The 72089-nt window shown below is 37.2% G+C and overlaps 1 pseudogene; it reads right to left on the bottom strand.

Annotated features, from left to right (window-relative positions):
• Window positions 1-43968: 43968 nt before the first annotated feature.
• On the bottom strand, window positions 43969-45359 carry LOC144304777 (elongation factor 1-alpha 1-like; annotated as a pseudogene).
• Window positions 45360-72089: the final 26730 nt, after the last annotated feature.

The following is a 72089-nucleotide window of genomic DNA, read 5'->3' as shown; positions in this document are numbered from 1 at the left end:
TCTTAGCATTCTGTTAACCTGGGTGAGACAGAAAGGTTAAGGGAGATGGAATTGAAGAAATGCTGTTACCCCAATGTGGGATCAGTCTCCAGCAAACTCACTGACCCCAGAGAGTAGGCTATTGCCTTAGAGAATGCTCTGGGGATATTTCACAAGTATCATTCCTCACCTCCTCTTGCCAGAGCCACAGAGAATTTCCCTTGTCATTATACCATGATACGTGGTGAACTTCCTAAAAGCAAAACCTATATAAGCGTGTGTGGGGGGGTAGGGAATCCTCAGACTGCAGCCACCAGGAGTTTCTCACACTCATGTCCTCATGTTAGTTCTCATTTAGATCTGAGGGTTCCTCAGGCTTCTAATTTTCCCCAAAGCCCTCGCTAGAAAGTGGGGGTGTTCGCCTCCGGCCACTCTTCTACATTCCCCAAGACTGAGTCTGCACTAGGCAACGTGGCAAGAGAAAATAGCCTACAGAACCATGACCACCCTACGCCCCTCCAACACACATTCTAGTTTTGTAACTGAAGCATGACTTGGGTAGGGCCAGGAGAATCAAAAGAGCTTCATTGCACAGGGGGCCACCTTCCTAGTTCTCTGGTTATTTTCCGCCTGAGAGGCATATTATCTGTCCACATCCATTTGGTGGTTTGGACTGACTGGGAGTCTAAGTCAGAAAATATGGGAGGAAAAAATAGCTAACTCATTGCCTTAGGAATCATTACTTGAGTTTTGATTCTATCTTGTCCATCTGTTCCTAGTTAATTTCCAGAATCCTCTAGTAAGTGTATTTATATTTTCCTTAGTTGCTATTAGGGGAAGAGGGAGTATGAGCATCCTTCTTTCATCTGAACCATGCTAAGTCTTTTTTTGAAATGATCTCCACCTTTGTCACTCAGGAGTACCTCGTTGTTTCACTTGATTAGAGCTTACAGCATCATCTCTGAATCGCTTTACTAATGAATTTCTGATTTGATTTTATCCGTATTTTGCCAGTTGGAACTAACTGTGGAAAACAACAAGAGATATGCCTCCACATGCACACGTACTCACATACATCTGAGGATAAGCCAGAGACATTATTTTTCCCATATTTACGTCATAGTCAATTGGTCTCTGAAGGATATTTGGAGCTTGAATATCATCAATAGTCCCTTCCAACTTCCTAGATAAGAATCATAGTCTTCATATTATGTGAGTCTCTTCTAATTCCCCTACACTGACTAGAAAGTCCTCACCGTTGTTAAAAGGAAGAAGTTTGGGATTTTCATCCTCATTAGAATGGACACCGATAATATAAACATCTCTTGTTATTGAGAATATTGATAACCTCCTCTAAAAGAACTATGAGATAGACAAAATGCATTGAAAGAGATGGATGCACATTATGGTAGCAAAGACATACTTTACTCTTGGGATTGGAATGGGCATGAAAAAAAGAAAATTCAATCCTGTAGCCGAAATTAAAGAACAATGACAGCAATAATAATAATAACTACAGCTGTTATGCGAGTGCTTACTCTGCTAGATACTAAAATAGGTTCTGTACATATGCCACCACTTTTTTCCTTTCCAAATTGAGCTTTTGAATAATTAAATTATGCGTCTATAATACAGAGAGTTAGTATTAGAGCAATAAATCCAGTCCTGTGGATTATATTGTTTGGATGCTTTCTATTTTTCTATATCGCTGATATTTTAGGAATATCATACAAATGTAAACACACACACTAATTATCTGGCAATTTGTTGGAAGTTGTTTGCATGAGAGATATCATAACTATGTATCTGCTCGTTTCATTATTTCTGTTGTTTGCCATTGCTATTGTCTCCAGAAGTAGTATAAACTAGATTGAGAAGAATTTTTTGGCATAGTTTCACAGAGGATTCTGAGACAATTTCTCTTTAAAAGGTCCCCCATTGTGGGTAGGCACTATAGTTCTCTCCAATAATGCTGTCCAGAGCTCTATTGGAGAGTAGGCCCTAGAAGCTGAATTTTTGAAAGAAAATTTAAAGTAAAGTTCCCAAGTGAATTGCTGGTCCAATAATTTGTAAACTTCCGGCTTAGAGAAATTGATGAAATCAACTGAGAGATGAAACAATATGGATTTGTATCTTCAACGAGCGTTATTAACGTGGGGTCTTTGGATAGAATTGATGTTATTCTGAATTTAGATGGCAAATAAAACATAAGTACCTCTTTAGTTTCATTAGTCTTTAACTGAAATTTTTCATTACTTTCAAATAGGAATTTGGAATGAAAATATTATCAAGCCACAGTATAATCAAGCAGTTACTTGTGACTTTGTCAACCAGTAGAAACCACACACAATTTATATCTGTACTCTTTTATTAAATTACATTTGTGTAGATATCTATAAATATCACTGATATCATCACTATTCTGAAATTATGATTGCTATTATAACACAGCTGGACATGTTATTTAATATTTAGTTTTAAAAGCCCATGAATGATTATATTATACATTTGTACTTTTTAGCAATTTGTTTCTTTTATAATTATAAGTATTTTATTTTATGTATTTATAAAGTATTCTGAGACGAGGTCCATGGACTTCACCACACTGCTTATGGGGTCCAGGGCCCAAACTGTTTAAGATCTCCTATTACAGAGGTAATTCTACTGAGTGAATAAAGCAGTCGTTTAACAAAGTGGGGCAGAAATGGCAGCATGATCATATTGTCATTACTAATATTTCCTGATAATAGATATTTCACTTTTATATCCCATCGCTCTGCACTCCCACCAAATCCCTGTAGTACTCTCCATAGCTGGTCGTTACATACGTATTGAAAGGGGGTGCTACGGTAGATATTTCATGTTGATTAAGAGACTTTGGGAAAATCAGGTACTATCAAAGAAAAGGATAAGATATAAAAATAACTGAAGAGAAAGATGAGACAATAAGATGTAAAAGAGAAGGATAAAATGAGGAAAAAAGAAAAAATGAAGCCAAAGAAAAGGTCTTTCTCTTCTTCCCTAGTTCAACAGCTTCAGACTTCTTCTTCATATACTTTGCAAAACCACCGAGAGAACAGTCACCTGGCACCTCCTTTGCCCCTGAGCTCATAATATATGATACAATGATTTCTATCATATTTCATATGTTTAATAAGTTATATTATTTATAAATAGCTTAACATTAGTTTAGTATTATATTTATGTAATGGCTTGGTTCTAATTCTTTTTGCTTTAATGTTTGAAATCCTAAATATTTTAATTTTTATCTTCTTGAATCCCTAAAGAATATAACATGTCAATTTAGCATGATGCTATTCTAATCTCCATGCATAAGACAAATAATTTTCAACCTTCTGTGAGAGATTCCCTAGTTTGAAAAAAAAAAAAATCACTAACTCTGATGTCTAAAGTCTTCAAGAAAATTTTTTCCCTGTGAAATTATAATGGAATGAAAGAGTATTGCTGCCAAAAGTAGCTTCATTTCAATTTATGAGAAATAATAAATCAATCATTAAAATGGAAACAGCATGAATAAAATCAAGAGACAAGAACTGTGACAGCATTTTAAGTAAACTTTGTATCAATCCTCAAAAGCCCAATACTTATTGTTTATGCAATTGGTGTTTTTATACAACCATATATTGAGCCTTCCTAATTATGCCATAGTTGAATTACAATTAATATGTAAATAGAAGCATAAAACTAGGTTTATCCCATGTAGCAATCTGTACCAGCAAACATCCTTCACAATCCTCTTGTTGTAAAGTCCCCGGAGTTTGCTTAGGCATTTTACTTTTCTTTCCCTTTAGCCTTAGCAATCTGGTTGGTAAAGTTAATTCAGAGCAGGATATTGCTGTTCCTGTAACCTGTTTTCAGATCTCTAACATCTGGAAAAATGTAGCTTATTTGTTGGTCTTCCTATCCAACCTGACTCAGTAACATCAAGTGGGTTTATCATGACTTCAGGTAGGTGGAATTTTGGTCATATTCATTTTGTAGATATGCTATTAAAAAAAACGATTTATTTATTTTAGAGAGATAGCATGCGGTCACTGCAAGCAAAGGGAGGGGCAGAGGGAGGAGAGAGATTGAATCTCAAGCAGACTCCCTGCTGAGCTCAAAGCCTGATGCAGGGCTTGATTTCATGACCCTTGATTCCATGATCAAGACCTGGGCTGAAATCAAGAGTCAGGAGCCTAACCAACTGAGCTACCCATTTAAACCTAAAAATTCGTCTTTGTTTTTGTTTGTTTGTTTGTTTGTTTTGTTTTAGCACCACACCAATGTCTGAGCTATTTGGAATCACTTGGAAATTAACTATATTTTGAGTTAAGTAAAGCAGACTTTTAATAAAATGAGCAATATTAGAAATCAATAAGGAAACAATGACCAATTAAATGATGCCATTCTACCCTCGGCTGCACAGCAAATCCATATTCCTTTTGGAAATAGATCTTGATCCCCCGACCACAGAGTTTGGGACATTTCCCTACACTGAACCAATCACAGTACTCTTTGTCCTTTTCATGCTCTTTGGACCAGAGGTAGAAATTTGAGTAGGTCAGGTTGATATCTTTTTCAATATTAGTTATGAATATTAGTTATGAAGTTTCATAGTATTCTTTCTACCATTCAATACGGGAAATGTGCGTGCTTGTTTGGGATCTATGGGGTGAACTGAATGTGTGGATGGCTTAAAGAAAGTTTGTCTCCATCCTCAGCAGGTATGTCCTCTTACTGGCAACAAATCCATTATAAGCATCTTTGGATATCAAATATGTTGGCATACAAGTTTTCTATCCAAATGGTTCTTCTTGGTTTCTAAGAAAGTAAAAAAAGAAAATTTTAACAACCAGAGCCTAAGTCTAAAATATAGTTTCATATGATAGTTTAACAAGAAAAATTACAACATTTGCAAGAGTTAGAATGGCATTTGGAAATTAAGATTTCATGCATATAGCTTAAATCTACTATTTAATGGGGAATACTTGGCTTCTCTACTTAATATTTATAAATAGCTATAAATATTGAAACATCTTTGTTTAGACCCATAGTTTTTAAAACTAGCCATTAAGCTTTTTTTTTTTATATTTTCTTAAGTACCTAATTCATATTATAAACTGAGGGATGCATTAAGCATACCAACCACATTAATCCAATGAAATTCTGCTTTGATTTTTAAATTTGCATTTATCATTCTGCTTTTTAGCAATTACTTGTCAACTTTCCACTTTTTGCCAATGATATGTTAGAAAATTGAGGTGAATTGATTATAAAAGGGAAAAATCATGAATTTTTAGGTTTATTCATATGGGGAGGATATGTGAGGATAAGTATGAATTAGTTGCTCCTATAATTAAGAAAAATACACAGCTTTACATAGCAATTACTTTTTGGAGTCAAAGTTATTTACTTGGGGTGACCATATTAAGCAGACCAACTGATCACTGTCAAACACACAGATTTATGATTTCAGCTACATATATCTAAAAAGAAAATTTCAGAAAGCTAAAAATGTAAAGAAATAGTCTTAGCCATTTTTTTCTCTTCAAAAGCTGTAATGCAATCAATACTTCTATTAAGAATTAGAGGGTAGATGAAAAATTTTTAGTTTTTAAGCAAAGGAAACAATTACATTTTTACATATTTTCAACAAAATTCAAAGAACTAGAACACTAAGGACATTTGATTTAAATATTTAAACACAAACAAAATAAAAATTATTGTTAAACAGTCTAATGTTTTTAGACAAATTTTGCCGTATTATTCATGAACATGGACTTCGGTAAACAGTCTCTCTATAATTGTTTGTTTGGCCCAGCAATAAAAGCTATGTCTTTTATACAGTTGTACTTCAATTCCCAGGCAATTAATGTGTCTTGCTATGGAAAAATAATATGAAATATATTACCCTAGGAAAATTCATCCTACAATACATAACTAATTTGTAAAATGTTAGAAATACAAACTAGTCATAGATCTCATTAAATTATTCTTATATTTTTGCCTTAAGGGGCTTCGCATTTTACCTATGGGATCAGCAAACTCACTTGCAATGTCTCTTTGATAAAATATAATTGAATTTGAATTTATAATTCAAATATAATTTTTATTGAATTTATAATTGAATAAAATAAAACTGAAGAAAGGGTGATGAGTCTACAATACCTCTGAGTTGGCCAGCAGAATTAAAAAGGGGGGAAAAGGGCTTAAATGAAGGGTGAAAGGAAGAGAAAAGTAGATTTTTAAGAACAATGATTTAATGATCTTTTATGTTGTTTCCTTAGCATGTGAAGAAATTTGGTGGTTTTTATATGTCTATGATGGAGGTGATTTCAGATTTGCAGCTTTGGTTTTGACAATAGATTGGGCCACGTTAATTGAAGCACATAAATCTCAAGTTTCTGAGGGCCTTTTGGTTCAAATTAGAATAGACCTCAGTATAAGAAGATGTTTACAGATGTTCATCTGTGAAATGAACATTTTCTCATCATTGTAGGACTTAGGCAAAAAAGCCAACCATGGTTGACACGTGCCCTTCAGTCTTTTCCTTCCCTAAAGTTCAGAGACACAAATAGATCAGCTCTATTACAAGGCAACACTCAAGGGACTTCATCTGTATCGTGACTCTTTCCTTGATATGAAGCAAATAAGATATCTTTGCTAGCCTTAAAGAGGGTGTATTAGTCTTTCATCATGGTATTAATCGGAATTACAGGACATATGGAATGTGTTCGATTTATATATGTTAAAGAGGACATGGAGATACACATATATACATAATTTGCTTCTTTTCTCATTCATTTATAAAATTCCCATCATTTACTATGAGTTTTAATACTTGAAGATTTTAAGTCAGGCAAGAATCAGCAAGTTGTCATTTTCTATGGCAATCTGCCGTACCCAACTGTCTCCTAAGGAGGGTATGTTTTCTTCTTTTCAAAGATATTTATGTAAGTCAGACAGGAACATCAAACCAACTCACTTCTCTTTATTTAGTATTCAAGGCTAAGTAAAATGCATCTCAAACTCATTTTTAATGTCTTCGTTTTTATGCAGTCATCTCTCTACCATTTAGTTATATGTCTTTTTAGAGCAACATTCCAAGGGCAATATTTTTAAAAATCCACATAGCAAAAAATCATGCATAAATGGTTAACTTAAAGATTTATGGCATATGTGATTTCTGAAAATATTTTAGGTACAATTGAAAAGCCTCTTGCCCCAAAGAGTCGCTATTGTTTCCAGCATAGAGTGCTACTTTAATAATGACTAACTAAGTTAATTATACTCATTATGTCATTCAACCAGGAAATTATACATTTCTTTCCTTCTTTTAGCCACTTTGACCAGAGTGGTTGTATAGCCTGACAATTTTGCAAATCCTGTCAGTAACATTCAAAAGTTATTGTTTCTTAATGGAATCAACTCAGTAAGTAAAATATAATTGTCAGTGGCATTTTGCATCCATTTTGCATCCAGTTTGTACCTCAAACTCTTTAGTGTGTTTAAACAATTGATTTTTTTTTGACAGGATGCAATCTGGTATTGATCACCTATATTGGTGTTGATGATCTGAAGTTCTAAAGGAACTATTTATTTTGCTACTAAACTATATCATAGTTCTTCTAATTACTTTAGTATTTTTCCTGACATATAATTACAAATGTAAAGTGTCCCACCATTCCCTTCTCTTCCCTCTAAGCTCACCCATAAGGACTTTATCCAGTAATGTAATTTCTTCTATCATTCTGGAGATGATTCCTCATCCTTATATCTAGTCCTCTGCTAGACAGGTTCAGCTCCAGTTCTCTTATAGTTATTTTTAACTGCATAACCCTTCAGAAGATCAAATTCAGAAATTTCAAAAAAGACCTCATTTTCTGACAAATCCTGCTCTTCCTTCTGGCATCCTAAAACTAAAATCACTAAAGTTTGAAACCTTGGTGTGGTCATTGATTCTTTTCTCTTCTGCCATCTCTCCCTCTATCATTCCATCTGCAGTATTGCAAACATACAGTCACTTGCTAAATTCCCTTAACTTCTCATTCACATTTACCCTTATTTTTCTTTTGCCTGGCCAAACGTCATAAGCTCTGCTCTAAACCTTCCCACCTCTTCTCTGCATCTAGAGAGGTGCTAGAAGCATTTTCCTGATGCAAAGCTCTAATTATGCCATGACCTATGTAGAAGAGTTCATGGTGGTGAGGGTGATGCTGGTGGTGGTCAGGCTCATAGTGGAACAAGGCAGAAACTCAGATTTTTACAATTTGATAGATATCAGTATTTGTAAGCACTTCTGTTATAGTCACTCTACAAAAACAGGAGGGACTCCCACCTAAAATTAGATTTAGAGGTCAACACTGAAAACATCCCCCACCCCAACACACACACCAAGTGTTTATGAAAAGAGGTATTACCTAGGTAATTGAGATGTCTGGAGAGAGCAAGGCAGGCCTCCTTAGAAGCTCCAAAATGGCTTGAAAGAACAAGAAAAGGAAAGTTTTTATTGTGGTTAGGGGGTGGAGCCAAATGAGACTTCTGCATGGAAGCAGGGACTTGTCTACTTGAATCCTTTGCCAGTGACAAAGAAAGGAACACTCGGGCATTTTTATCAGTTTGTCCAGATGTAGAGTACAAGGGAAAGAAGGAAGGATGGGGCTTAACAGCTATCAGCCGCTAAATATCAAAAGCTAGTCAGACTTCTTATGACAACATTACTTATATTCTCTAAATTCTACTCTGTCCTCACCTCAAACCATGCCATCAGTCAGCAGCATTTCTGGATCCCATCAACTATCATAAAGCCTCTACCCCCAACAAAAGGACAACATCAATAAAGTATTTCATGGATATTAACCAATTATTTGCTATTTCATTATTGACACACTCAAAAAATTCCAATTTGGTGTTATAATGTCTTACTTTAAGAAAGCACTAAAAAGAAAATCCCTAGTGATATGTTTTTCTCTCTGGACAGCTCAAAATCATACCTTTTTATTTCAGAAAGATTTTTTTTTTAAAGTAGGAACCCAGAAATATCTAATTTTAAGACATTAAATCATTTAAAAATATTTTAGCAAAAAAATCTTTATAATCCAAAAAAAATCTTTATAATTAACCAGGTTTCCTTTGTGTTGGGAACAAAACAGAGGCAAATTTTGGATTTTATTATTGTACACCTCTTATGAATCAAATGTACCCCCAAGAATATTTTTTTTTTACCATTGGTTTCCTTTGGCCAATTTATTTAATTGATTTACACTATTTGATGCATCTCTCTCTGTATCTGGTTTTTTTTTTTTTTTTTTTCTTTTAAGGATGAAGGTATTTACAAGCAAGATCCTATTCCTTCAGCCACATTGTTTTGGTGGCTTTAATAGAACATTCATAATCAGCAATAGAGAGAAAGACTGACACCACACTAACAAATGAATAAGTTATTTAGGTATTGAGCCTAAAGTCTGTGTGTAAAACCAAATGTTAGTGTTGGATACTCTATCATTTCATTTACTGTTTTACATACCATTCAATCAGAGGTCGACAAACTAAAGGCTGTAGGCCAAGACCTGCCACCTCACTGTTTTTGTAAATGGCTTTATTGTATTATCCAACTAACTTTCCTTTGATAAAGGTAAAATTGAGTAGTTGTGGCCGAAACCATATGGCCCATTAGGGCTAAAATATTTATTATTTGGGCTTTTACAGATAAGGCTTGCTGAACATTTACAGATAAAATAAATGCTGCATACATTTCAATTCCAAATACAATCAAAATATAACTTAAACAATAGCTTGTCCTAAAGTATGAGTTATTCTTTAACAATTAAAGAGTACTTAAACAAAAACCTTGATTAAAGAGTCATGTTCTTCCAACCAAATCCAGATACTTGAAGTATATCATAGTAAAAAACCCAAAGTAAACTTTGAGATTCAGAAATCACAGCATCTAAATTTGAAGAACTCATTGCAAATATGAAATAGTTTGCTCTGTCACAAGAGATTTGAAATTGTGTCTATGAAAAGCTGCCACCTTACAGAGTATTTTTCCCTTTGAAGACACTACTACACTATTAAAAAGAAAGTAAAAATAAAACAAAGGGACATATCTACTTATGATTCCTCAAAAAAACTAATATGAATTATTAAGGAAATGGATTATGCTTAAATTAGTTCTGAAATAAGTCTCTAGATGATATGTAAAATATGATAGTAACAAAATATTTCAACTAGTATCAAATCTCAAGAGTTTGTATTACATAGGTAAACAGAATTTAGATTAAGATAAGCTGTATAAAATGCTTACCGTATGTATTTAGATGTGTAAAATGCCAAATGTATTTAGATGTATAAAATGCCGTCTTTACTAAAGCAAAATAATAAGAAGTATAGTACTAAGCAACCATAATAGTATATGAAAGTTCATTAATATAATGTTCTTCTCAGAGAACTTAGTTTCCTAACCTTATATCCTCTACAAATTCTTAAGTTCCTCCATTGTAAATTATTCTATCATATGAATTTTCAAAAACTGAAAAAAAAAGTGGCTCCTGAAATTTTAACTATATGTCCATTGGCAGACGAGGAATGATGCTTTTCAAGAGTACCTGGTTGAAATATGTGCATCATTGACCAATGCCGTTCCAAACACAAAATCATCAAGGAAAGTTAACTGGATGAAAAATCACCAAATCCACCCAAATGAAAGCTATAGAACCACTTTTTGACAAGGTAAGGGCTCCATTAGTAGCTAAATCTATTTGATTTTACTTCAGATGTCTTAGAGACACATCTCTTATTTCCTTTATCTCTACTGTTACCCATTGTGATTAAATCAGTCTCTCAACTGATTCACTACAATAGACTTCTAATGAGATACCCTGCCACAGGGTTACGTCCTTTTTCCTTCTACGTTAAAGGCGCCACAGCTTGGGGTATTCTTAGGGTCAGGGAATGCAAGTGGACCATTTGTCATATACATTTTATATTCAAAGATTTCTGATACCTTAGTTCTTGCTCATAAACTGAAATCCATTCTTCTTCACAGGACATTTAAAGGACTCTTTGCCTGAGCCTCTCTTTTCAATTTCTCATAGACATTCACCTTTACATTTCTTCTTCTGAGCATATAATACAGATATACTTGCTATGGTAAGACATAAGAACACTTTTATGCCTTATGACTTGGCTAATGTCAGTTATTCTCAAACTTGCCCCTTAAATATATCTCTAAATGCATAAAACAATGACAAAATCAGCCAGAGAAGTCTAGAATACAGCCTTTCTTAGCCAATTATCTTACCGAAGTTAGTTCACACTGATATCTCTTACTTGATTTTTAAAAAGTCTTCTTTCCGTCCTATGATATGCCAATACTGTCTTACTTCAGAAAAAATATTTTAAATTACTTATGAGATTAATATACCAGGAAGATTATACACATGAGACAACACAGTAAATTATGCCTATTTATGGGTCTGTTATTCACCTTCATTATGAGCCCCTTGTTCAGGAATCCTAGCTTATATGTCATTATATTATGCAAATCAATGAAAAAATGTTTCTAAAGAACAAATGTATGTGTATAATGAATTATGATGACACAGAAAACTATGTTCAATGATATTAAAATCCATATGGGTGACACATATTTCCTTTCAGTATCTTTAAGAAAAACACATTAATATGCTTTTTAAGCATTGATATGTTTCTCCTCTCAGTGAAATGCCAACACCTTTAAACATGGTTAGAAAAGTTGGTGTCTCATTTTAATTGCTGATTCAGCAAATCTGTAGAGAATCTGTTTGAGGGAGGATTAAGAGAAGTAGAACAGAAAAAACTGTGACTAAATCTTATATTATTTGTAACTGCTATATAATTTGAGTGGCAGCATTTTGAATGTATTTTTTAAATAATTTATAGACTATTTTTTAGCACAGTGTTAGATTTACAGAGTAATTGAACAGGTAATACAGAGAACTCTACGTACTCAACCCAACATCCATTACAAGTCTACAGACTCCCTCATATTAACATCCAAGATTAGGTTAGTATACTTGCTAGGGTTAATGAACTAAGATTGATGAATTCTTATTACTTTAGTTCATGGTTTACATTAAGGTTCGCTTTTTGTATTGTACGTTTCTAGGAGTTTTAACAATAATGGCACATATCCACCATTAGGTTTTAAAAAATATAGTGCAGTTTTAAGATCACAGGCCATTAAAATTTTGTACAGAACAGTGTTTCACTATGCTAAAAGTCCTCTGTGTTTCGCCTACTCACTCTTTCCTCTCTCCTGAATTTCTGGCAACCACTGATTTTTTTTTTTTTTTTTTTTTTACTATCTCTATAGTTTTGACTTTTTCAGAACACCATGTACTTTTGATAATAACATGCATTGCCTTTTTAGATAGGCTTTTTTTCACTAAGTGATATGCAAGTAAGTGTCCTCCCCTCCTTGTCTTTCATTGCTTGATAGTTCATTTCGTCTGAATACTGAATAATATTCCATGGGAAGCAAATGACACCTAACTCAGTTCTAAGTGATGAGAAACACGTTCATGGGCTAAGAACATCTGATGGGAGCTTGAGGATACCAGGAGTCAGTCAAGCCAAGGAAGAGGAGAATGAGTGACAGGCACGAAGAAGACAAGGAACCCAAGCAAAATTGCTGCAAAAGACGTGGCCAAGAATGCAGCCCTGACCTGCATCCTCAGGGGCATTCACCAACAATCACTATTCCCTAAATATGTAAGCAACATATCTACTCTATGTGCAGAAAGAAACTAAAACCCTTCCAGGCATCTGTTTAAATAAGAACGATCTTTTTTGTTCAGCACACTCTCAGTAATAATTAAAAGCATGTATCCTACCACCAATAATTCAATTCACAATAGGCCTCCCTCCCCTAAAGCAATCGGGTCCACATTAATTAACAAAAGATTATCAACAATCAAAGACTCAAGGCCTTTCTCTCTGATCAGCCAAATGCAGAATACTTTACAGATAACAAAACAAAACAAAACACAGCCAGCAAATCAGGGAAATAAATAGTACATTAGAAAAAACAAAGCATCATCTTTTACTTCATAACTTCAGGTTTGCTCTCAAAGTGTATATTACAACATTGTGGAGTTTTACTATGCAAATCCACAGCAACTCTACAAGGTCCTTCCCGTGTAAATGTCTTCAGATGCATAATCAAGCACAGAGAATCAAAAATATGCCTGGTTTGTTACACAGAGCAGGAAAGAAGTGTTTGCTCAGATAGATTCTGGGCACCATCTGGGAGACAAGTGCTTGGTTTTGCAACAGATTGCATAATTTTCCTGTAGAATCTGGAGAAAAGCCCTAACTGCTTTAATAGAGAGTTGATTTTACATGCCTTTAATCTTCATTTCAGTTTGTCTTAAAGGCAATCCATATGGTTGAATGGCAGAAGTAGTCATTAGCTTAACGCAGTGCTCAGGCTTCCATCTTTCTGTGGGAGACATGCAATATTTCACCTTATAGAGTTAGTTTTCATTGCACACGGCAATTAATCTTGTTACTAGCCAAGCATCTACTGCATATGTATGCTATTTGATTGATTAGATTAGAAATTTAATGTTACAGTTCATACATTAGTAATATTTCAATATAACACATACCAAGGACTCTGCTATCAATAACACGAGTGGATAAAGAGCAGCGCAAATTAGCACCCGGAGCAGGAAGGATGACCTTGGTCGGTAGGAAATACTTCATCCACAACAGAGGAATCCTAGAGCAAAGTTCATCTTATTAGAAGCTCTTGTGGAACTTGTGGCTGGAGGGCACATGGATTCCTAACACGCAACAAGTACAAGGAAAGACAGAGGGTAAGATGCAACCCCCAATAGAAGAGGCAGTCCCTGCCCTGTGATGTACCTGTGTCTACGTATCTTTTTTGGCAGTTGCTAGAGAGGAAAGCACTTTGGCATTCTGTAGTAAATGATATAATTAAAAATCCAAACAGATCAGCAGAGTTGAATAGTTAAATGGAAAGTATTGCACCTAATTGTATTCTGGCGATAGTTTCTACATTAGAAATACAACAGCTTTTTTTTTTTTTTTTTCATTGAGCTAAATTCTTTGTCACGAGCTTTGCATACCTGCTAAAAAAATAAAAAATAAATTACCTATAATGTATCTGCCTTCCCAGAGAGGGGGAGTTGAGAAAAAAAAAAATTCCATGTATTCCTTACCCATTAAGCTAGTCACTATTCTTGAAATCTCAAACATTCTACCGTATATGATCTCCCTAATCATATCCAGGCTTTCATTGCACATTGGAAGTAACTTGATGGAAGTATGCAAGTCCACCTAAGCTCATAAAATGCTATATAGAAGCTACAAGATTTCAAAAATAGAAATCCACAATCCAGACTTCTTTTCATACTGTTCTCTTCTCTATTCCATCTTGGTTTTCTTGCACAAGAAGAACCATTCCAAGCAAGGTAACTATCATTATCCCCATAAACCATGTATTTAAGGAAGCGCCAAGGATAAGAAAAATGTGCAAATAAGGTAGCTTATTTGAAAAGCATAAATTAGTAACTATGAAATAGAGAGTAGAAAATATAGAGGATTATGATTGTGAAATAAAAACACGATAAAATCGAAGTCATTGTAGTAATAGAATTGTTTTAATGTAGCATCTTTATTTTTTTTTAAAGTTTTATTTATTTATTCCTGAGAGACACAGATAGAGAGGGGCAGAGACGCAAGCAGAGGGAGAAGCAGGCTCCATGTGGGGAGCCCAATGTGGGACTCGATCCCAGACCCCAGGATCATGTCCTGAGCGGAAGGCAGATGTTAAACCACTGAGGCATGCAGATGTCCCTAATGTAGCATCTTTTATATGAAGTACAGCTGACTTTTGAACAATAAGGGTTTGAACTGTGCTGGGTCCACTTATACATGGATGCTTTTTCAATAAATATTTTTGAAATTTTCTTTATTGGAAAGTTTGTATTTTTTTATTAGAAAATTGTCTATTTGGGAAAACTTGTAAACAGAGTACATAGCCTAGGTATCTCTCTCAAATTAAGAAAAAGATAGGTATTACTGTAAGAATGCAGAATATAATACATATACATATAAAATATGTGTGCATCAACTGTTTATATAAGGCTTCCAGTCAACAGTACGCTATTAATGGTTACATTTGGGGGGAGTCAAAAATTATACCCAGATTTTTTTACTGCATTGGCAGATGGTGCCTCTAACTTCTGCACTGTTCAAGAGTCAACTGCATTTTGCGAATTATAATAATGATCCCAGCTCTTGCACACTTCATGTGTTTATACCCCTTGCCTTATAACTTTGTAACATCCTCCCTCTCTGATCCTAACTTGAGTCATAGGATTTGCTTTGGGCTATTTGAAACTTAGCAAGCATTACACAAAGGGAGGATTGGAAGGACTGCTGGAGTTGCTCACTCTTTCCCTCTCATGGTAGAGAAGGAAATGCCCAGCCTCGCCCAATGATCCCAAGAGGAGGATGAGATATGTGTGGATCAGAGGTAATCACTTTGATCATTCCAGTAAGGCCTTCCTAACCAGCTAGCAGCTAGCTAACCTCCAGATGTCTGAGCAAAGCAAGGAAAGCACAGGACAGCTGCCTAGAGAACCATCCCAATACCTAAGCAACAAATGTTTATTGCACCATGGAAGTTTTGGGTTATTTGCTATACAACATTATTGTACCAATAGATGTGTAATAGAGGATCAAATGATAAATGCCAACATTTAATTAACATTAGATGTTATTATGGTATTTTTATTTACTGTACTTCTGTTCTGTCTCCTTGTTTATCTCTACAATCTTCTACTTCCTGAAGATGTATGTTATGGCGTTTGGTATAGAGACATTAATACCTGACACATCACCATCATGAATTGTTGCCTCTAACAAATACAACCTGAGCTTATAACTGGAGCCAGGATGATGGTTATTTTGATTGGCTTAAGCTAATCAGGACCCACACCTAAAAATAAGGTGGTATAAGATCGCTTGACTAGAAAATAGAGAGATTATTGCTAAGAAAAAGGGAATGAATGCAAAAGAGATCATTAATAAATGGTAGAAGCATCTAACAAAGATGTGAATGAATGAATGAATGAATAATAGACAAATGCATGAATGAATATTTTAAAGATAATATTGGTTTTGTCTTTTAAAAATAATTTAAGCACAAGCTGTTGGATATTGGTCAAAATCACCGAAGGATCATAAGCGAAATACGTCTTTACTTTGAGGTATAAAACAGACATGAGATGCAGTAATATGGTATGCAGGAAACTTAAATATTTTATGTAAACTTTCTGCTTTTTTAAGAGTAGACATTATAGCTTAGAGTCTAGAAAATGGTGTCTTCTCTGCCTGAATGGTGATGTGCATTAATTTGGGTATTTAATGTAGAAGTCAGTCTGCTGAGGAAAGCTTTGCAGTCTATTTAAACTTGTTTTAATTTGAATCCCAAGTCATTCTTTGTGTCTATAATGTGGAACTGCTTAAAAATCTGTAGCAATAAAGCAAAGATTTGGGGACAGATTGGTTTCCAAAGTACCTCTTAAATGCATGCCGTAGACTATCCAATGGTTACAAATACAGTTCCTACGAGCAAATGAGGAAGAATGATGGATGCAAATCAATTAGCATGTATCATTCAAAATATCAGTCTAAAAGCAGACAAACGTTCAATAAGTGTCAAGCCAAAATAGTAAAATCTAATTGTTCACAGTCAAACTTTATTAATCAATTCTGTGCCTAATTATTAAATAATTTGCCGGCACTCTTAATAATCAAACAAGGGGATCTATCAAAATAAAATATCAGACTGACAAAATTAAGTGGATTTCTGCTCGGTGATAAATCACTATCTAGTACTAACCACATAGAATTGAGATTAGTTAAATCTGGGATTGATTTGAAAGCTGCGTTCAGATTCCCTAATAAGTATATGTGGCCGGATGCTGCCCACAGTGTGAGAGCAAGGAAAGAGAAGGGTGTTCTTTACATTTGAAATACTATCTTCCCATCACAGAGAACACCCTGATCCAAGCTGTTCAGAATGTGGGAGCCAAAGAAACCCCTGAAGATTACACATTTAAAAAGTGGCTCTGTGGCCTAATTACCCAAAGTCTAAAATATATGAGGTTAAAGTGGAAGCCATTGTCAGCAGCCCCCAGTTAGGGCCCCAGATTTAGAGTCTGAATCACAGACATGGCAACAAAGCTAAGTTTGGCAAGGAGATGCTACGGCTACATAGGATGGTCTGGGGCGGCAGCAGCAATAAATCAGACCCATGGCATCAACGAAACGCAAAAAGACACTCCCACGTGTCTTTAGACAGAGGACATGTAGAACTTGTAATGGCTTGAGGCTCCAAGAAATCTTGAAAATAAAAATAATAAAACAATAAGTGTGTTAACTTACGTTCATTGCATGTCATATACACTACATGGCAGACTCTTTAAGTTATTTTCCATGTCTTACCTTGTTCATTTTTTTCAATTCGTTTATGAATTAAAAAGCATTATTGTCCTATTTAATAGGTGAAAAAAAAAATCAGTGATGCAGAAAGATTAAGTAACCTGTCTAAGGTCAACTTAAAGCTAGTAAATCAAGCATCTGGGATTAAGTTCCAGGCAATTTAGCATTCGAGTCCATAGTCTTAAAGCAGAAGTTTATCCCTATGTCCCACATTTCAATAAGTTGAACATAACATTGCAATATTAAATTCCCTTGGGTCAGTTGAGAAGCCGAGACTGGCTTACATTTAAAAGTCCTTCACCCGCCATTATGCTCTTCACAATAACCCAGTTGGGCAAGGGAAGATATCCCTTGGGTGCATTTTCCAAGACATGTAGCTAGTTTGCTTGTTTCTTTGTTATTATTGTTTTTCTTTTTTTAAAATATTTTATTTATTTGAGAGAGAGGGAGGGAGTGTGTGTGTGTAAGCAGGGGGAGGGAGAGGGACTCTCAGGCTGAGCACAGAGCCTAACTCAGACTCAATTCCAAACCCTGAGATCACGGCCTGAGACAAAATCCAGAGTCAAGCTTAACCTACTGAGCCATCCAGGTGCCCCTGTTGTTGTTTTTTTTTTAATGGTTTACTTATTTATGTATCACCTTGTTCCGGACATATTCGAGGTTTAACACATAGGCAGGACTTGGTATCATGAGACCAAGCTGTGCCCAGAAAAGGGTAAGTGTACTTCTACTCAAAGACTGGAAACTAGTTGTAGGCTACATGCCAGCTTCTCGTCATGAACTTTCGGCTCTACTTGTGTACAATGAAAGGGCAAATTAGAGTGATGCGTACGAATCTTTAGGTTCTAACATTCCAGGTGTTTATGGATGTATTTCCCAATCTGCAAGAAGAAACTTAGTGCTCAACATTCAGTTAACTACTAAGTAGGCAAAACAAGTGACAATGCTCTTTTAATAGGATGTATTCATACGATTTTGGTACCTCAAACAGCTGAACAGAGGACGCCTGTGTCAATACCACCAACGATATAATGCTGCATCAACTCTGGCTATTTTTCCTAAGACATCTTCCACCATACTCTTTCCTTGATCATTTTCCTTAAATACGTATTTTCTAAACCAATATCTGATGTAAACTATTGGCCTTTTGCCTAGAAATGTAACAAACAAAAATGAAATGCCATTTTTAGGACATATTGGAAAAACATTCTAAAGATGAAATCAATAACAAAAATGTAGATCAGCAAAAGGGGGAATACATCTAAATTCAAGTATGTGGAGAAATCAGACCGGGTGGGTGTGGGTGTGGGTGTGGGTGTGGGTGTGGGTGTGTATGTGTATGTGTGCGTGCACACATGTGTTTGTTTTCTAAAGGTTATTTAGAGTGAAATTTGCTAAAAAAAATGGAATTTGGGACTAGGCTATTCCATAGTTTATCAGAAAATGCCAAAAGTGGTATCCACCTAGAAAACAGACAATCTTATGTAAGGAAGTCCATTGAAAATTTTAGTTATTTCATAATGTAAACCCAGGCATAGGTTCAAATTTCAGCAACCTGAAACAAAAGGATGCAGGATTAAGTTGCAATTTCATTTTAAAGGTCTGCAAAGAGCATTATGATCTATTGCGGAAAGACACTAATCACTGAGGACCATAATGATTGCTGTTTGACAATTTTAATATGTAAGGGTACCTGATTAAAATTTAAAAACCATCTTGAGCATTTCTGAGGCTAAATTAACATTTATTGAGTAGTTCTTGGTGCTAGGCTCTGAGCTGGTTGCTTTGCACAAGATATCCCACTTAATCCTCATGACAACTTTGGGAGCCAGGTTTCATTAGCTAGGAAAAGGTTTAGATTTTACTGAAAAGAACATAAAAGTTGGAATCAGATGGACGTGGATTCAGGATTTCCATTACCAATTTTTTTGCGGAGTGACATTCTTAGGTGGAAGAGTCGTGCAAAATTGGACAGCTGCTCTGTCGCTTTAAGCTTTGATACATTTTTTGTTGTCTTTTTCAAAATATATATTCCGGTATTCTGCGCATTTCACAGAGACATTAAGACAATGTTGGAAAAGCTGTAGGTGAAATGCAAGGGGCAAAGGGGGGTGTTTATACGTTAGTGTAAAATTTTTAAGAGAGTGTTTTGGTTTTTATACTAAAATTTAGAGCATTACAAAACCCCTATTATAAGTGTGATGGCAAAGCATCTTCTGTGAAGGGCAAGTATCACTCAGGATAGGCTAGAAAGTGATGAGGTAACAACTAACCCAAAATTTTAGAGACGTAACACGACAAAGCTTTATTTCCTTTGCACAAAGAGTCAGTTGTGGGTTGGAGGACTCTCCGGGGTCACTCTTCTCCAGCGGATGGCTCAGCACTGCACCTCCAGGTGAACTCATGCTTCCGTGTTAACAAGAGCCGTGAGAAGAGATAAGGGGGGCAATTAAGTGCTTCCACAAGGAAGTCACACTTATCACTACATTCACATTTCATCACGCAAAGAAGTTCAGATGACCATGCCTAATTTCTGAGTGGCAGGGAAATGGAAGCTTCCTATCTGTGAGAAGCCTAGGAGCAGTGGGGGGACTTGATACCTGCAGAGGCTAACCAGTTATAACCCTTCTTATGCATTTGTAATTATTCCAAGAAAAAACTGTTTATTAAAGGTATACTTTCTCTAGAAGCTTCTACCCTTTCATTAACACGTTAGAACAAGTTATCTGGAACTAAACTATCACATTTTAAAAATACATATTTTACAGAGGTTGCACTGTATTCATCTAGTTTCATCTAGTGAGTTTCATGGAGGAAGTTAAAAAAAAGAAGAGTCGTCTGGCATTGCCTAAATTCTGAAGTCATGAGTTTTCTATGCCTATGAAAGTCTTCCCGAAAGTTGTAAGGTGAACTAACAGATTGCTGATAACTGACAGGGAAACCTCCCTGAGACTACACCTGCCTGTGTGTAGAATTTACTGCCAGAGATAAATGTGACATTTAAATTGCATTGCTCTTTCCCCCATGCATTTCTGTCAGGATACTTTCAGCATGAAAATGGAATGATTTAAAAATACTTTAAAATATACAATATTTGGTGTAACATTATAATATAGAAGATCCTTCAATGAAATATTAGGTAGAACAGGCTGCTTGATTATTATCATGAATGTCAAAAGTATGCAGTGTGGTATTTAATATAATTCAGTGAGTGATGAGTTGGTAACAATTTATTCACTCAGAGAAAGGAAATAAGAGACCAGGCAATTCAAGGAGAGGCTCATCATTTCCAATAATATTATATTCAAGAATAAAATAGAAGGATAGATTTGAATCTGAAGTGAGATATTTTACTTATAATGCAATCTCTTTTGGAAAACAAATACAGAAGTCAAGAAGATATTAATTGAAAAAATAATTTAAGTCTTCAGGAATATAGAATGAAAACAATTCCCCCTTATGTTTCTTAAAGATATGAATTTGTTAAACATTTGAGCATGGATGAAATTGTTAACTAATAATCAGTACCTACATTTCAACCTAGCTTCTCATTTATCTTCAAAATAATCATGGCAATACAACCTCACAAATGTATGACAAGGGCTAAACGGCACAACTAATTAATATGTCTGGCCCAATCCCTATCGTATATCGTATGCCGGTATGCATCTTGGTTTTAAATCCTGGATAAGCCTCAAAATACAAATCCTAGGAATTCTGATTTAGAATTTGATTGTCTAAGTATATATTCTTAAACTTTTGAAAGGTGATTTAATATAGAGTTTCTGATCTATATTGGACACTAAAAAATGTTGAGGGCATGGACCTATGTGACAAATTCCCGGAAATCTGCACGTGTGTGGTGTGTGCATGACTGTACATACATGTATAATTGCAAAATCTTCACCAAAGCTCATTTATGGATATTTTAGCAATCCCTGGCCCCCAGATCAAGGACCATCATATTATTTTGTGAAATAATTTTGCATTTTCCCCCTAATTTCTATTGAAATAAGCATACAATTGACTTTAAGTAGTCTCCTCCATAATAGTCATAAAAAACAAACACATAATGTTGATATAGAATAAATCGGTATTCTATTTAGTGGAGTGGATATATGAATACTTCAACAAGCAACATTTTTATTCTAGTACCTTGAAAGGCATTAAATATAGTACAGGTACTATCAATTAAGGTGTCTGAAAATTAATTACAACAAGAAGCAGAATCATTCAACTAATCACAGCCAGATCTAAATAAATTAGTTCTTAATCATAGCTTTGAAATAAGAGAAAAAGCAAGCAACGTCAAGAAAGTCAAATTGCCTTCCCTTGGGCAAAGACAAAATAAAACATACAATAAGTCAAGAATTTAACTTCAATTTTGTTGATAAGATCATTATAAAGCTTTAGTAATAATATTACATATTTTCCCCATATCTGAGTTTTCAATTTAATTGCTCATTGTTAGATAAAGGGACATATCTGCCAAAACTAGTGTGAAAGGTGCAGCCAGGTGGTGACAGTCAAGATAATGGAGCAATATTTGCTTTCCCACTTTTCAAACATTTTATCCCCAGACTGGATTGGGATGGAGGGGCAGTTTCTTTTTCCAGATCTTCATATGTGGGGGCTCAGCACCTCTGCATTCTTTCTTTGCAGAGAGATGGTAAAAATCCGTTCCAATATATTTTCACGTTTAAGAGATCCAGGATAAAAATGGAAAGCAAAAATTTGGGAACCAGGACATATCAGAAGTTTCTTTCCCTAGTCTCCACAATAGTAAACCTGTTGCTGCCTTTTTAAGGAACAATAAAACAAATCTGAGCGTAACCAGCCTCATTTTGAATCCTGGCCTTTCCGTTCACTAGCTATTTGTCTGATCAAATTACTTAATCTTTCTTCATTTCAGTTTACCAGATAAATGAATCAAAAAAGTCTATATCTCACAGGGTTGACGAGAGGATTAAATGATAATAATAATCTTCAAAGCACCTCAATAACATTAGTTATTACATAAAATAAACAGTTTTGTACTTGCTGGCATTCCAAGACTTATTTACTGAAACATTTATTCCTACGGTTTTAATCTTGACTCTGCGCTTGACTCTGCACTTATGCTATTGATAATGGTGGGATGGTTGGCTAAACATTTGGATTTGAACAAGGAATACATTCTTTTTGGTTTCTAATACTGATATACCACTGTTTCTTTAACCTACTATGCATATTCCAGGAATAGCCTTGAGAATGTTATAAAGCATACAAGATTGGAGGATGTCTGGGCACATGCATCAGGATCATTGCTCTAAGACCCTGCCCATAATTCCAGAACATACGTCTCTACCTGTACATTACAAGCATTGTGAATAGTTTCTATATCAAACCATTTTCCATATAGCAGCTAAAAGGATCGATATGAAATCCACATTTGATCATAGCTTCCCTGGTTTAAGATCTTTAAGTATTTCCCTTTGCCTGGTCAGTAAACTCCAAACACCTTGCTCCTATTCTCTCCTTCCACACTTTTCTATTTTTGGTAATCTGTTCTATATTTTACACCATCAACATACTCCCAAGGGACCCCATTTCCTATATCTTGGTCACTCTTGCCCTTTAGCAAACTCTTTGCCTGCTAGCTTGCATTTATTCCTCAATTTATATGGTGCTTCTCCCTCCCTGAACTGCACACTTTGGTTTGATACGCTGATAGAACATTCTACACATGATCCCTCTGAGGTACATCTGAATTTCTTCTATCTAGTACTGAGATTACTCATGTTTCATTTTCTCCACTTAACCATAAGATCAGGAACTGTTTTGCCACTCATTGTATCTTTAACATCTAATATAGTGCCTGGCACCTAATAAATGCTTAAAAATATTATACAAATGAAGCATATATCATTGCAATTTTAGGGTAATTGTTATTTCTCTCCATATTTTTTTTAAGAACAAGAATAGTTTCAAGAATTGGTGCAAATGATCTGTATTGAATGCAGAATGTTATGGTAGGGTCCTTGAGATCAGGAACTTTGTTGGATTTTGTCTTGACTTTTAAATCACTCCGTCCCCAACACAGAACCTGGCACATAATAAGCATGAGACCAACATATATGGAATAATAAATGAATTAATATATCTTAGACTCCTAGATCCAGACAATAATGAAAATACCAACTCACTCCGTACTAAAGCATGTAAGATAACTTGCTTATTAACCTCTAATTTCTCAAATGTGAATGATCTAAATTATCATCTCATGATCAATTGGAACTCTTAAAGATGCAAAAATATTTAGATTCCCCCTTAATTAGTATGTTTCTAGTTTTTTTTAATAGAAAAATAAAAACAAATAGTCTTTATGAACTGCAGGGTAACAGAGGGACACATTTTATGTGATGTGTGTGTGTGTAGTTTTGTTCCACTCTGATATCTAGGCTAATTTGAAAATACCACAATAGGTTGCTTGACATTTGCTAAGAAATTATACTCAAAGTGAATTTTAAAATGATTCATGCTTTGTAATCTCAAGAAATGAATGGTAATGATGTTCCCTTAAATCTGTATATGCATTAATCTCCATCATTGCTACTTAATTGTATACATTTTTGGCTCATGAACAACAAACATCTTAGGAAGACAAATAGCTTCTTTTTCTGGAAAATACTATGTATGGATCTTTTGTTTTTAAAAAAAATCTTCCTCGTTTTTATTGAATGCATGTGATTAAAGAAAATTGTTACTTTAGAACAAGGTAGGATTTGTTTCTGAGCTGGATAATGAAGACTAAAAGGAGGTGAAGGGAAGGGTATCAGGTTTGTCTCAGGGATCACTGAAGGATAATTAATTGATTAATTGATTAATTAACAATAACCTAATACTGCAACAATGCAAGAAGAATGGTCCTTAGCTCAAAATATTGGTAGATCTAAGGATAAGTCTAGCTTGGGGCACATCTGAACCAAGACGTAAAACAAGCCGTTAAGACTCTTGATTGAACAGGATTCTCTGTTGCTAACTATTATTGGGGAACCACTCTCTATCATATTAAGCTACTCTAAGTCTAAATTCAAACTTCTTCAGATCCCCAAAGTACCATCGTATCTTCCATAGTAATCTGAATGCCAACTCTCAGTGAATATGATTTATGTTTTGCCGTCATTGCCAAGGCAAGAGCGATGGTTCAATGTGACGGTCAGGTCCAAGTTGCTTTAGTGACTGGGAGGGAAGGGGTAATGTCAGCTTCAACACTGATAATTCGTGATAGGCAACACTGGTGATTTTATATTAAAAAAGAAAAAACAAGGAATTTGTATTAGGTCAGCTAAAATAACAGATAACCTAGTAAAAGGTGCATGAATAGGATGCTACACTCATCATACTTCAAACAAGCCAGGCTTATCTTCATCTGTTTTACGTATTGGGAATCTACACAGATTTTTATTGGAGAAACCGATTTATTTCTTTAAAAAAGCTTGGAAATTTTGGACATTAAGTTAGGATTCACTTTCAGTTTGAGGATTTCATTTGTTTCTGAGAGGTGAGGACAGGGTCAACAGAATTCAAGACAGAAAGCTCATGGAAAGGTTAACAGATGATGCTTCCCAAAATGAAATTATACTCATTGTGGGGGATAATTATTATTAATAAGTAGATAAAAATGTCAAGATAGTAAGAAAGAGCAGAGATTAAATAGCTGGCACCAACACTGACTAACCTTTTCAATTTATGATTAATTGCCCAAGAGCAAAAAATGCCCATGCAGTTGTGATTCTTTGCTTCATGTTGCTTTTGGGGAATCCTGAGTAAGGTAGTAAACAGGTTTCTCAGAGGTAAAAAGTTTAGGTCTCCTAACTTCAAGAAAACACATGCTCTTGGGAGGTGTCAGCTGGTCTGGAGTTACTGTTGGAGGGTAAAGAGATCATCAAGACTATGACCTCTCCATTAACCCTAATCCTCACATTTACAAGCATTATCCCTATGGTTCTTCCCCATGTATGGCTTGCCTGTCCCTCAGGAGTGAACATTTCATGCCATATGCCATAGATGATGACAATATGGGTAACAGAGATTATTTTCAAGACCTATTAGAAAATAATACTAACACTGTGTTAAGTATTTATCAACCAAAATATGCCAAATAAATATTCATTTCACTTTTTTTTTTTTTCGAATTAGAAACTTTAGGGTAGATAGGTTAAGGACTCTGCCTAAATTCAAATGACTAATGCAATTAAAAACCTGAGTTCATTTGATCCCAAAGTTGATTCTTTCATTCTTTACAACATGAGATTTTCTACTCAATCTTTTGTCCTTTTTTTTTTTTTTTAATGCCCAGAATGATTCCTATATACAACAACAACAACAACAAAACAGAGTGATGGAGTTTCTGTTGTTTAGTATTACTGTTTTCCTTCTTCTTAACTAATTTTCTCATTCCATCAAACGGGACTCTTAGATACAGTGTTAGAATAATATCAGATATTTATCTCCAACTCTTCAGAGTCATTGACTGCTAAAAATTGTCAAGACAAATATTCCTGCATTCTTTGAAGAGAAACTTACCTTCCCTTCAGAAGGGACTGTGGAATGATCCGTATGGAGTCAGATGACCCTCTGCTAATTCTATGTACCATGAATACTATGGGGAACACACTGTTATGAGGAACAATGAGGGTGGGACGCCTGGGTGGCTCAATGGTTGAGTGTCTGCCTTTGTCTCAGGTCGTGATCCCAGGATCCCGGGATCGAGTCCCACATCGAGAGGAGCCTGCTTCTCCCTCTGCCTGGGTCTCTGCCTCTCTCTTTGTGTCTCTCCTAAATAAATAAATAAAAATATTTTTTAAAAAGAATTAATGATGGCAAGTCATTTGTTTTGGGGACAATTCTTCTGGGAGACGGCGAGGTGAAGTTAGTAAATGAGAAAGAGCATTTTCCCTTCTGCTAATGTCAATACCATCTAGCTCTTACACTGCAAATCTTCAGCAAAGCATTCCATTTGACTTTGTCATTTTAAGGACATTTGAAATTGATACAAATCTGTGGTTTCAAAGCAGGTTAATTAGAACTGAAATAGAAAGCTGTTCCCTGTACTTAAAAAAAAATAAATTTAGAGAAAGTACTTTTCAAAGGTAATTTTTCTGGATATGGAAAGAAAATTTCTAAATTTGAGCTGCACTATGCACCAATGAATCATATCTGAACCTCCTCAGTTTTAAGCTAGGAAAACTTGACAGTGGCATCAGAACTGAAGCCTTGTCCCTGTTGAGACTCATGGACAGAGTTTATGATGACAAGAACACTTGCTATCAAATCCTAAGTTGATGCTGAGTGACAGGGAACCTGCCATATCTCAGCCACTTTCAGACAACTATCACAAGCCCCATTTGCTTACTAGGAACGTGGCACGTGCTAGCCCACGAAAAGTCAGGTGCCTTCAAATGAGCAGTGGCCAATATTGCTTTTGAGAAATATGAACATTTGTCTGCCTTCACCGAACCAATTATTCAGCCAACTATACATTGGGGAAATTAATTCTTGAAGCAAAAGATTTCATTACATTCATAACTACAAATATTGTTCTTGGATATAAACTCCCTGGCTCACTTGACTCAGTGACCTTTTATTTCGATATATCTAATAGATTTATAATACGTTCTGGGAAGAAACCTCTTCCCTCCCCACCCCCCTTAAATTGCTCTTTCAACTTCCAGAATATCAAATGAATGTTAAGTCCTTCCAGGGATATCTGAGAAGTCAAAGAACTCTATGTATTTTGTAAGTTTGGTTTCTGATTTTTTTCCTAGATACAGAATATCATGGAATCTTTATGTTGGAAGGAATGATCAAAGTGATCCAGTCTAATCTGATAAGGAGTCTTTCTTCTCTACTGGAGTGTGAGGGCTGAGAAAACAAAAATAATGTCCAATTAACTCTTATTTTCTCAGCACCTGATAAAGAATCTCATCCACAATAAGTCTTAATTATGCAATAAGGGGGGTAGATGATGAACTAATAATCTAGCTTAGAGTTTCCCACAAAATGGTGCATTTACCACCAAAGGTACAAGACTATTTTAGGTGGCATTTGGACAAGTGTCAATAAATTATTTTCTATATTACTATGTATTATTTTATCCTTGGATTAAGAAGAAATATAAAATCATAAAATTAAAATGAATAGTAACTATAAAGAAAATGTAACATCAACTTTCTATATCTTTACTTTTATTCTATAATTATCAATATTATTGTTGTTGACATCATCTTAGACATTTCTGTTCTTTCTTAGCAACCAAACATGATCTAAAAGGCAGTTCTGAAGGGTAATCTTTGACAAATGTAAGTGTATTGTTCATCAAAGGCTCTTACAAGAGGGTTGGGGCCAGAAAGAGGGATTGTTGAATTCGATATAGAGCCAGAGTAGAATTCTGGGAAGTTTGATTTTCATAATCCTTTTCACATTAGAGTAGAAAATTCATTTTATGTATTTATTTATTTCCTTTTATCTTCTGAGAAATATTCAAAAAGACCCTTATATCTTTATCTTTCATTATATACAAAGATCTGCCTATGTTACTTTGAAATAAGTAATGAGGAATTATTAGAAATGCAGTTTTTTTCTCATTAAAATTGTCCTGACAGTCTGTGAAACCCTCTCCTGTCATTATTTCTGACATTCATTCTCATTTTCATTTTGGAGTATCATTACAATAGTGCTTATACTGCTGTCAGATTTTTTTTTAACAGAGAAATACTATAGATGCTTTAAACCATTGGCTGAGCAGGAATTATGTACTTTGTGCCCGTGTGTAGTCAGTACTAGGAGAAGAATTTGTTGTCATTGTGTTTCCTCAGAGCAAACAACACAGTGTGTTTTTTTAGTTCTTCCATTATTCTTTTAAATGAATGGGAATAATGGATATGGTCCTAAGTTCATCCACTTTGCCACTGTCACACACCTGTACACTATCAGCCCCCCTGTTCCTTCTTGTCTTGTTTGGAGGAGATGAGGTGTTCGAAGAGAGAGACAGAGGTACTTTTAGTGATACTGATGCTGAGCACCTGACTTTTGCTATGTGTAGATATTTGAAACAATTACCTAAATTGTCTCCCATATTCCATTTACTGATTTTTCTTACAGGAAAAAAAAAAAAAAACAAAGTTTGAAAAAGCTTCATGTGCTTCTAGGATACGACAGATGTTTAAACAAAGTCTGGACTTGCCACACCTTTATCCTTCCTGGTCACTCTAATGTAACACTCTCCAAGTCCATATCCATCCTTAGTAACAGAGGAAGATTGCTAACGTTGATTAAACTGCATGTGGAATGTCTCTGAAGACGTCTGCAAAAGAACTTTTCCCCATAAATTATTTACCTCCCCTTTTTAACTGCTTAGTAGGGGATTTTTAAGTGGGTAATTCAAATGACTATGTCCAGTCACTTAATTGTAAATTTTTTTTTAATTTATTTATGATAGGCACAGAGAGAGAGAGAGAGAGAGAGAGAGGCAGAGACACAGGCAGAGGGAGAAGCAGGCTCCATGCGCCGGGAGCCCGACATGGGATTCGATCCCGAGTCTCCAGGATCGCGCCCTGGGCCAAAGGCAGGCGCCAAACCGCTGCGCCACCCAGGGATCCCACTTAATTGTAAATTCTGATCTCGGTTTACTCACAGGCTACTTATGTGTGCAGAATCAGTTTGCAATCATTGATTTTTTTTTTTATCATTTGTCATCTTATTTGACATAGAATCATCATCCAACCAGTATTTCTTCACTTTATTTTCAAGATACTGCAACTTTCCCCCCCAATATTCCTTCTGCCTTTCTCACTTCTGCTTTCCAGGAAAATCCTCTTTTTCTTCCCAATCTCATGCTTGAAATACATAAGCATATGCTGATCTTTCTCTCTTTTCTTTTCTCTAGATAGATAGATAGATAGATGATAGATAGGGAGCTTGGTGTTCTTCAGGCTCCCTGAATCTGTGGTTTGATGCCTGACTTGATTTGGGAAAATTCTCAGTCATCATTGTTTCAGATAATTCTTCTGTTCCTTTATCTCAATGTTCACCTCCTGGTATTTCCATGTAATGTATGTTATACCTTTGTAGTTGTCCCATAGCTGTTGGTTACTTTTCCTTCCAATTTTTTTGCTGGCTTTCTGTTTGGGAGTTTTTTAAAGAGATATCTTCACACTCAGAGTCTTTCTCAGCTATGTCCAGTTTCCTAATAAACCCATCAAGGCATTCTTCATTTCTGTTTTGGATCTCTAGCATTTCTTTCTGGTTCTTTCTTAGAACTCCCATCTCTTGGGGTGCGTGTCTGGCTCAGTCCAAAGAGCATGTGACTCTTGATCTCAAGGTTATGAGTTCAAACCCCATGTCGGTTTGTAGAGATTACTAAAAAAAAAAAAAAATAGAATTTCTGTTTCTGCCTGCATTGCCCATCTGTTACTGCATGCTGTCTACTGTATCCACTAGAGCCCTTAGCATCTTCATTATAGTTGTTTTAAATTCCCTGATAAAGCCAACATCCCTGCCTCATCTGAATCTGGCTCTGATGCTTCCTCTGTCTCCAGACCATGGTTAGTTGGTTGGTTTGTTTTTACTTTCAGGTCTTTTAATTATTTCTCGATAGCTGGACATGATGCACTGGGTAAAAGGACCTTTTGTAAGTAAGACTTGAATAATGTGGTGGCAAGTTTTAGTGGGAGGGGAAGCACTAGATGATCCTAGGACTAGTCCTCAGTCTCTTAGTGAGCCTGGGCCTCAGAACTGAATTCTCCAAAGCTTCTCAGTTTTGTTCCTTCCTGTAGGCGAGACAAGATGTCTAGAAGGGCTGAGGATGGGATATTTCTCTTTCCTCAGGTGAGTTAAGGTCTGATAAAACTCCAGCAGTTTAGGCCCTGGTTAAATAGTTTCTCCTGAAGGTAGACCTTGTTAATAAGAACAGACTGATCCCTTTTCCTGACAGAGCCAGGAGGGGATTTTTTTCTGATACACACTGTAAGAACCTTATACAACTCCACGAGGTAAAGCTCACTAAAGGGTGGGGCGAGGCTGAGGACTGGGTCCCTTGGAGTTTTCATCTCTCAGACTGCGCCTCCAGAAATTTGTCAATCATAGTTCCAGTTTAGAAACTCTGGCACTGGTTTCAGTGAAGGCTTCTGCTTTGTTAGATTGTGATTCTCTATTCACCCATCTTTCTCTCCAATTTTGGGGACAGCAGTTTGCCTTGTAACCTCATTTCTCTTAAGGATTTGAGAAGAATTGTTGATTTTTTTTTTCTGTTTGCTCAGCTTTTTACTTGTTAAAATGAAATGGTGTCTTCCAAGCTCCTTACGTACCAGACTGGAAAACAGAAGTCAGATTGTGTTTTTAAAAATCCATATATATGCTGTTTTGTAAGACACATCTGAAGCATAGGATTATTCAAGTGTTCAAAATAAGCAATGGAGAAACACATATTAGACTAATGCCCAGGTAAGAAGCCTATTTCCCTACATTATGTAATATAAAGTATATTTTAAGACAGAACTTATTATGGGGGTGGAGAGACTGCATATAAAGTTCAATTTAGTAATAAATTATAGTTTTAAATACATTTGTATTTAATATAGTTTCAAAAATTAATAAAATAGACATATTGCTGGTAAAACTGATCATGAAGAAAACAGAGAAGATAAAACAAATACTATAATAATAATCAGACTTTTAAAAAATAACTACAATGAAAGAGATTAAAAAGATAGTACTAACAACTACATGTCAAAATGTGAAAATTTAGATAAAATGACTACTCCTATAGAAAAAATAGAAATTACCAAGGAAAAAATAAAATGTTTCAAATAGAGTTATAACTATTAAATAATCTAAAATACTGGTTTGAAATCTTCCCATAAATAAGACATGAGGCCAAACTGTTTTCTACAAGTGAGTTTTACCCAACTCTCTAGGAAATTATCATTCCAATTTCAGACAAACTGTTCTGGAGAAGAAAAAGACCATACACTTCCCAAGTCCATATGAAACCAGCTAATCCCAATACCAAAATTGGACAAAGCCATTACAAGAAATGAGAACCAAATGCTTGTTCTACTCATGAATATGATGGAATTTATAACCAAAATATCAAAATTAATCTATACATATATTAAAAACAAAACAAAACATGATATACTATGACCAAGTCGGATTTATTCCAGGTATGAAAGGATAGGTTAATATCAAAGACTGGATAGAAGCAATTTATCATGTCATCAAATTAGAATAAATTGTTAGGCAAGACCAAAAGAATTCCGTGAATAATCAGCAGTTATTCATGATAATATTTTTCAATATTGTGTTTTTTTTAAAAAGACACAAACCTCAGTACTTCTCTATGTATGATGATTTTCTTAGAAAAAGAAACACAGGGGAATCCCTGGGTGGCTCAGCAGTTTAGTACCTGCCTTCAGCCCAGGGCGTGATCCTGGAGACCCGGGATCGAGTCCCATGTTGGGCTCCCTGCATGGAGCCTGCTTCTCCCTCTGCCTGTGTTTCTGCCTCTCTCTGTGTGTCTTTCATGAATAAATAAAGAAATAGAAACACAAAACAAAACACATGGTTCATGGCCTAAATATGGAAACCTTAGGAGCCTTTCCTTTAAAATCAGGAACACGGTACACCTGGGTGGCTCAGTGGTTTAGTGCCTGCCTTCGGCCCAGGGTGTGATCCTGGGGTCCTGGGATAGAGTCCTGTATCGGGCTCCCCACGTGGAGCCTGCTTCTTCCTCTGTGTCTCTGCCTCTCTCACGAATAGATAAATAGAATCTTAAAAAAAATAAAACCAGGAACACAACACGAAAGCGGACTTTCATCGCTTTTCAGCATCTCCATCAGAGGCTCTTTGTGTTCAATCCCACTTCTACTCTTTGCTACTCTAGGAATCAGACCTACACCGCCATATGAAGACTCACTATGAACAATCCTCCTTCCTCACCCCATCTATCTTTCATAGGCTCTGCAACCCCAGCCAAGCCCTTGATCTCCACCATCAAAGCATGAGATTCCCAAATGTCTCTCTTGATTGCTGATATATTGCAACCTTCTGTCTACAGATCTATTTCCCAGAGGCTAAGTGTGTGAAGTCACATGACTGATGGTGACAAGGTGCTGACGACCTGTCTGTGTCCCTGATTTAGGCATCTGACAGCTCCCATCCTCCCCTGGTGGCCCCTGCCTTCAGGCCCCTCTTCTCCGGGGCTGCGCTCCCTTCCCTCTGCCACTGCAACCCACAGGCGGCAACTCTGAAAGCCAAGTTTTCAACCTGGGGTCCAATCAGCAAAATTGGACTGTTTCACTATTTGAAAAACATAAGCAAGGAAAACAGAGTCATATCACATAAGCGCCTGTTCAGGGAAAATATGACCTTAAGTATGTTGTAAATGGATTTAAAAAGGTTCTTTTGAGTCAGGAGAGGTCTGAGAAATATAGGTTTTGACATGACATCATCTTTTCAGGCAGGTAATAAGGACCCATTTCTGGGTGGTACATAGGGGCAGAGATCCTTCCTTTCAGTGATAGCTTTGGGGAATGCTCCAGTATATAAGAATATGCTGACCAGATCAATAATTCAGGTTTTTGAAAAGTATAGGAAGTGGGGGTGAGTTGGTAGCTTGGAGTTTGATGGTACTTGATCAAAGAGACCAAGACCATAAAGCTAAAGCAGGATTGAGAGCTGCGATCTAACACTTTGGCAAAACCTTAGGAAATGGTGGGACATGCTGGTAGAGTAGCTTCTAGAAGCAGAGGAAAGTGATGACCAATTCTAAGCAAAGTGGAAATGCCAAGGTGCCATTTCAGATGGTGAAGGAAAGGATTAAAAGGCTCAGGTAAGTAAACAGGCTGCAGTGGATATGTTATGTAAAGACAGAAGTATTACTTTTCTTGTAAAGGCCAAGATGACACTATTCACCTAGGTTGTAATGCTCTGCTGACAGACAACAAACGTCAAGAAAAAAAGTTAGTAGTGTTTCTCTTCTGCAAGGCAAGATTGAATAAAAGAGGCTCTCACAGAACTGGCTCGCTAATAGCAATGTGGATACGGGGGTTCCAAAGCAATCGAAGCCAGGTGGCATTGCTTATTCCGGATCCCAGGGGTTCATAATTATAAACTGATAAGATGCATCAGCCAAGAGGTCGTGACCTACACAGGGTTGTGAAGATGTTTAATAGAACACAGCACACATAGGAACCAAACAGATGGGCAGGCAACAAGAGCGCCTCTTAATGTAAAATCAAAAGAAAGTGGGAAAGCATGAGCAGGAGGTTGAGGACAGTTGCTTAAACTAAACTAAACTTGCTTGCTTAGTTCCCGTGCTTAAGCCAGTTTTTGTATTTGCAACTTATGTACTTCAGGGAGTTGCCACATCAATACAGTTTTTATGGGTCTGGTGATCAGGGGAATATGGAAACGGCTCTGAAGAATCAAAGACAAATCGCAGCATCTTGTATCCCCTACCATAAAGAATGAACCGCAATCCCTAGGAAGTTTCTTCAGATTCTAGAGATCATATATTTCACACCTTGAATTACCACGTTAGCTTCAATGCTTCAAACTCTCGGTTTTGAGTGAGGCCTAGAGCACACGATGGTTCTCCAGGAGGTCCAGGCCCTGGTGGAAGCAAGTCTATTCCTAGGGCCATATTGCACAGAAGAGCCTACAATGGTAGAGCTATAAGTGCTGGGAAGAGGTACAGGGTGGGAGTTCTGACGGGGCCCAGTGGGAAAACCACAGTTGTGGAGTGAGGCCCTCTATGCATCTGCAGTAGAGAATCATACCACCTTGTAAACAGCTCCCGGGACACTAATAGGCCTCGGTAGAGACAGAGTGCGTGACCATGGGACACCATGTAACTGCCCATCATGTGTTGTGTTAGACCTAGCAAGCAATAAGGTCGAGCAGGACAGCAGTAATTCATCAGAGATGAAAATGGTATACCCAGGATCAAGCTCGAGCAGGACCGGAGGGCATGGGCAGGCTGAATGAGCCAGTAGCCCCAATCCCCCTCTCACAATTGCCTCCAGTGTCTGTCTCTCAATTCAAATCTATGGCCAGTGAGAGGATCCTATATGACCACCAAAGGAAGAAAACAACTTCTATACATTTTGGGGATGGGTTAGCTCATATGTGGTATGCAAGCCAAAAATTGATGTCAAGGATGTTGGAGGTATACTTAGGCATAATCGTGAGAGAAAATATCAATGGGAAAGTTTTTCAATAGGCAGAGGCTCAAGAGTTGCGCCTAGTTCTGCACTTTATATATTGAAGGAAGAACCCGAGGTGGGAGTATTTATGGAATCGTGGACAATGGTATGTGAGCTAGTGAGCTGGTGAGAGGTCTAAAAAGAAAAAGATGAAAATCTCAGAGACGAGGAAGACTATGGTAGAGGCAGGCATATGGGGGTGGGGAAGTGGTGTAATGATTTATGTATCATGTTAATGTGCACCAAAAGAAACACTTTTCACAGAAGGGGCACTGAACAACCAAGTAAACAAAAAATGGCTAAAAGATGTCAATTTTATATAATTGTGAAAATTAATATATCGTACTATAATCGATATAAATTATCTAGATCCTGCTCCATGTCAGAAGGACAGCAGCCACTTCCATTTCCTTTTATATTTTCAATATTTGACCCACAAAGGATTTGAGTTGGTTTAATATAAGAAGACGTTCAATAAGTAATAGACTATTGGGCTAGAAATTAAAAATCAAAACCATAGAAAATGAAAATAAAATAGGAATTGTGGATATAGGGTCAACCTAGTTGCTAGAGTGAAGAGACTATTTGATTTTCAATAACCAGTTAGTTAAATATGGCAAAACCAGGGATGACGCCAGGTCTTCTGATTGCTACGGCGATATGCTTTCTACTATACCAAGAAGTACACAAATTAAGAGTAAACTACTATAGGAGGAAATGTCCTGCAGTTAGTTAACAGCTGTGTTAATTCTTTAGAAGGAAAGTTGATGCATTCCCCACCATGTGATCCACACTGAATCCTGCGTGGTGAATATAAGAAGTCATGTGCTGTTCTTTTTACCCCTAAGTAGCCCTGCAGTTTGTTCTTTTCCATTATGCTGCCATCTTATTAATGAAGAGTTATTATGGCGAATAAATCTCTTGGGGAAATTTAAGCTGGTAAACTGTTTAAAGGGGAGGACAGAGGTATTTGCAAGCTGTAACTAAGGACTCCTAAACATCAGGACACATAGCATCGTGCTCTCACTCTTCCACATGAGCCACAATCATAGTGCATTTCTTTTTGGGGTATCTGGGCCAGCAGGGGGAAGGGAGTTGAGGGCAGGGGTGGGGGAGAGGTAGAGTACAAAGCACAAAACAACTGTGGTGGATTTTCAGGGCATAGAAAAATACTCATAGATGGTAAATGTGGAAATGAGAAAAAAGGTGAATCGCTAGAGACAAATATCTATGTAGGATTTAAAGGAAAATGATGGAATATGGTATACTATAGAGGAAAAAAAAAACCTGCCAAGTAATCAACAAAGAGAAAAAGTGGTCACAGAACCTGCTTATGATGAAGCAGAGAAAACTAATTGACCCATATAATCCTACTGGGAGTATGGGAAGGAAGATATTTTTCTCACTTTAAGAAATAGAAGCACTTTCATTTGTAAAATGACAGCCTTTACTTTCCATCAAAATGCACACCCTTTCCTTCTCTTGAGATCTAAATCAGAATTAGGAAAATAGACTGTGGTTGCATGGAGATAAAAAGGACTCTGATTTGTTCTAGGACAGAACAGTTTTAGTGAACCCTGAAAACTGACTATTCTAAAAGAAGTCAGAATTCAGTGAATTAATCACCATGTAAGGCTTAATGATGTTGGGGTTAGAACAAAGAAAACAATTAAATATTGAGAGATTTCTTAAAACAAGTGATCTATGTCAGTTGCTTCCTTTTTGGATTATAATTCTAAAAACCATGATTGATTAGATATTTGCTTAATGAGTTATATATGCTATGAAACAGATTATCTCAAAACTTAGCAGTATAAAACATGTATTTATTATTTTATGGTGTCTGTGGTTCAGATTTTCAAGAGCAGTTTGGCTGAGTGATTCTGGCTTAGGGTCTCTCAAAGCACCAGCCAGGAGTTGTAGTCATCTGAGGGCTTGACTGGGGCTGGAGGATCAGCCTCCAAGCTGGCTCTCTCGGATGGCTTCTGGCAGGGAAACCCAATCCTGGCCATATAGACCTCTTGCTTGTTATGGGCGTCCTAAGAGAAAGTATAGGATGCTTAGGTAAATTTGGATTTCAGGTAAACAACAAATAAAATTTTCCCTTATGTCCCCAACATTGCAAGGGACATATTTATACCAAAAAGAACATGCTCTGTTTATTTGAAATTCAATGTAACTGTGTCCTGTATTTTTATGTGTTAAATACGGCCACTCTGTCTCATGGTATGTCAGCTGGCTTCTCTCCCACCATGTGATCCAGAAGAGACAGAAAGTCAAAAGCTATTATTATGCTTCTTATGTCACATTTTATTTATTTATTTATTTTTTTAATTTTATTTATTTATGATAGTCACAGAGAGAGAGAGAGAGGCAGAGACACAGGCAGAGGGAGAAGCAGGCTCCATGCACCGGGAGCCTGACGTGGGATTCGATCCCGGGTCTCCAGGATCGCGCCCTGGGCCAAAGGCAGGCGCCAAACCGCTGCGCCACCCAGGGATCCCTTATGTCGCATTTTAGAAGTCAACTGCCATCACCGCTACCTCATTTCATTCATCGGAAGCAAGACACAAATCTGGCACACACTCAAGGGGAGGGGCACTGGTTTCCACCATTTGAGAAGAGGCTTGCTAAACGATGTGTACACATTTGAGAACCATCACAGATACATAAGTACCAGCATATATATATATATATATATATATATATATATATATATATATATATTCTAAGGAAACACTTTTCTGATTCACCATTGACTTTAATTCTCTAAATGCAATTTAAATGCTTTAAAATGCGTTTAATTCATCTAAACGCAAAAACATGGATGCACATACACACACTCGTGTACACACACACATAGGACTTCACTGCATGGAATTGAATTAATTATAATTTGTGATGATAATACACGTATTATAATTCTTGATGACACCATCCATTTAGGCATGACCTTCATTCGTTTGTGTTTTTAGTTACTTGGTTATTTAGTTGGTTAGAATCATGCTATAACTACCAAGAACCTACCACTCTGAATATAGCCTACATCTAATCAAAGGATTTGCCATCTTATCTTCAAGACTCCTCCCAGAAATCTTCATTCTCATCACATATTGGTCATTTCCTTACTTTTGTGCGCGTTATTTTATTCCTAAAAATGTGCGAAAGCATATATATATATATATATATATATATATATATATATATATATAGTTATTTAGCTGCGTAGTTATATAGTTATATAACTAGAGTTATGGGCTTATTTTGTTATACACGTTATATATCTTATTTTTAATTTCATAAAAGTGTATTATCATAAATGCAATGTTTTTCACTTAATATTTTTTATAACATTCATCCATATTGCTGACCATTCTGATGGTGATTTCACTTTGACTGCGTATAACCTTCAACTGTTTTGCTATATTACAGTCTATTCATTCATTCACTCTCCTAATGATAGGCAGGAAGGTGTTGTTTCCAGTTATTTTGTTAGAACAATGAGGCTCATACTTATGTCTTTCAATGTCCATGTATAAGAGTTTCACTTAGATATATGCATAAGGGTGGAATTACTGTATAAGTAATTCCCATGGGCAGGAAAAGCAAACCCAAACCCAGAAGAAGTATCTATTCCTACATGAATGAACCGCTATTCCTTCTATGGTAAAGGAGACCCAAATCGATATGCAGTAGCTGGTTGGCACCTTGAGGAGTAATGCTTAGCATCGGTCTCCTGCTGGCAACTTGAACATTCCAAGGTTGGCTAGATCAGCCTTACAAAGTATGAACCATGATGTTGGGCTCATCAATAGCATCCCTCTTTGCTAATATGTCTGTTCTTTTTGTCATTGGCCATCATGCCAATGACAATACCTGGCTAATATCAATTAACCATGTAAATTTTACAAACGAGAAAACAGAAACTAAACTGAGTTTTCCGGAATAACAGATCTATTGGTTCATTCAAACCAGGTCTAACTAATTACAGAGTTCATGCACTTTTAGTTGTGTTGAAGTTAACAAAGTACCTAAATCTCATCTAAATCCTTAATCTCTCTGATCCATGGGAGTGCGGATTAGAAGCTTTATAACTCCACTCTTCTCTAATTCTCTAATTATAAAGGCAAGTGCCCTTAGTCTAATGTTGCATATCCGATTCGTGAACTTCTGCTGATACGACGTTTGCCATCAATATTGCCAAAAAAATAATGACATTTTTTTCTCTTTGACATGCAGTGTGAACGGATGAACTACACCAGGAATGATGAGGAGTTCCTAAATCAATTTCCTTGTGTTTCTTCACCCAGTGGCCCAAATGTATTTCCTCTCCACTGCTCGCTTCCCATCAGTCAAGTACTGTATCTCTTTGCCCACCTTGATTACACTACTTTTGACTCATGGGGCACGTGCCTATTGATTTAGGCTCCTCGCCAGTCAATATTCTCCCCCCAACTTCAGTCTCTTTTCTCCTGCTGCCTCTTTACATACAGTATGCCTGAGCTCTGTGATTTCAACTACTTCTGATCCTAGTACTTCGGTGACTCTTTGGTGCCATCATAGGAAGGAAGCAAACAAGCAACAATAACAACAAAACAATCAACGAACATCCCCATCCCCCTTGTTGCCCATGACTCCCCCTTCCATGGCCTCATGGTTCTCACCATTTGTCTATGTTGTTCAGTATAGAACACAGTGCCTGGAAATCTCTCTCCCCTATTCTTCATCAGTTCCTTCTCAGTCTTCAAAATGCAAACCAAGCATCATCTTTCCTTGAAGCCTTCCTTATTCTCCTCACGATTCTCTTTCCCAACTGTATTAGGTGTTATGCCATGTTACTTCTATGAAGATTTAATTATTAATAACATACAATGAAATACAGTCAGTTAGTGGTCCTTACCCCACCCAAAGACTGAACTACATGAAGGTAAATATCCCACTTTTATTATGGCTTTTAAAAGTTACATAAAATTTCTTTTTTTTAAGATTTTATTTTATCATTTTTTTAATTTTTATTTATTTATGATAGTCACAGAGAGAGAGAGAGGCAGAGACATAGGCAGAGGGAGAAGCAGGCTCCATGCACCAGGAGCCCGACGTGGGATTCGATCCCGGGTCTCCAGGATCGCGCCCTGGGCCAAAGGCAGGCGCTAAACCACTGCACCACCCAGGGATCCCAAAAGTTACATAAAATTTCTTATATGTGAGGCAGTGTTTAAAATATTTTACAAGGGATGCTTGGTGGCTCAGGTGGTCAAGTGTCTGACTTCGGCTCAGGTCATGATCTCATAGCCTTAGGATCCACTTGGGAGTCTGCTTATTCCTCTGCCCCTCCTCCCACTCTTTTTTCCCCTCTCTCTAATAAATAAATAAAATATTTTAAATATTCTACAAGGGACACCTGGGTGGCTCAGTGGTTGAGCATCTACCTTTGGCTCAGGTCGTGATCCCAGGGTCCTGGGATCGAGTCCCACGTTGGGCTCCCTGCATGGAGCCTGCTTCTCCCTCTCCAGTGTCTCTGCCTCTGTGTGTGTGTGTCTCTCATGAATAAATAAATAAATCTTTAAAACATATTCTACAAATATTAACTTGGTTACTCCTCACTACAACCTTGTGATGTACATGGTATTATAATCCATATTATACAGTTAAACAAACTGAAGCAAAAAAAAAAATACTAGGTAGCTTGCCCAAGGCCCTTTGGCCAGTAAGTGCTAGTTCTGGACAGTCTGGCTCCTAATTATTCTTTTAACACAGCTCTATGCCCCATATCCATATCGAGAGTGTCTAACTGTGTGCTTGGCAAAAAGGAGGTGTTCAATCAGTATTTCTTTAGTGAATAAACCCTCTTTCTATTTATTCAAACATGGAACATGAAATGCTTTAAGTGTACAATCAAAATGTCTGTATCAAACAACAAAAGTCACCCTTCAATGGAGCATGGCTTCACTTGGAATGCACTTGGAATTCTGGAAAACAATGCTATACCATTCAAAAAGAAAAGAAGAGAAAAAGGAAATGGCAATATTATCTTTAAACATAATAAAAACAGCTCAACCTTGGAGATAATATACCAATAAGTGAAACATCAAATGTCACCGAATCCATTTCAAGCTCTTTAGGGTGCTAAGGTAGTAGATAGATTTCCTCCTATTTTAGTTTTCACTTTATGAAAAGCCTTTGCTGATACTGGTGGTTCACTTTGCTTGTTCTTTGTAGGGACCACCCTGGAGTAAAGGGGTTCAGGTGGAGAGACAGTACTTGTCATGAGTTGAAGAGATCAGCCCACTACCATTCATGACTCAATCAGCCTGAATGCTCAGGGTAAGAAAAAGTAACTGAACGCCTACAGATGTCACATCCATCAAATCCACACCTATACAGCATTCTTCATGTTCTGTGATGAAAAGGGTTTGAAGTTTCACCCAGAATAAATTGGAGAGAATAGAAGCAAGAATGAACAATTAGTCATGTTTGTCTTTTGTCTCCAGTTTAGAAAAATGAAACAAAATATCACTTTAAATGTTTTTTTTTTTTTTTAGGTGTTTGAGGTTGAAAATTTTCAACATGAGTAGTTTGCATAAGTAGCATGATAAATTGTGCTAATTTATATTACTAACAATAGCTATAATTTATCTGGAAGTCAGCATAGAGCAGTTCAGTTCTAATGCCACTCTGTATGGAGGCCATCATTAATGAAACTTTCTTAGGTAAGACGTAAGGAAGTGGAGGCTTTCTGAAGTTAAATATCCCAATAGAGCCAGGGTATGAAAATACTTTTGTCTGATTATACAATACATGTTAAATAATAACTCGTCTCTCTTTGAACAGTTCATGATGGGAGGGTGGAAATGGGTACATAGAGAAGCCTCATTGTATTAACTGAGAAATCACATCCTAGGTGAGGGGTAAGGAAGAAAATATCCCATGGATCTGTTTGGAGCCAAGAGGGTCCTTGGGCTCTTTGTCAAATAATCACCTTAGAGTGAAGAAAGGAGTGGGGAACATGAGTATAAAGGATGTGCCATCTGCCACAAACCACACCAAATTATACCTAAGGACTATGGGGGTGGAGGTGCTGGTGATAGTTGTAATAGAAATAACAGTACAGGGATTCCTGGGGGGCTCAGGGATTGAGCATCTCCATGCTCAGGGCTCAGGGCATGATCCGGGGTCTCGGAATGGAGTCCTGCATCAGGCTCCCCACAGGGAATAGATAAAAAATAAATGTATAAATAAATAAAATATTTTTAAAAAGGAAGAATGGTATAAAGTATTGATATTTTAGAAGAGCTTTCACATGCTAGTGACCATAGCAAACACTTTGCATCAGTTATCAAAGGAATATTTTCAAAGACTAAGCCTACTATCATCCTTTATTTGCAGAGAAGGAATCTTTGGCTTGAAGTCTTAACAGGTGTGGGAAGTAGACCTTTTTTTTTTTTTTTAAGATTTTATTTATGTCTTTGAGAGAGAAATCACAGGAGCAGAGGGATGGAGAGGGGCAGAGGGAGAAGCCGACTTTCCACTGGGCGGGGAGCCTGATGTCATGACCTGAGCCAAAGGCAGACACTCACCTGAGAGCCACCCAGTTGCCCCAGTAGACAGTTCTGAAGCAGCCCCCAGGGTCCCTGCTGCTGCTCCCTTCGAGTACGCCTGCGTGCTCTGAATTTGGTGGGAAAGTCACTGCAGGGTTAGGTTATATCACACATTTGAGTTTAAGAAAGGAACCTTTTCTGGGTAGGCATGGCCTCATGATGTGAGCCCTTGGACAGTACCAGGTTCTCCATGGAGAAAGCATTCCCAGAGTGAGAAGGACTCAACACGAGGGAGGTCCCCTGTCGCTAGCTTGAAGACTGAGGGCGCCACATGGAAAGGCGTGAAGGCAGCATCTGGTAGTTGAAAGCAGCCAGCCAGGAAATGGGAAACCCAGTACTACAGCAGCACAGAGCTGAGTGCTGCCATAATCATGTGAGCTTGGGCTACCTCGGGCTCCGGGGGAGAGCCCAGCTGGGTTCTTGATTTCAGCTTTGTTGAAACCCTGGGCTGGCATTTAGTCAGACTGTGCCCAGACTTCTGAATGACAAAAGTGTGAGCTAATAAATGGCTGCTGATTGAAGCTACTAAGTTTGTGGTTAATTTTTTAATGCAACATTTAAAATACGCATATAAGATGTCCTACAGCAATTAAGTTGCGAAGTGAAAGCGTAAATCCCACTATGACTCTGGATTACAGCTCTTAGCCATGTGTCAACAACATGTGCCTAAATAGTCTGAAAGAACTGATTCAGTAAAACCTCGTAAGACATTTCAAATGTAATGGGGCACAGCTTCGGACTCATGGCATCATGTGAAATGTTTACATAAAAAGAGACAGAGGGTCCCAATGAGAGAGAGGTTCTAGGCAAGTAACTGCCCTGGCGATCATCTCATGGGTGGGTGGCTTTAGCCATGCTTGTCGCAGCGTAAGCAGACAAATCTGATGTGCCTTTGGTGGGAACACTGGCCACGACTTCAGGGGACAGCTGTCATGCCCAAGGGCAGAGGATGGCTTCAGGGCACGCAGTGCTCCAGCAAACCTCGAGCCTTGGGCAACAACCCCTGTGGAAGAGCCAACTGCTCTGTCATGGGGAGCAGCAATTGTGGAGTGGCCTCTCAGTTTCTGGAATATTCCAAGGGGTTCTCAGATGCAAGCCTTCAGATATGCTTCTACCTCTGACACACGTGCTTTGCTCTTGGCTCTCTTGGGCCATTTCCATATACAAACGTAACTACCACCTTCTCAAGAAACTTTCTTTGATCAACCCATCCAATCTTATTTTGCTGCCTCTTCTCAAGCATCCAATTTGGCCCCTCATAGAACTTAACACACCTTATATTTTTTCACTTGTTTATTTCTTTTTTTTTTTTTCTTTCTCATTAAACTTTTGTTTTAATGGGTCTCAAAATTCTGTGACAGATTTTTGGTCAAGTTGTTGCCATTAAAAAGTACTGATTTTAAAAACCAATAACTTAAAACTGCAACACACACACACACACAAATAAAAAAAAAAAAAAGGTCCACAAAACATTCTCTCCTTCTGAAGGTTTTATGATGCATTGTTATCATTAACCAGCCTTTTACTATAAAACTTAAATGGCCAATTGACACAAACCGTTCTGAGACCGTGCTTCCACCACTAATTAAGCCTGGGGTGCCAGGTGTTGGGGATAATATTCATTTAGCTTTCTGAGCTGCTTTCTGGGCAGCCTTGGTGACCTTGCCAGCTCCAGCCGCCTCTTGTCCATTTGTTTGATGACACCCACAGCAACCACCTGTCTCATGTCACGAACAACAAAGCCCAGAGGAGGATGGTCAGAGAAGCTCTCAACACACACAGGTTTTCCAGCGACCATTTCAACAATGGCAGCATCACCAGATTTCAAGAACTTGGGACCATCTTCCAGCTTTTTTCCAGAGCAATGATGCAATGATCTATCTTCTCCTTCAGCTCAGCAAACTTGCGAGCGCTGTGAGCTGCGTGACAATCCAGCACAGGTGCGTATCCAGCACTGATTTAGCCCGGATGGTTCAGGATAATCACCTGAGCCGTGAAGCCAGCTGCTTCCGTCGGTGGGTCATTTTTGCTGTCACCAGCCACGTTGCCACGATGAACATTTTTGACAGATACGTTCTTGACATTGAAGCCCGCGTTGTCCCCAGGAAGAGCCCTACTCAAAGCTTCATGGTGCATTTCAACAGACTTGACTTCAGTAGTAACATTGACTGGAGCAAAGGCGACCACCATGCCAGGTTACAAACACCAGTCTCCCCTCGGCCCACAGGGACGGTACCAATACCACCAATTGTGTAGACGTCCTGGAGGGCAGACACAAGGGCTCATCAGTTGGATGAGTTGGCAGCAGGGTGCAACCCAGAGCTCCAGGCAGTGTGGTTCCACGGGCACTCCCATCGTTACGGGGGACTTTCCATCCCTTGAACCAAGGCATGTGAGCACTTGGCTCCAGCATGTTGTCGCCATTCCAACCAGAAATTGGCACACATGCTACTGTGTCGGGGTTGTAGCCAATTTCCTTAATGTAGGTGCTGACTTCCTTAACGATTTCCTCGCATCTCTCTTGGCTTCAGGGTGGCTCCGTGGAATCCATTTTGTTAACACCAACAGTTAGTTGTTTTACACCCAGTGTGTAAGCCAGAAGGGCACACTCACGGGTCTGCCCATTCTTGTAGACACCGGCTTCCAATTCACCAACAGCAACAGCAACAATCAGGACAGCACAGCCTGAGATGTGCCCGTAAACCTTGCTTTTCATAAAGTCTCTGTGTCCTGGGGCATCAATGATGGTTACATAATACTTCCTGGTCTCAGATTTCCACGGGGTGATAGATATCCGTGGTGATACCATGTTCACATTCGGCTTTCAGTTTATCCAAGACCCAGGCATACTTGAAGGAGCCCTTTCCCATCTCAGCAGCCTCCTTCTCATTTTTTTTTAATCTTTTGTCAATCCCACCACATTGGTAGATGAGATGGCCAGTAGTGGAGACTTGCCCGAATCTCCGTGTCCAGTGACAACGATGTTGATGTGAGTCTTTTCCTTTCCCATTTTGGTTTAGGTTTAGTGGTGGTTTTCATGACCCCTGTGCTCTGGCGGCAAACCCGTTGTGAAAAAGTCACTTGTTCTCTTCTTATATATTGTCTCCCTGAATGCTGAGACTGCTATTAATAAAACAATAGCATGTTGGTCAACATATAAAGTGAAAGTGCAATAAAAGGTCCCACATTAAACTTCACAATCTAGACAGTGATATTCACATGCTAAAATGTTGAAAGAGGAATGAGTGAAGTCAGAGACCCCATGGTTTATGCAACAGCTAGCAGTGACTCATCCAGGATTAGAACTCAGGCATCTGAATCCTTGTTGCTCAGCAGAACCACCATTAGAACAAACAAGAAACAATGCCCTTAGCAGGTACAATAGTGCCCGGCACACACAAGTCACTCACTAAGTATTTGTGGCAAGAACAAAGGAATGAATGTACACCAACAGGGGCAGAGTAGGGATGCCTTCAGTTAGCTTTTCAGATGGGATTGAGTATAATAATTGAATATAGTAAGAGATACCAGAGGGAGACAGAACATGAGAGACTCCTGACTCTAGGAAATGAACAAGGGGTAGTGGAAGGGGAGGTGGGCAGGGGGATAGGGTCATTGGGTGATGGGCACTGAGGGGGCACTTGAAGGGATGAGCACTGGGTGTTATACTATATGTTGGTAAATCAAGCTCTAATAAAAATAAATAAAAAAGGAAAGTCACTCAAGAAAAAAAAAAAAAGAGATCCCAGAAAGATTAAAAAGAGGAGAAGGAAGCAGAGAAGATAATCATAGTGACCATTACAATCTGACTGTGAATGAGAATTACAAGACATTGCAGATTTACTCTAGACCTGCAGAATGATCATCACACTTATGGAGGCCAGGGGAACATGGACATTGTATTTTTTTAAGGTACCAGGTGACTCCGATGATGTACAGGTAGGTGAGCAGGAAGACGTGTCTCTGGTTCCCACTGGAAATACAGCAAAAATCCCAGTGCTTGTTTTCTCAGCTGAAGTCTACATTAAAGACATACACACGTACCGTTTCTCACTAAAGTTATCTTTTTTCCTATCCATGTGTGAAAATTAACAAAAGGAAACCTTGTTTAAAATGGAGTTGGGTTGGGACACCTGGGTGGCTCAGTGGTTGAGCACCGGCCTTTGGGTCAGGGCATGACCTTGGGGTCCTGGGATCGAGTCCTGCATCAGGCTCCCTGCAAGGAGTCTGCCTCTCCTGTTTCTGCCTCTCTCTCTTTGCCTCTCTCTGTGTCTTTCATGAATAAATAAATATATATTTAAAAATAGATAGAGGATAGATAAATAGATGATAGATAGATAATAGATAAATGATAGATGATGATAGATAGATAGATGATAGATAAATGAATAAATAAATAATGGAATTGGGAGGTCAGCAGGGGCTCTTTCATACCATCACTTGTCAGTTGTGGACTCCTATAGGAAGAGAGAGACCTTGCAAGTCCATATGATTTTAGCTACTTTGTTACTCAAATGGGAAAAATAAAAAAAGATTTCCTCCTGCAAATGGGAAAAATAAAAAAAAGATTTCCTCCTGCCTTGGCAACAGCCCAGTCAATGAGAGAAGGTCACAGTTCAGCCAGTGAGAAGCCAACCGTACCTCAGTCTCCCAGTTTATGCCAACAGACTCTTTGCTTATAGAAGCCTTCCCAACCCCCTCCTCCCCTCCATGAAAGAGCGTCGTCTCCTTTGTTTTCAGGACTTGCCTATGATTGTGCCAGAGTGTGCAGATTTCAGATTGCAATTCTCTGTTACTCTTGAATAAACCTATTTTTGCTGGTAAAATAACTGACAGTTTTATTTTTAAGATTAATATGTGCATCATCAGGCCAGAGAAATAACAGTGTAGAAACAATTATCTTAATTCCACTTTATGTATTTTTTGGCAGTCTTTACCCAAACAACCCCTAAATACCTGAAACTGTACAAATAGAACATATCTGTATAGAAATAAAGCTCTTCTCCCAGTTTGATGCTACAGTATCATCATTTGAATCATGAAGAAACTGAGATACAAAGAGATCGTGCAACTTGTCCAGAGCCTAAAAGCTGATCAGTGACAGAGCTAAGATCAAATTTTGGGTTGATGCTTAAGTCAGGCTCTTGCCTACCTAATAGAAACCCACCTACCTTGAAAAATAATGTGTCCCAGTTTTTGAGGGGTGAAGAAAATATGCTACACACACATACACATACACACACACACAGACATACACAAATTAAGAGATATCTGGGAAAACATAATGAGTTCAATGTGTTTGAGCTACATAGTGCGAAGTCATAAATGAGAAATGAGAATAGAGAGTCAGAAAATCACCTTGGAAGGCGACGTTAGAGATTATGGAATTTGTCTTTATGATGAGGAACTAACAAACTGTCTTTAGCATCTAGCTCAGGGTCAACACTGTAGCATTTATGCTAATTATATAACTGTGTGCTCGACTTCCGTAAAAGCCTCAGATGACTTATATGGAAATTGAAAACAAGGGGAAAATTTTGACTTTTCATGTGTGGTAAAGTTTTTCTAGTATAGGGATGAGATATTTGGTCTTGTTACTATATTTTTATGAATGGTTAAAATAGCTTCAAGGTTGAACTCTAGACACAAAAAAAAAACATAAATTTAAGCCAATGTAACTCCATTTACAAACAAATGTAATTCCATTTCTAGTGTCGGAAAGCATGTGCATCTAGAGACCTTATTTTTCTTAAAATTAAGCTTGATTTAACTATGGGTGATTCTTATGAAATAAACTTTACATAGAACTGCCTCTACCTCTTCCAGGGCCAAGATAAATACAGCGTACTAAGCCTGGAAAGGCTCTACTAGAAAGGTTCTTCAATGTACACTCTACTTGAATCTTCTACTGGCGTAATCATAACAATAGAAGTATTGCTTTATTTATCCCCTGAATGTTTTTCTCGATTTAAATCTTTCACAAAAATATATTTTAAATGTCCCTCCCTGAACCTATCCAGACGATGAAATTATAGAAGTATACACAAAAGTGTAGCATATGTGTAATTTTGCATGAACATGTATGTTACTAATCCTGAAATCAAATGACCCCTTAGAATGACCACGGCCAATCCTTGTAAAGCCTTTCTTATTATTCTTATCCTCTACATTTAATAGAAAGAAAAATTCAGTAAGTAAACAGTAAGTAAATACATTACTCATATTACAAATTAAATCATGTAGCATGAGAAGCAAAGTGAGTTAAGTAGAGCAATATTCAGATGTGGAACATTTTGACATACGACACTATTGCACACCTTTCTTTTTCAAATGCAAATTAATCTTGAGTATCATTTAATTAAGAGATTATAATAAAATACCCAGAAGAAGAGCAGAGAAAGATAGGAGTAATTCTGATGAACAGAAAGACCTACACAAAGAGAGGATAGCTGAGGTCGCAAAAGTAAAAGACTGGAATTGACCAAAAAGTCCTATATGACAAGAAAGCATTTGCCTCCAATCAATGTCATTTTGCTGAAGCTTATTTACCTGCTTGTCCCCCCCCCCCCCCGGGGGTGTGCTTATTTATTTCAGACAATGCAAAAGCTGTGAAGAATCAACCTGTTGCAGAGGAGGTTTTCCACCCCATGTAGAATAATGGGTCACTGGCCGGAAGTTAGTGGACACTCCTGCTTCGTTATGGTCAACAATGTGTTCCAAGAGGTCCCGTGACACAGAGATGTTTTACTTTCACACTTCTAAAATTATTTATGTAATACATATTAATTTGAGAACAGAGAAATACAGGGAAGAAAACCACTAATCTATATGTTGTTCACTTATAATAACACTATACCTTGTTTTTTTTTCCAAACTGCGATCATACTGTGTGTTCCATTTTTTAGCCTATACTCTTCCCTTCTTGCCCTCTGCGCGCACACACACACACACACACACACACATTTGAGGTATAACCGACATGTAGCACATTACTTTGATGTGCACACCTTAATGATTTAATACTTATGTATATTCCAAAATGATAACCACGTAAGTCTAGTTAAGTCTTAGCGACTGTCAAATACACAATTCGGCATTTATGTGCTTCCGAATGACTGTTTCTGTCAAATATCAGGAGTGACATCAGTGGACTATCCTAAGTTTCTTAACTAGACAAAAAGAACCCAATTTCCAAGGTCATTTATGACTTCAAACACTTACTGATAACCTAATATTTGAGATTAAAGTGCTGAGTTGTAGCAATGGTGGTTAAAAACAGAACTTTCCTCTTCACAAAACATAGAGAATACAGCAGTGGAAACTCACACGCAAAAAAATGCCCTGCACGGAGATATAAAATTATAGAAGTATGAACATGAAATTGAATAAATGGTAGAGAAGAGGGAGAGAGTAATTTGATCTGGGATTTCAAGAGAGGCATCACAGGAGAAAAGCCCCCCGTCCCACCCACCCACCCCCTGGCCAAAATAACGTTAAGAACATAAATTAGAGTTTAAGAGCCCAAAAATGAGCAACAGAAAATCAAACATGCAGAAAAGTGCTAGAAAAGAGTTTCTTGAATCATTTAATTAAAGCAAAGGAAGGGATGGTTTTAGAGTTGATGTTGGGCAACTGGAACCAGGTACTCAAATACAAACTCTATTTCATACTTGTTGTTGTTGTTGTTGTTGTTGTGTGTGGGTGAGTTTCTTGTGTTTTTGTTTGTTTTACTTTTGTTTGCTGTCTTTGATTTTTAGAGAAAAAAGTGAATACTACTTTTTTACATATAAAGGGCAGTTTAAGTCTTACTAATTTCCAGACTTCTGTGGCCGACGAGGAAAGGGCCTTTCCCTCTAGCTCAAATTTAACAAAACCATTAGGAAGGTTCTCATTGGCCTGGGTTTGATCAGATGTACACCTTGAGCTATGATGATGATCTGAGCCTAAACCATGTGTTTACTCCCAGGATCATATTAAAAGGTGGCAGCTTCTATTCTAACCATATAACCATAGATGGGAAAGAGTGACTCTCAAAATGGCAAGGGTGGTTTTTAATTTTTTTTTTTTTTTTAGGGTGGGTTTTTTTTCCAAAAAATGAAACAAAAAACAAACAAAAAACAAACAAACAAAAAAAGGGTGGATTGATGGCCAAACAAATTTTACATGCACTGCTACATCTCTAGAAAAGGCTCTTAGAGGATGCAGTTAAGTTTTATCTACACTGATAGTACAAAAGTGAAAATCCATTAAAATGCTTTGTTTATGGCCTACCATTTTCATGGGCCCATGCAGGGTTATTTTAAAGCAACAGAGGCTAATTTTGTCTTGTAAGGAGTTGGTGATATGCAAGGTACCTGACACAGCTATTATACGTTGCTTCCACACCCTTTCTTTCCCAGACCTAATATCTCATGGAAAAAATTAGAAAGAGCTCTGCATGATGTTCATACTTGTTTGTTTTTGGTCTTTCAACTGAGAACAAATTTCAGAACAGCACTTAGTTTCCATCCAACTCCTCATGGGGAAGATATGTTGAAGAATTTCTAAACATGGAAAACTTCTCCGAATTTATGTTAGCCTGGGTGATCATTCAGCATCGCATTGCTAGTAGGAACTTCATAGGAAATTAGGTCAAAAGACAGATCTGAGTTCAAGTACAGAAGTAGAGGTTCCACATTGTAAAAGACACGATTCATATTCCTTCTCAAGTAAACTGCTCCATACTTTCCTTCCTTCACTGCTCCTGTTTATTTGGGTATATTTTTCTTCCTTGCTATCGTCTTTCAACAGATATACAAAAATTTGTTGGGGGCTCTCCATGTTCATAACACAGCTCTAAATGTTTATAATGGATGAACAAGACAGACGGGAAGCTTATTTATTATTGGGGTGGGGCAGAGTCATGACAATTTGTGTGTATTTGATGCTAGAAAAGAAGTAAGCGAAAGAGAAATCCAGTAGAAATGATGTAGAGAAATAAAGCAAGGAGAGCAGCTGAGGGAATAAGGCTGATGGGATGGAAAGAGGACGTAATATAGAAAATTCCAAGGGATTCTTTTCTAAAGAAGGAATTTGGAGCAGGAACCTGAAGAAGGAAACCCAACCTGTAAGTAAACGGAAGAGAATACACGAGAGGTTACCTGAATGGCTACTACAGGCTCAACGTCCCTAGCATGTTGAAGAAATGGTGTGCAGGCCAGTGCAGGTGGAGCAGCGAGAAAGGTGGCAGGATGTGGGGGAGAAAAAACATTAGCACGTCCCGGATAATGATTGGATACATGACTGCAGCGTTAACTGCCGATTCATACGTTGTCTGCTGGCATTAGTATAAGGCATTCCTCCCTGCTTCTGAGAAACCTGTGGTATGTCCGGGAAGATAAAACTTACATATATATGAAACAAGAGCAAACAATTTCAGAGCCAATGATGATGTGCAGTGCAAACTCTAAGTACTGCTCAGGAAGATTAATCAATGGGAGCTGGGGGACCAGGGAACTTCGTTGCAAAACTGGAACCTGAGGTGCATAGAATTAGAAAGCCTGGAGAGGAAGAGTCTGTACTGAAAGTCATCCTGGAATAATAATGTGCAAGATAGTCTTCGGTGAGAAAAGGGGCTCGTGTGGGGGAGAGGGCAGTTACGGTAAAATCTCTCATTCCTTCAACCATAAGTAAGGTAAGGTAAGGTAAGGTAAGGTAAGGTAAGGTAATCATAAGGTAAGGTGATCATAAGTCCCTGTTGTATAGGAGTTGCTTATTCCAACATGATTACTAGTAGGACTGTCTTTGACTCTCAAAGATGTTCTGGTCTGGATGCTAAATTATATAGTCACCCTAGCAAAAGCTGACATATTGTAAATATGCATTCAAATCCATGCATGCAAATATGGAACCATTTACCCAAACTGAACTCAGGTTCTATACAGAGAAGTTATGAATAAATAGGAGGCACGGTTAATCACCAGTTCATTCAAATTTTAGTGATAACGTTTGAGAACTTCTACCAATGAGTCCCCTCACCATCAGAAATATACAAAGAACATTTTCCAAAAGATCCTTCACTCCCTTATTGAGCTGGTGTTTTGTGCTATGGTTGGATTATGCTAGCAATTAATGATACCAGAATAGAAACATTAAGTGACTGCCATTTTCTCTTAGTAAAGCTACAATAATCTATTAAACAGTTTGATGTCTAGGAGATTTCATCCTCCAAATAAGATACATGGGAAAGTACATTTTCTCCAAAATCTCCTTTGGAAAAGAGCATAATGGTGACTAATACATGCTTGGTGAAACAAAAAGTACATAAGCTTTTTTTTTGCTTTTATTTATTTATTTATTTATTTTCAGACCAGAGCATTGAATTTTTTTTATTGGTGTTCAATTTACCAACATACAGATTTTTTTTGCTTTTATTACTGTAAAAGGTTAGTGGGGAAAAAAGAAGCTTATGAACAAATGAAGGTATCTGACAGCCCAGTTAATGAGCTCTTGGATCTTATTTTGATCAATGAGTCAAGTAGGAAGCTTTGTTTAGACCTTGGCTAATCAATAAACTATTTTGTAAAACAAGAAACAGATTTGAGGGCATTGGATTAATTTTTAAATTTAACACATCAGGTAAAGAAAAATCTGCAAAGATTTTAGGATTTTTGGTTGAAGCTCCTTAGAAGAGTGTGTGGTAACCACAAAGAGCACACAGCTTTAGGAAACTTCAGTATCTAAGGTTTCCATTTATCCAGATGTGATGCTGGACCTCAGTCCCATTGACTTTAAAACTCTTTCCTGATTTTGCTTGCTGAAAATCGGTAATTTTAATAGAACCTTGGATAACAACGAACAAGAACAAACTAAAACTGTCTTTGATCATTCCAGGCCTCAGTGCCCTCAGCTATAAAATAGGAACATCTCATTATTGATCTCAAATATTTGTATCAGCCCTAATATTGTTTTTGGTGAAAACATAAGACTCTAGGGGTTATTGGCTGGCTCAGTTGGTGGAACATGCTGTTCTTGATCTTGAGGCTATGAGTTCGAGCCCCATGTTTGGTATATAGAATACTTAAAAAAAAAAAAGACATGATACTAATAAAAATATAGCAATATATTATATACCACTGTATCCCTGAAAAGAATTTAACCTACTTCAACATTTTGTGAATTATGGAAGAGCCCCATAATCATATAATCTTATATATGCAACTGCTAACATATATTTTATACAAAAAGAAGTACTACTTCTTTAACACTTGACATGACCAAATTAAACAAAATGTACAAAATAATAAAAATGTATAGAACTATACACTTTCAGAGTTGGAGGTGATTTTAGGTATTATCTTTCACCAGATTAAATATTAGGTGTCCATCAAGATTAATTAATATGTTCAAGTGTGAAAAACAATTCAATCTATTGATTTACTGATGCATTCATGTTTCTGTCTGTACATCTATCCATTCACTCATCCATCCGTCCTTCCATCCATCCATCCATCCATCCCTCCATCCATCCATCCATCCATCCATCTATCCGTCCAGCCAGCCAACCAATTAGCCACGCTTCAACTGTTATGTGTTAGATATCCTGCTTCAAACATCACATGTCATACGGAAGCATGTAATGGAAATTGTGATTTAGCAAGGCCTACGATGCACCTTTTCTCTCATTGTTAAAGAGGATATGGGAAGAATTAAGGAGTCATTAAAATCAGCTACTATGTGAATCAGGAGTTTTCGTACTGCCTATTTTATTTTATCATATTCTTTGGGAGTAAAAGGAAAAAAAGACGTAAGAACTCACTGGGTCCTGGAATAGGGTCTGCACTTCACATTTCGCCATGTTGTTTCACGGATAGTAGTGTAAATGTCACACGATGCAGGCACTGGCAGGAAGGCTCCTTCTGCACTCCTAAGGCTTAATGATTGTGGGGGCCCAGGGAAGACCATCCTAAAATATGCTACAATGGCATAATGATTATTTTTTTGAATTAAAGCTACTGAAAAAAAGCAGCTGATACAAGGCCACCTTGACCCTTTGACTCGCTGAACGCAGGAAATAAATCTCTCATGGGAAGAGTGTCCCTCCTTCAACTGAAGACTGAGAAGAATCCTTATGACCAGCGATGGGAGTTCAGTGCTGAAGAGGACTATATAAACAAACTGTGTTACTTTTATTAATTTACTCCCCCAACAGACATCCGTTTGGAATTCCATACTAACAGAAGCTTGTAAACATAAGTTTTCTTTATCCTGTCAATTCCTCCCATATTTATATTTCTTTGTCTAAAATACATAAATGCTGTATGCCTTGGTCATTTACTTGGGTATCAAGTCTATTACTGGACCTCCATGCACACGTAATTAAACTTTGCTTTTCGGTAGGTTGGTTGGTGTTTTTCTTCTGTTACTCTGTTCTGTGTCAATTATCAATCCAGCCAGGAGAACTTCTGAGGATAGAAGTGGGAATTTCTCTCTCCCCAAGATGTTCTAAAGGATGAAAGATATTAATGCATACTAGGAGAGAAGAATCCTTATCATCTAAAAGGATAGTTCCCACAGAACTGGATGGAAAAAGGAAAGGATTATTTTGATCCAAAAGTCATTTCACCAAGTTCCTTTGATGAAAGTTCAACTGCTGGTGCAATCTATACTTTGCCAGGAGGATTTAGGGATATTTCTCTGAATTTAACAAACCAGTTTTTAAAGGCAAACCTGTTCTTTCAGATTATACAATGATATCTCATGATTTCTAAGTCACTACAAACTTTCCTTGGAGACTGAGTTTCTCCTAGCTTATGTTCAAACCCCTTTTCTAAAACTTTGCCAAATCACAACACATTTTGTAGAGGAAGGGGAAAATGGATGGGAATTTAGAAAACAAAATTTTGACAGCTGATAGCTGTGACACTAAAATTTTATGGGCCCAGCATCTTTTTTCTATAAATGGATGCTGCTGAATTAAATTAGGAATTGCAAACTAGTGTCCATTAGCTGAGTATCAGTCTTTAACGTGTTATACTGGTCAGAACTGTGTTTCTTTATTATAAAACGTGATCCAGAGGTCCTTCGTTTGGGTGTGCACTCTGCAGTTCAGCACAAGCTCTCCTAGGACTTAGAGCCTAGCATCTGTTCTGTTTTACAGTTTATGATGCATCATCTAGCCTCTGTTACCTAATATCAACTCTGACCAAGGTCCCTTTCTACCCCCACCCACATAGCTCTAGCTCCACTTGGCCCTTTACTGTATCATGTCTTCACCAGGCCTGCTCCAGCCTTGATCTCTTTGCACTAAATGTGCTACTTCTGTCTCTACTGCTCTTCTTCCATATACCTGCTGACCCATTTAACTGACCCCTTTCCAACAATTCTTTGTCCAAATGCCCTCTTCTCACGGTGCCTGGGTGGCTCAGTCAGTTAAGCATCTGCCTTCAGTTCAGGTCATGATCCCAGGGTCCTGGGATCAAGTCCCTCATCACTCCCTGCTCAGTGGGAGCCTGCTTCTCTCTCTGCTCCTCCCTCCTACTCTGCTCTCTCTTGCTATCTCAAGCTCTCTCTCAATAAATAAATAAATAAATAAATAAATAAATAAATAAATAAATAAAATCTATATTAAAAAATGCCATCCTCTCAAAAGGAACCATCTAATTATAAGCCAAACTCATAACAGAGAGTAGAATTGTGCTTGGCATGGGTTATGAAGTGGGAGAAATGGGGAGATGTTGGTCAGAGGGTATAAAATTCCAATTATAAGATGATTGAGTTCTGAAATCTAATATATAGCCTAATGACTATAGTTAACAATACTGTATTATATACTCGAAACTTGCTAAGAGAAAAGATTTTAAATGTTAACACAGCACCCACACACAAATAATTATGTAAGATGATGGAAACATTAACTAACTGAAAATAATTTCCCCTCTACTCTGCTAGGTTCTTGACTGAGACACCTCTGTGATAATAAAAAAAAAAAAAAAAGAAAAAAAAAAAAGAAAAGAAAAACAGTTCAAAAGGAGAAAAATAAACATAAGTTTAATAATATGTCTACCTCCTGTACACATGGTGTGTACTCAGGAAAACCAAGCAACTCCATGCTGTGGCCTAAGCCATCCCCATAAATGCCACCTCCAGCTAAAAACAAAAGAAGATGTTGGGGGTGAGGAAGACAATTAGGAGAGGTTACCAGGAAAAGCATAAGAAACAGAGATAAGGCTGTTATGCAGATTTAAGTCCTTGTCTTCTCCATTAATAAGTGTTTCCAGAGATTTAGAGCCATCTTTCTCTTCCTGGTACAAATTTCCTTTATAAATGTAAATGTCTCTTAGAAAGGATAACTTCTACTGGGTTTTCAGGGCTGCTCTTGTGCCTGCTGTTTCTAAAAAATAACTCCAGGGCACCTGTGTGGCACAATTAGTGACGTGTCCGACCCTTGGTTTTGACCCCCAAACCAAGAGATTGAGCCCCACGTTGGGCTCCACACTCAGTGCAGAGTCTGCTTAAGACCTTCTCTCCCTCTCACTCTGCCTCCATCACTGCACGTGCTTTCTCTCTCTCTCTTTCTCAAATAAGTAAATAAAAATCTTAAAAATAATAATAATCAGTTCAAGATAAACTTTATATCAAAGAGGCATATTTGGAGATGTACATTTTGCCCCCCCTCCGCCACCATATTTCAATAGTTCTTTTGCAAGTTATGCATGTACCAAACCATCACACTGTAAACCTTAAACTTACAAAAGTTCATAGGTTAAATATATCTCAATAAAGCTGACAAAAAATTGAAACTCCTCACCTCCAGACCTCCCTTACCTTCCTCTATTTTTTTTTCTTTTTCTATGAATTGCTTTCTCAGAACATTCCACCCCTGATGAGGAATTTTTCCTGAACTTTCATTTGTTCTTGCCTTTATGTAAATGCTAGACATCTTCTTCTTCTGTGCTAAACTTTGCAGTCAGCTCAGCCTGAGCACAGATATACTATCTCATAATGATAACAGGATCAGAAAGACCTCAGTTCAAATTCTAGTTCTACATTTTACAGATTTGGTTGTGTCAACTCTGAGCTTCAATGTTCTGTCCCAGGGAAATAGAAAACGCAATACACACATGGTATCATGTGGTAGTTAGAGTATCAACCAGACTCAAACACGGCACACTCAAAAATAATTATTCTTCTTATTAAGCACTTAATTGTCAGCCCCATAAAAAGTGAAGAGAGGTTTATGCACATTCTCAGAATTCTCAGAATGCTTTTTCTTTCTAGGTCTTTCCTGACCTAGTCTAAGTTTATCCTAAGTTATTCACTGTTTCTATAAATCTATGAGTAGATTATTACCTCAGGACGGGGTACTCTATTGGATGTCTAGAAATGTAAAGCAAGGACATCAGGAATTTTCTTTCAAGTTTAAATTAAGCATCTGAAACTAGTAGTATATCAAGGCAACAAAAGAAGGGGAAACAAACCTTTCTGCCAAACTAATTTTACTTTAAAATGGTCTGTACTCCCATGATTGTTTGCAGGCAAAAACCGAAAGTCAGGTAGAGGACACAGCTATTGAAGAGACCACAAGGGATGCTTCCAAGTTTGGAAAGTTAATAACCATAAGCTTAAAAATGCATCTGAATGAACTCTCACATCGCCTTCAAAACAGTCACAGACAATGCCAGAGTTTCAGATTCAAAGGAGGAATGACATAAAGGTTTTTTAATAAGGCTGGTGTATTTATTTTATTGTTTCTTTTTTTTATTTTTTTTTATTGGTGTTCAATTTACCAACATACAGAATAACCCCCAGTGCCCGTCACCCAATCACTCCCACCCCCCGCCCTCCTCCCCTTCTACCACCCTTAGTTCGTTTCCCAGAGTTAGCAGTCTTTACGTTCTGTCTCCCTTTCTGATATTTCCCACACATTTCTTCTCCCTTCCCTTATATTGTTTCTGTTGCTATCGCTATCAGTGGTATTATTGTAGTTGTTATTATTATTATATTAAAATCAGTGGGAAAAAAGTCCAGGAAGAAAGAGATGGTGTGGAAGAAATTTAACTGAATCATTCTTACAGGTGGATTAGAAGATTCTAAAATATGTAAAATTCATCACTTAAGGACATCTAGCTGGAAATTCTGTGGAAATTTTTTTTTTTTTTAATTTCTAAGTAAGTAAGCTTCTCAGGAAAATCCTAACTGGAGAACATGATGTCCAGTTTCAACTATGTAGAAAATCTTCTCTCATAAGTGGTCCCAGATGCACATTCAGTCTTCAGCTTGAGTATTTTTACCAGTAGAATGTAATTCCCTGAAAAATCTCTATATTATTTTTAGAAAGCCCATCTATTAAAAAGTAAGTCCTATTGTGAACATAGATCGGGCAACATGTAAACTCATTCACTTATTCATTTATTTTACACACTGAGCAATGGACTAGATGTCATAAACAAGAGAAAATAAGGCATATACTCTATCTTCATATCTTCAAAGAGCTCACAACTTACTAGAGACAATAGATGAACATATATGTATTAACAACAATGTGATTGAGAACCTAATGAAATAGACTTTTTGGCTGCATCGGGGGAGCAAAGGTGGGACACACGAATTGCCATCTTGAGTAGAGAGACATAATAACATGTTTCAAAATTCACATCTTAAATAATCATTAAAACTCAAAGAATTTTCTCCCTTATGTTTCATATCATCATAATTGTAAAGGGGGAAAAAATTTCCTCTACTTTTCTAGATTCTTCTGGCTGGTCTATTAATTAATTGATATAAAACAGATGAACAGAAAAAAATTAATTACAAATATGTGGGAACCCCATAAAAATATAAGACCCCCCAGGTAGTCTGGCAATTGAGACTTACATGCTAACCTGAGCTAAGAAGCAGGGGTAGGGACCTAAGACTTCAAAAGGGAGAAAGAAATTGACAGGAAGATGGAAACAACAAATATTTGGAAAACAAATGTTTGTGATGCCAGACACCATGGAGAAACAGTGGGACACAGAGAGGAACCTTATCTACAGGCCCTGCCAAGCTTACCCTTAATTTACCACACTTAGCCCATATTCTTTGTAGTTCTCTCCAGTGATAATTTTCTTCCTGGACCAGGCCATCTGTCTAAATTCTTTTGGCAGCTAGGGAGAGGGAAGTAAAAGCCTTTCTGGAATCTTTTGGGCCTTGATTAACTTCAGCTCAAAAATAATGTTTTACTTCAACTCAAAACACACATTTTGAATTTGGGGAGATTCATTCTGAACCCCTTCATCATCATCAATACTTGGGGAAAGTACCAATAGCAGAGAGACAGAGAGAGAGAGAGAGAGAGAGAGAGAGAATACCCCATACAATAATTTTCAGCAACCGGTGCCTGGGGAAAGAAAGAAAATAACATGAATAAAATGCAGTATTTGGATATTACCTATAAAACAAAGTGGTGAGTTAACAGTATGTTAGGAATTCTCACCAATTCTTTTTTTTTTTTAATATTTTATTTATTTATGACAGATACAGAGAGAGAGAGAGGCAGAGACACAGGCAGAGGGAGAAGCAGGCTCCATGCACCGGGAGCCCGATGTGGGATTCGATCCCGGGTCTCCAGGATCACGCCCTGGGACAAAGGCAGGCGCCAAACCGCTGCGCCACCCAGAGATCCCCTCACCAATTCTTAAGTAGCCTTATATTCTTGTATCTCCTGATAATGGAGAAGTCAGAGAAACAACCACTAAGGCAAAAAGAGTGACATGGGGAAAGTGAACACACTAAAGAGAGAAATGACCACAATGGGTAAAAACTGTAAATCCTACACCTCATATACTGAAGTTGACTTAGGGTATAATATATACTCTTGTATCATCAACACTCTCAGAAAAGAACAAAATTCATGCATTTTAACAAAGCCTATACTTGGCCTTGTCTATGCTCCCCCAATGCCCAACATCACTTGCCCACTATTACCATTTAGCTTAGGTAGAGAAAAGCCAATGCAACACATAAGAATCCTTCACGAGTTGTTCAAGACCAAAAATCTGTTCTCAGATATAGTGTGGGTCACCTGACTGTTCTTTCAAAACAAATGTACTTCTACACAGTCATTCCAAACTAATGAAGGTGAAAATGAAGTATATGGCAAATCTACATCTAAAACTGAAAACAAAATATGAGAGGAGAAAGGAATGTGCCATAAGAATAGAACAGCAAAATCTGTAATAAAACATTATTCACAATTCCTTAAAATTGCTGACTGTCATAGAATAACTAATTAAGAATTTTAATTCAATAGTGTTACAACCGTCACATAAACAAAAGGGAAAACTACAGGTTGAAGGAAACACACTAGAGATCAACTGTTTTCATTGTGCAACTAATAAATTTTAAAATATGCCAAGAACAGAATATAGACTCTAAACTTAAATTACAGACACTGGGACAATCATTGTGAATAAAGATGAAAACAACAGAGTAAAACAATTAGAGATAAGTTAATAGATCTAGAAGATGTTGTGACTCAACATGAGGTAATGAGTATCCCCAAAGTAAAATATCTATATACAGAGCAATTTATTTAATCATATAATGTGAGATATATGGTTGAAGACGAAGGCTACTTGAACACACAGAATAAAAGAACACAAAGTGTTTTAGGATACCAAAAGTTTAGGATCAATATATATCCTAGATAAATTGTCTAACTTTGAGAATAAAAGAAGAATTCATCTGGGTGCCTGGGTGTCAGAGTAAGGCATCTGACTCTTGATTTCAGCTCAGGTCATGATTTCAGGGTCTTAAGATCAATCCCCTCATCAGGCTCTGCTGCTTGGGATTATTTCTCTCCTTCTCCCTCCCCCTTAAAACAAACAAACAAACAAAACAAACAAAAACATCCTATAGAAAGAAAAATTACACTGATGTCAGCCATTTGCACAGCTATTTTTGCTTCTAGAAAAATAATGGCATATCAACAAAATATACTTAGATTTTTGAGGGAATGAGAGTGACATTCAAAAGATGATACTTAGCCTAAATGCTTTCATGCTGTAAAGGGAACAAGTAAACCCCTCAATCATTAAAGAATAGAATCAGCAGAGAATTTCTGAGATCTTTGAAAAATCACTTGACAATGTCCTATCAATTAAAAGGAAAATCAAAATAATCTGAAAATTAAAAATCCATGATAAAAAGCCCAGTGCTAAACATGAAGTCTGTGTAAGTATAATGATAACACTAACACTAAGTATAATGATAACACTAATAAAAGCTACATGAATTTTGGAGATATAAAAATGTTAAAATCCTACTATTATTTTTCTTTTTTCCAGGTTTATAAACACACACACACACACACACACACACCAACTAGAGAATAAGTAAAAGAAAAACCTCTCGTGTCTTCAACATTCAAAATAGCTATTGTGCTGTTTAAAGTTAAAATACATCATTAAAAATAAGTGTTCAATATTCCTTCAACAATATCTCTATTTTTTTAGTTTAAGAGCATATTTCAGTAAATAAATATCACTTGTGGTATGGAAACACTTAACTAAATTCTGTTAATCTTTCCAGATGTGCTTCTATTTATTCTACTTATGAACTAGCCAAGCAATATTCAATTTAATAGTTTTAATATAAAGCGTTTTAATATGATTCCATTTTTTTAGACATGTATCTATTTTAGAGAGATATCACATGCTAAAGTGGGGGACAGAGGGACAGAGGGAATGGGAGAGACCATTTCAAATGGACTCCAAGCTTGGAGTCTGATGTGGGGCTTGACCTCACATCACAAGATCACGACCTGAGCCAAAATCAAGAGTTGGACACTTAACCAACTGGGTCAGCCAGGTGTCCCTGATTCTGTTTTCGTAAAACTAATTATATTTATATTTCCTTTACTATTTCTCTCATTTCTATATCGTTTTTCTCTTTTCTTTCCTTTTTCCCCTCTCCTCCTTCCATTTCTCTGTATACGAGAAAGATGTCTGGAATTACAGGCACCTAATGTTTAATGGTAGGATTTCATGTGATTGTTTAAATGTTCTTTTGGCAGTATTTTGCATTTCTTGAATTTATTTTTTACTATATATTTTTCATTTGATAAAAATAAGTAGAAATATTTCTTTTCCTTAAAAGCAACATTTGCAGCAACAAAAACATAGGAAGCATATAAGCAAATATTTTAGCAGTTGTTAATTTTGGGTGGTAAGAGCATAGCTGCTATTTTTTTCTGAAATGTTTTTCCACTTCAATATAGAAGATTTGCTCTGGAGAAGTTTACGCATTTCAGGTTTACAATGAGCTTTTTATCCAAATAAATTAGTAAGTGGCTTTAGATTCAGGTAAAGGTAGACTTAGATTCTAGTGCTTACATATACAGAAGCTTGGTCAAGCTACTAAGTTCTCATGAGTTCATTTTCTTGAGCTACAGCACATAGGTTACCATATGGCCCTGGTGGCTGTGATATGAAAACAACACAAAAATGATGAATCCATTGCCTGGCATAGAGCAATCCCACAATAAGTGGTGTTCCTTTCTGCCATGTTCCATTTTCCTTTTATAGGAAATTTATGGTACCCCAATTACATAAATGTGCACATTTAAATATTACACATGCATAATCACTGTGCAGCTACTAGACATAAACTTACATGATATAGTTAACATGTCTCTTATCAAATTAAAGTCCTTAAAATAAAATTAATTACATTTTCTCCTCCAAATCACACAATTCACAGCAGGGAAAGTTATATGATTTTATTAAAACATGGAGCCTAAAATGGGCATTGAACAAGGGGAAATTAATGGCACTTTTAGAAATAAAAATGAGTGTCTCCTATCTCATCGTCTCCTGCCCTCCATCTACACCACATAGTCCATCTATATGTATCAATAGTAAATACTAGGGTCAGGGGGACAGAATCACTGACATGTAATTAGATGTAGAAAAATTAATAGCCTAGAGGGCTCGGTCGGTTAAGCGTCGGCTTTGGCTCAGGTCATGAGCTCAGGGTCCTGGGATCGAGCCCTGCATCGGGTTTCCTGCTCAGCCAGGAGTCTACTTCTCCCTCTCCTTTGCCCATCCCCCTGCTCATACCCTCTCTCTCTCAAAAATAAATCAATAAATAACATCTTTTAAAAAATTAAAATTAATAGCTTAGTACAGCCTTTCTTTGATGACTCCTAGAACATGATAGAAGGCTATCTATACAAACCAAAGAACAAAATACCACTTGTCCAACTTTTATGTACACAAGCCTATCAGATCCCCAAAACATTATGGGGAAAGAATCCCTTATGGATGGGATTGCCAGATTCAGGAAGCAAAATTGCACAACACTCAATTAAATATGAATTTCAGATAAATGATAGGTAAGGATGCAAGTCCTTACCAACTCATTAGCTGTTTGACCCTGACAAAAATACTCAGAAATCTCAGGTTTTGGTTTCCTGATATGATAAAACCGCACTTCACATAGAGAGTCGTTATGAAAAATTAATAACCTAAAAGATGTAAAGCCATCAGTAACAGTCGTTTACTGTTTTTTAACTACCGTTAAATTTTAACTACCGTTTTGGTGCTGTGGAAAGATCTTGGATTTTGAAATGAGAGGACTTTTATATTCATGTTACAGTTCTGGAGGTTGGCTAGTGCCAATTTATTTAAAACTTCTGAGCCTCAGTTTCTCATTGGTCAAAGGCATTTTTATTTCCAAAAATACTGGCTTTCTGGGAAGATTAAGCTAATGTCCATACGTAAAATGCCCGCTGTTCTGTTACACAACTAATAAGTATTTCATAACACTATGTAAGAGATTCACTCACTCATTCAACAAATATTTATTTGGTGCCTACTAACTATGAGGTAAGATGAGCAAAAAAACACACTATTTGATTGAGCAAAAGGGATTCAGACTTTCATTAGTATAATTACTTGATTTATATTATTTACAAACAAAGATAATTACTTTGGAGGGAAGAAGCCGGAGTTGGAATGGGAGGCTAGACAAGACTCCCCTTAGGAATGCGTGTCCCTCTTCTCCCTTTGAACCAGTTTTCTCATCTGGAAGCCCAGTGACTGTAATACAAAAGACATTTTAAAATGTCAGTAGCAGAATTGGGAATAGAGCTCAAATTTCTTGATCCCCAGCCTTCAGCTCTCTCATAATCCAGCTAAGTAGTTCCTAGGCCTCTGCTCCTATCCGCACAACGAGGAAGGTCGGGAGAAGACGATGATCTCTATAGCAACCTAGAGTCTATGAATCTTTGAACTTATCACTGTTACAAAGCGAAGTTTGTAAGGAAACCCCACGAGAGGAATTTACTTATTTTATCCCAAAGCATCTTTGGTCTGAACACACATATGCCACCATATGGGATACATTTAGAACATTCATTAGGAGAAGAATAATTAGTCTCCCATCGTACAGGAAGGAGAATAGACCCAGAGGATAAATACTTTAGAAACTGAAATAAAAGACTTAAAATAAATCTGCCAAAGACAAATTGAGGAGAAATAAACTGGAGCTCATCTGAAGAAAATCAAATGAAACGAACAATTAATTCACCTGTAAAGCTGCATAGGCACTTGTGTATTAGGGAAGAGATTGCGTTTAATCTCGTATGGGCCAGAAGGAAGAATGCAATCATACATATTAACAGAAGTGCCCAAGGAGGATTTCTTCTTTATTACAACAAGGAAAAGAATTGCAGATTTGAAGAACTTAGACCCCTGCAAATGGTGATTCATTCTCGACTCCGATGACTTTAATTTTGTCATTAAGCACCAAGCGCATATAAAAAGCTACAGGGGACCTGCATATTTGGCTAGACTTCTAGGGGACTGCAGAATAATGAGAATAAAATGAGAGTGAGTAGAAATGCAGAAGAAAAGGCATTGGAAGGAAAAAAGGAAGAGGTGTGGAGACGCCAAAACACTAGAGGACATCTATTCATTTGTTCAGCAAGTTCCATTGGTTTATATTCCTTTTTTTATTATGGAGGTATAATTGACATATAACATTATATTGCTTTTGGGTGTATAATGTAATGATTTTATTGCAGCCATATATACCAGGAAATTATCACCACCATAAATCTAGTTATCATCCTCACCAGGCAAAGTTACTATTTTTTTTCTTATGAAGAGAACGGTTAGGACTTATGGTCTTGGCAACTTCCAAGCGGACACTACAATATTACGGACTTTTGTCACCATGTTGCACAGTGTATTCCAAGACTTATTTATTTTATGATTGGAAGATGATGCCTCTTTATCCCATTCTCCAGTTTCACCCATGGTCAACAGCCCCCCCCCCCCCACCCCCTTGCAACCACCACTCCATTATCTGTATCTATCAGTAGGGTTTGGTTTTGTTTGTTCAATTGTTTTGTTTTTCAGATTCCACATGTAAATGAAATCATATTTGTCTTCCTTTTATTTTACTTAGCATTATTCCCACAAGGTCCACCCATGTCATTGCAAAGGGCAAGAGCTCAATCTGTTTTATGGCTGAGTAGTATTCCACTGTGTACGACCACATCTTTATTCGGTCATGAATCAATAGACACTTAGATCGTTTCCATATCTTGGCTATTGTTGATCATGCTGCTGTGAACATAGGAGTGCATATAACTTTTGAATTAGTGTCCTTGATTTCTTTTTTTTTAAGACCTTATTTATTTATTCATGAGAGAGAGAGAGAGAGAGAGAGAGGCAGAGATCCAGGCAGAGGGAGAAGCAGGCTCCATGCAGGGAGCCTGACATGGGACTTGATCCAGGGTCTCCAGGATCACACCCTGAGCTGAAGGCGGTGCTAAACCACTGAGCCACCCGGGCTGCCCTCTTGTTTTCTGTAGATAAGTATATAGTAGTGAAATTGCTGGATCCTATAGTATTTCTATTTTTAATCCTTTGAGGAACCTCCATACTGTTTTCCACAGTGGCTGCACCAATCTACACTTTCACCAATGCCATGAGGATCCTCTCTTTTTTCACACTCTGACCAACACTTGTTATTTCTTGTCTTTTGGATAATAGCCATTCTCACAGGCATGAGGTGGTATCTCATTGTAGTTATGATTTGTATTTTCCTGGTGATCAATGATGTTGAGCATCTTTTTAGGTGCCTGCTGGCCATCTGTATGTCTTTAGAAAAATATCTATTCAGGTTCTCTGTCCAGTTTTAATCAGATTTTCTTTTTCTTTCTTTTTTTTTTTTTTTTTTTTTTTTGCTATAGCCTTGTATGAGTTCTTTATGTATTTTGGATATTAACCTTTTATCAGACATATGATTTGCAAATATTTTCTCCCTTTCAGTAAGTTGCTGCTTCATTTTGTTGATGGTTTCCTTCGCTTATAAAAGCTCTTTAGTTTAATGTAGTCCCATTTTTTCCCTTTTTTTCTTTTGTTGTCTTTGCTTTTGCAGTCAGTTCTAAATGATTGTTGCCTAGACTGATGTCAAGTAGCTAATGGGTTTTTTTCCTAGAAGTTTTATGGTTTCAAGACTTACACTCAAGTTTTTAATACACTTTGAGTTAATTTTTGTGTTGGAGTCTACTTTCATCCTTTTGCACATGGCTGTCCAGTCTTCCCCACACCACTTATTAAAGACACTGTCCTTTGTCCACCATATATTTTTTTTATTCTTTATTGTAAGTTAATTTGCCATACATGCATGGGTTTATTTCTGGGATCTCTATTTTGTTCCATTGTTCTAGGTGTTTGTTTTATAACAATATCATATTGTTTGATTAGTACAGCTTTGTAGTATTGAAACTAGGAAATGTGATACCTCCAGCTTTGTTTTTCTTTCCCAAGATTGTTTTGGTTATTTTGGGATCTTTTATAGTTCCATACAAATTTTAGGATTGTTTGCACTATTTTTATGAAACATGCCATTGGAATTTTGATAGGGATTTCACTAAATATGTAGATTGCTTTGGGTAGTATGGACATTTTAACAATATTAATTCTTCCAATTTATGAGCACAGAATATCTTTCTATTTATTTGTGTCTTCTTCCATCTCTTTCATCAACATCTTACAGTTTTCAGGATAAAGGTCTTTTACCTCTTTAGTTAAATGTATTCACAGGTATTTTATTCTTTTTGACGCAATTGTAAATGGCATTGTTTTCTTAATTTATCTGAAAGTCCATTGTTAGTATATAGGAATTCAATAGCTTTTGTATATTAATTTTATACCGTGTAATTTTACTGCATTTGTTTATTAGTTGCACAGTTCTTTGGTAGAGTCTTTAAGGTTTTCCATATATAAAATCATGTCATCTGCAAATACAGTCTTACTTCCTCCTTTCCGATCACTGGTTTGACCTCCTAAAAAGACCCAGCCTCTGCACACTTTTCAACAGTTTTACAAACTCTCCAATACAAGCCACCACTGTCTCTGGTCTAGACCACAACCAGAACGTCTAGTTTGTTTGTTTCCGTTCCTCCCACCCGAAAAAGTGAATTTTCCCCAGAGAAACCTTTTACAACATAAACAAATAACATCAAGCTGCCCCATTCAAAATTCATCAGGATCCCATAACACTTAGAAAAAAACAAGCTACAAAACTACCAAGAATGTGGAATTCATGGAGTGTCTGACCTCATTTTTCCCAACTTTGCTCTTGGGTTATTCTGGCCCAATTATCTTGTGTTTTCAAATGGTAAGTCTGCTCCTACTTTAGGGATTTGTCACTTGCTTTCTCTTTTCCCTGGAATTCATATTTCCTCAGATCCCTAGCTAAACATCTTATTTTGAGTCATTTCTATCAGAATACCCACCCCATTTGCCTTCTTTTTCTCTTGCTTCCTCTGTTTTTCTCCATAGCATGGTATCACTACTTGAAATTATATATATTTTCTCTCTTTCTCTCTGCCCTACTGCAGTATAAACCCCATAAAGGCCAGGGCCTTGTCTTCCTGGTTCACAGCAAAATCCCTAGTCCCTAGAATGCTGCATGAGGCAGCTTACGAACTAGGTAAATAGTTTTAACCTACTACTAAATTATTCCATCATCAATTGGACGAATATTCATAGAGAATTTAGAAAGTGTCATACCCTAGAGCAGGTCCTGGGATACACCAATATAAGCAGAGAGATTCACCCCCATGGTGCTTTTAGTCTAGTTTGTGAGAGAGATCATATTAAAATTATTATACCAATTAAAAAAATTATAACTGTGATGAGGATAGGAAAGAAGGGCTAAGCTGGAAGCCCAAAAAGTCTTTTGAAGAAAAGGATGTTTGAACAGAGGCATCAAGGATAAATGAAAATTTATATGTTGGCAAATTGAACACCAATAAAAAATAAATTTATTAATAAAGGATAAATGAGAATTAACTGATAAAATTGAAATGAAGTGAGACAGAGCATCCTAGGTGGAGAAAACAGTGTGTGAAAGTGAGAAAGAACAAGGAAGGAATGAGGATATAAAAGAATGCCAGAGTAGACAGAACATAGAAGCAGGGGAAAAAATATGGTACCTGATGAGTGTTCCGAAACCTACTGCTGTATAATGGGTCCGATGTAGCTTAGTGTCTTAAAACAACAATAATATTTATTTTGATGATGAACCTGCAATTTAGTTAGGCTCCATAAGGACAGCATCTCTGTTCCAAGTGGCTAAAGCAGAAGTGTTTTAAAGATGTGATTCAACAAGTGGAGGCTGGAAGCCTCACATGTATATCCATCAGACATCATTGGCTGTCAGCTGGGACACATCCATGTCATGTCTCTGAATCTCCTTAGCTTCTTCCTAGCGTGACAACTGGGTATGGAGGTGGGTGCTCAAGACAACAAGGTAAAAGGCCTTGGCAACTTTTATGACCCAAGACCCAACATCGCTTTGGCATTACTCTATTGATCAGTCTAGTCACTAAGGTATTCTAGTTCCAAGGGAAGGGTGTGTGCATCGCACGACTCCATGAGATTGTAAATATCACAGTGTAAGGGTATGATGTAGGCTGCGGCAGGTTTTGGCAGTCATCTTTGGAAAAAAGCATAATCTGTCATGATCAGGTTGTGTACACAGGCGAAACTGGAAGAGACGGAGCTTGGAAGTCAATCTTATCTTTACCCCCAAAGGAGTGATACGTCCAGTACGTGCTCTGAAATGACTACTTTGGGTGCTAGATGAGAATAAGAAGGAATAGGGGATTTTATGAGACATTTATTTAAAGGACAAAATCACCCAGCCATAGTGACAGATTGATTATGAGGATGGAGGACAGAAAGGAATGAAAATAATTACTTATTTACCTCCTGGTAACAAAATCTATGTATGATTAGCCTGCATTTCATAAAGACACCTTAGGTTTCTGAGTTTAGTGAATACTACTTATTCTCTCCATCCATTCATTTGTCCACTCATTTATTAAAAAAAAAAATTAAGGGTGCCAAGCATGAGTAGGGTATATCCTAAGGGCTAGAGATCATAATTTCAGGGCAGGTGATCTTAAACAATTCACAGTCAAGTGTCTGGAGCATATTATTATAGGTTTCTTGGGACATGCAGTGCAGATCCTACCCAAACATGTTCATAAACCATGATTGCCATAGATTATATACACCTGTTCCAGGGACTGTGGTTAGGGAAATTCTCAGATGTGGTTACATTGGAGTTTTGAAGCGTAAGAAGACAGATGAAGAAGTAGCAGAGATAGGTGGGGGTAAGGCTTTAAGCAGACAGAACAATGTTTACAAATACACAGAAAAATGGACACCATGTTGGGGAACGGTGTGCCCAATATTCATCTAAAACTGCATGTAGAGATGAATCCAGAAATTTAGACATGGTCCACGTTGTTAAGGACTACATGCACTCACTAAGAGATCAAAATTTCCTTCTGACTCTACCTTTGAGTTTCAAGGCTTTCAAGAAAGGTGATGATATTATCTGATGTGTTTTCAAGTAATTGCTTTGTTCTCCGACGTTCTACAGTGCTGCAATTTTATAGGCGGCGAAACCATGCAGAATATTCTTGAATTCATATAGGTATGAGGGAATGACAAACTGAACCTAGGCTAGAATATTGAAGAGAGTGAGAACTGAATAAAAACAGGAGGAATTGACGATGCTTATCTTTCAGAGGAGTTTCCAGTAAAACTGATCATTAAAATGACACGAGGAGATATTTTATCTTGTATTACTTTTTCAAATATTGATTGGGGCCTCACTATAGAGATAATGAATCAGTAAATGAATTAAGTATGAAGATGTATTTATTTCTATTTTTAAACTTTTTATCAGCAAGATTTCAAATCTATTAATAATATTGAATATCTTATAGCACTTAAAATTAACTAGGGCTTATTCTAAATATTTTCTATGAAGGATTTCTTGAAAATGCACAGCATTTGCATTGTCCAACTTGTTATCGAAGAAGTCAATTTTTTTTGAATTTTTATTTATTTTTATTTATTTTTATTTTTTTTAATAAACTTATTTTTTATTGGTGTTTAATCTACCAACATACAGAATAACACCCAGTGCTCATCCCCTCAATGCCCGTCACCAATTCACCCCCACCCCCCGCCCTCCTCCCCTTCCACCACTCCCCCAGTTCCTTTCCCAGAGTTAGGAGTCTTCATGTTCTGTCTCCCTTTCTGATATTTCCCACACATTTCTTCTCCCTTCCCTTATATTCCCTTTCACTATTATTTATATTCCCCAAATGAATGAGAACATATAATGTTTGTCCTTCTCCAATTGACTTACTTCACTCAGCATAATACCCTGAAGAAGTCAATTTGTAAGAGAGAAGAATGATGCTGAAAGGTCAAGTAACCTGGTCAAGGGAACTTAGCCAGGAAGTGGTGGACCAAAGTTTTAACCCTAGTCAGACAGTCTTTAAGACCCGTTAATCCCAACAGGAAATGGACTAGGGTAAAGCAGATGAGGCACTCACCACAGGTACAGAATTTAAGGGGATGCCAAAAAACCTCAGTAATCAAGATAAATAATATGTGATGTAATATCTTATAAATTCAAAACTAACGCAAAAATTTATGATGAACAACAACAAAAAAAACTTAAATGAAGACAAGATGAGCTTGCTATGCTGCTCTCCCTTTACCACTAGAAGAACCACTGAGATGGTTCTCCTGGATATGGCACATGTTGTGGGCAGAATTCAGATGTCCTCTTTGGGGAGGCTGATTTGGGGGATGCTAGGTTATTTGATTGAGAATATGCAGCATATGTAATTGGGGCCACGGAACCAAACAGAATGAGAAAGAGAGAGTGTGAAGAGTGAAAAAGTGAGTCTGAAGACAAGCCAAGAAAAATACTTAGGGATTGAGCTGGTCTCCCAGATAGTCTGATCCATGATATCAGGAATCCTGCCAGTACCTTTCAAGACTGACTTTAAAGAATGGGGACCAATTGAAAAAGCAGTAAAAGAGCAAATCAGCTCTCACAAAAAAGATGTTTCTCTCCCATGGCTCATGTTACCAACATTTTACAACCTACCAAAGCACAGAGAACCTCAGAAACTGAAGTATTTGTTTAGTGGAATAATAGTGGATAAAAACCGAAGTAATCATGAATTAAACGACACTATACATTATTGCCTATGGTCCAAGAATAGAGTTGGATTGCTAATTTTAAAATTACTTTGCAATAAAAAATATATTTGGATCTTTACATGGGTATAAGAACCAAAGGCATGTGGGTGAGAATTAATAGATTTGCCACCTAAGGACTGTTACTCTCAGGCAGTAATCTAACTACGAAAACTCCTCCATCC

The sequence above is a fragment of the Canis aureus genome, chromosome 3 (genome assembly GCF_053574225.1).
Source record: "Canis aureus isolate CA01 chromosome 3, VMU_Caureus_v.1.0, whole genome shotgun sequence".
Lineage (NCBI taxonomy): Eukaryota > Metazoa > Chordata > Mammalia > Carnivora > Canidae > Canis > Canis aureus.
Note: the sequence above shows the minus strand (reverse complement) of the source record. Positions and strands in the feature narration are given on the sequence as shown.